General features: G+C 44.3%; 2 protein-coding genes across 5 annotated transcripts; one reads left to right on the top strand and one right to left on the bottom strand.

Moving 5' to 3' along the window:
• Positions 1 to 31,486: 31,486 nt before the first annotated feature.
• ADORA3 (adenosine A3 receptor) lies at positions 31,487 to 48,340 on the top strand. 2 transcript variants are annotated; one of them, XM_070487031.1, is made up of 6 exons: positions 32,395 to 32,927; positions 41,696 to 41,802; positions 43,293 to 43,643; positions 45,144 to 45,210; positions 45,955 to 46,055; positions 48,013 to 48,340. In XM_070487031.1, exons 1-6 carry the CDS (start codon positions 32,536 to 32,538, stop codon positions 48,252 to 48,254), a joined length of 1,260 nt encoding a protein of 419 aa, XP_070343132.1. In that variant the 5' UTR covers positions 32,395 to 32,535; the 3' UTR covers positions 48,255 to 48,340. The 2 variants fall into 2 exon arrangements, with proteins under 2 accessions (XP_014692730.1, XP_070343132.1); XM_014837244.3 differs by lacking the exons at positions 41,696 to 41,802; positions 43,293 to 43,643; positions 45,144 to 45,210; positions 45,955 to 46,055; positions 48,013 to 48,340 and adding an exon at positions 34,597 to 35,714 and having other exon boundaries at positions 31,487 to 32,927.
• A 3,650-nt stretch (positions 48,341 to 51,990) lies between these two features.
• On the bottom strand, positions 51,991 to 57,147 carry C16H1orf162 (chromosome 16 C1orf162 homolog). 3 transcript variants are annotated; one of them, XM_014837247.3, is made up of 6 exons: positions 57,012 to 57,147; positions 54,538 to 54,573; positions 53,690 to 53,753; positions 53,118 to 53,215; positions 52,779 to 52,828; positions 51,991 to 52,523 (listed from the first exon to the last, which is right to left on the bottom strand). In XM_014837247.3, the coding sequence occupies exons 2-6, from the start codon at positions 54,560 to 54,562 to the stop codon at positions 52,359 to 52,361; spliced, it is 402 nt and encodes a 133-aa protein (XP_014692733.1). In that variant the 5' UTR covers positions 54,563 to 54,573; positions 57,012 to 57,147; the 3' UTR covers positions 51,991 to 52,358. The 3 variants fall into 3 exon arrangements, with proteins under 3 accessions (XP_014692733.1, XP_014692732.1, XP_044605410.1); XM_014837246.3 differs by lacking the exon at positions 57,012 to 57,147 and adding an exon at positions 56,701 to 57,005; XM_044749475.2 differs by lacking the exon at positions 57,012 to 57,147 and adding an exon at positions 54,737 to 54,901.
• Positions 57,148 to 71,358: the final 14,211 nt, after the last annotated feature.

The following is a 71,358-nucleotide window of genomic DNA, read 5'->3' as shown; positions in this document are numbered from 1 at the left end:
CTGAGCAGTCTTGTACTAGAAGCGAGTGCCCAGGGAGATCTACGAAGGAGTCATTACTCTGATGCTGGGGAAGAGGAATGTCTTAGAGTAGATAACACTTGATCCCAGGCCTTGAAAGATGAGTGAAATTCCACGAGTTAAAGAGAAGAAGAGTTAGGTGAGAATAGTGGGGAAATACGTTTGGGTAGATGAGGTGGTTGCAGGAAAACTTGAAAACCAGGGGGAAGAATTTAGATCTGAATTGGTGGATAATAGGAAGGAATCAACCCTAAGCTAAGGAGCAGAAGGATGGCATGACTACTAAATTGTTCAAGGAAAATCCATCAGACATGACACGCTGGAGACAGAGAGGTCAGCCTGCAGGCAGCCAGAGAGTTCTTGCAAATACCAGTCAACTGGAAGATGGTAAAGCCTGGGATTGGGGTGATAATGGAAGGAATGGAGAGGAAAGGAAGGTACCCAGCAGAAAGGGATAGTGCTTGGCAGATGGAAGGAGATGAATAAATGTCTGTTGAGAAAGTGATGGAATGTTTAAGTGGATTATTAACAGCACTTTATGTATTGAAAAGGAGTGAACATAAAACATGGCTATGACTCTAAGGATTTGAACCAAAGTGACAAAAAGAATGGTTTATATTTCATTGACAAGGATGAAGAATATGAGAGAGGAGTGAATTAAAGGAAAAGCAATTAACGAGTCACTATAAATTCCCACGGGGTAGAGTTTTGCTTCCTTCTCCTGAGTACAGGACTTGGTATATGGCAATATACTAATAAGTGTTAATAGGAAGTAATAGTGCAAGTAAACAGGAGAAACAAGGGCATAGCTTTCAGCCTCCCTGGGATTCTAAGATGGCTTGGCCTGGGGATACTTCTCAAAGTGCCGCTTGGGCTGTTAGCCTCTTGGGCCTCAGTTTCCTCATCTGGAAAATGGGGGAGTTGATTGGTGGCTAGCGAACATCCTTCCAGTGTTAATAATCAGTGACTCTGTTATTTTCGCTAATATTGGTCTTCTTTCTCCTTAAAAAACAACTTAAAAAATGAACCCCAACTCTTCAGGTCTATCCTTTCCCTCTGAAGGGAGCAAAGGAAACTAACGCATGAGGTACAGAGAGAATCTAAAGGAGTCATGAGCTGAAGGGCTATTTCTCACTGTTTGAAGGATCCCATTGCCAAAAATGGAAATGGTGTTTGGAGTGTTGTTTTTGCCATGTCCCCTGGACTTAAATGGAACTAAATTCTCTTGCGAAGATGGAGAGGGGAGGTGAGGAGAGGAGGGGGTGCCTCGCCTGGGAGCTGGCTGCTAATCTATGCACTGGAGGTCCAAGTTCAAATGTGCTCGCAGGAAAGCTTCAGTTCAATTTTTTCTCCATACACAATGAAGCTGTTGTGAGTCCAGAAGCTGGGGGAAGGCAGCTGGATTTCTAGAGCTCAATGGCCAGCATCTTTTTTTATTCCTTTTTGATTCTCCTCTTTCAGAGACACAGTTCACAGGACACACTGGTCTGGAGAATAAAATACTAGTTAGTCATCGTTGTAAAGTCTAGAAAACAAGAAGCACATCCCGAACAGGAGTTACCAGGCCTCATTAGCAAGCAGCCTCAGTGAATCACTCAGCAATATGTAAATAATGACTTTCAGTAAAAGAAGGGGCGTTAAACACTTTCCCCTCAACTTAACATTGGCCCTGCCTATGATGACCATTTTAGGTGAGTAAGTTTCCGGATTGCTGGGTCCTTTTGCTGTGTTAGTTTAATTTTGTAAACTACCCCGTAAAGGAATGTGTTGAATAAATGCCCATCTGATATCAAAGGTCCAGAGGGATTTCTGTGCCTACTGCTTACAGGATCTAATCAGATGGTCCCTGAAATGGCTCTGATCCTCTCTTTGGGAAAAATTTCCTAAAGTGATAAATTATTTTTCCTGCTAAATCTCTGTGTGATAGTTTTTTTGTGACTTTTCTTTAAACAGATGAAGTTTAAGGAGTTGCTACAGAAGGATGCTTGGCTTTAGAGGTGGGGTGGGTGGGTGCTTTTAGATAGAGTAATGACAAGGGCTGACATTTATTCCGGGCTTACTCTGTGCCAGCACTGATAGAGGTACTTTGTGAGTTAAATTCATTTAATCCTCCAAGTGACTCCATAAAACATATATTATTATCTGCATCACCTTAAAGATGAGGAAACTGAGGTTTAAAGAGAGCTTAAACCATGAGGCTCATAGGTGGTTGAGCCAGGCTCCCAAATGTGGTGCTTACAGTTGACACTATGCTAATCTCCCGTGAGCAGGGCGTCCCCCTGACTTTCATGCCTCTTGGTTTCCTGACAGCTACGTTGTGTTTTAGCTCTGGATCCAGTTCTTGACTATTCATTGTCTTTGTCCTCTGGTTCCCAGACATGAAATGAGCAGAAGGTAACGGGAAGGTAAACAGGAGTGGAGAGTAAAGGAAGAAGTCATGCACTGAGTCCATGCACACACATACACGCACACGCATATACACACCCATGCACACATGCACGCATACAAACCAGCCCACTTATTTATTTTATACTCACATCACTCATGTGCTCTCAGAGGCTCCTTTCCTGCCAGGTTATACATAGTCCTTCCCTGAGGGATCAGCCCTTTCCACTCCAGGTCATGGGAAGGGGCAGGAAGGAGATGACTTCCTTTCCAAGGGCTTGCCGGAAAACCGTGTTTGGAGAGGGACACTTAAAGGAATTGATCAATAAGAATAGCAAATGTAGGGGCTGCCCGGTGGCGCAGCGGTTAAGTGCGCACGTTCTGCTTCGGCGGCTCAGGGTTCGCCGGTTTGGATCCCGGGTGCAGACACGGCACCGCTTGGCAAGCCATGCTGTGGTAGGTGTCCCACATATAAAGTAAAGGAAGATGGGCACAGATGTTAGCTCAGGGCCAGTCTTCCTCAGCAAAAAGAGGAGGATTGGCAGCAGATGTTAACTCAGGGCTAATCTTCCTCAAAAAAAAAAAAAAAAGAATAGCAACTGTAAAGGCCAAAACTGTGACTGAGACAGTGCAATCACCAGCTCTCAGAACACAGAAGGACATCAGTCCTGACCTTCAGGAGCTCGGCATGGACAAGAGCAAACACCAGCTCTGATGTATCATCCCCCATACGTGCCCACAACCCAGGACCCCAGGATTGTCATCTTGGGACATATTCTGTGATATACTGTCATGTACTCTATAGCTTCTTGTATCCTGGAATTAAAAACAACTCGAGCTCTTAACAACCAACCTACCATCGAATGCTGTTTTGTTATAATGAGTGAATTAATATTGAAAGATACCCATGGTATGTTTAGTAGGCGTAATAAGCTTGCAGAACAGTATGCATGGTTTAATCCCATTTGCGTAACAAAGATAAAAATACATGCAAAATAACAACAATAAAAATGCACAATAATAATATCCGTGTAGTGCTTATTATACACCAGGCATTATCCTAAGTACTTTACATTTATTAGCTTACTAATCCTCAGAACAATCCTATGAAATAGACACTAATATTACCTCAATTTTATATGAAGAAACCAAAGTATGGAGAAGTTAAGTAACTTGTTCAGGGTCACCCGACTAAGTGGCAAAGTCAGAATTCCAACCCAGGCATCCTGGCTCCAGAGTGTCTATTATCAAGCAGTTTGCTGTACTATAAATGCCATGTCAGCACAGAACAATTCCACACAAACACACAGCAAACTGTTAACAATGATTAGCTGAGGGGTGTGGAAATGGCAGGTGGGGCGAAGGACAGGAGAGGAAATTTTACTTTTATAATACATACTTTTGTATTTTCTGGCATTATTGTTAAAGTATCTTATTATTTGTTTACAGTTTTAAAAATCCTTTAAGGGCTGCAGAGAACCCTTGACTCTGTGGTGACCTAGTCAAGGGAAGAGACTACACAGCTTCTGTTTCTAGGAGGCGAGAATGAGAACTGGGTTGGGTTTATAAGTAGGAAGGAAAGAGTAGGATATGGTTTAAAGAGAAGAGGGAGCTATGAGGTGCTTGTAGTGGTCAAAATCACAGAGACAGAAAGTGTGACAGCCCTTGCCAGGGCCTGAGGAGAGGGTGGAATGGGGAGTTGTTTAACGGGTGCAGAATTTCAGTTTTACAAGATGAAAAGAGTCATGGAGATGCACGCTGGTGATGGTTGCACAACAACGTGAAAGTATTTAATCCCCCTGGATGGTGGGCTTAAAAATGGTTGACGGTAAATTTTATGCCAAGTGTATTTTCCTACGATAAAGGAAATTGAAGAGAAAAAAAGAGAGAAGAGGGAGGAAGAGGACTGAGGAGTCCATAGAGGTAACAAAGAAGAGAAAGGAGTTGAAATCAATGCAGCACAGTGGGGCGAGGAGCTCGGATATCTAACGCCGGCAGCTCTAATGACCCACGCTTAAATATAAAGTCTCGGTGGAGGGAAACCTAGGTTCTCCATGCGCAGAGATGAAGTATTTTGCATACTTTATAAGGTAACCAGTAATTGTCCTTTTAGGTAAGAGGGTCCCGGGGAGAATTCCAATTATAACACACTTGTCTCCTTCCTGAGACCAAATATTCTGGTTTGGAGGAAAGTTTGCTATTTTAAAGCAGGAATTGGCTCTGCAAAATGCAAATGCAGATTCATCCTCCTCTCTACAGAGCGCTGTAGATAAACAGGTCCTCGCCCAAAACCACACTAGCCTGCAGGGGCAGGGATCAGATTTCAGCTGCTGGGACAGCCTGCTGGCTTGGTGACAGGCCTCTGTGAGGTGGCCATTCCAGCAGATTGCAATAGCTCCTTGGCCAGGTCTGCTATCAGCTCACCCACCCTTACCCTTGAACTGGAGCCAAGGTCTCTGGAGGAGGGAGTGCGCCATTGCCTTTCATACCTTTCATTGCCTTCCTGGGACACGCAGGTGCTCAGCCCTGAGTGGCTTCCAGGGTCTCATGTTGGGGCACTGTCATAATAGGCTGAGTCTTTGAAAAAGGTAACTTCTAAAGGACTGTCAGTCAAGGCCAAGAACAGCCATCCTCACTTAGGATATTTCCAACAAAATTGATTTTTTGGAGTATAAATGAGATTTTCTTAGTCTTTCCTAGGCTTGGCTGGACTTCATTTTAGAGCACAGCATGTTTTCATTTTGGCCAGTCTGAAGAAGTGCCACCTTCCTGTCTCCTTCTTGTGGTCACTGTTTTATCCCCAGATAGCTACCATAAAAGTAATTAGAGCTAGATTTACTGAGTGAATATTATGTGCCAGGAGTCATACTTGAACACTTCTCACGACAAAATGTGCAATTGGGAATATCATCACCATTTTATAAGTGAATGACACTGATAATCAGAGAAGTTAAAGAGTTTTATCCAGGGCCACTCATTTGTGGTGGAGGTGGGATTTGAACCCAGGTATGTTCTACTTCAAAGCTGGTAAATTTATACATTAAATTAGTACATTACACATTATGCTAGATTGCCCTTTCAAATGCAAATAGGAACTATTTTCTAATCAAGTAGCTTCCTCATCAATAGGCAGCCAGGGCTGCAGCATAAACACAGAGCTGTTCCCTGCCCAACCGAGGGTCTCAGATCCTCTTCTACCTTACCAGGTGTGAATGGCATGTGCATATGGAATCTTTGGAAGCTCCATTTACTCAGCTATTAAATACTATGAGGTCCTAAGGGTTCGTGTAACCCCAAAGTGCCTCATTTGTGCGGAGGATGTAACTCTAGCACTAAGAAGGATTTGCTCTGCTTGTGTTCAGAGGCCTGTAGAACAAGCCAATCCACCCCTCTCCCATTCCAAGGCCAACAGCTGGCCCTCTGAGCTGGTTCCTGCCCACAGGGGAGGCAGGACACTACTGTCCAGTGCTTTCGGCTAGGTCTCAAGGAAGAATCATTGGTCACCAGTCAGGGCTGATGGGTATCTGAGTTTGTTTGTTTGCACTTTGTTAGGGCTGGTCTCAATTTCCCATTGTCTCTAGTACACGGTCTTAATCATTATTTATGCTACTGTAATTCAAGTTCTCAATCTCTCTATAAGTTACTGAGTCCCTTAAAAAAGACAAGTTAGGAGGGTTCTATTAAAGAAATGATTTTCTGAAGTTGGTTTACCCTTGCATGGCTATACTCTGCAGTGGATGGAATTTTTATTACTCATACAAATGTATCTTTAAAGAGTGTTTTTTTATACTTTTTTTCCCCACAACCCGCATAAAAAAATAGATTTTAGACTTTTAATTCCAGCCAAGATGGAATAAGAGAAACCAGATTTGCTTTCCTGGCTGAAACAAGTAATAACCTGGACAAAATATATGAAACAATAATGTTTGGACATGGACTATCAGGTAGTGCAGACCATGAGCCCTGGGAGGGAAAGCAAATGAAGTTAGCCCCCCAGTATCCCAGCTGACTTCTGGGAGAGGGTCTGGATTGCAAAGCAGGGAGGAGAAAGCCAGGCAGTGCCGGTGATTGAAGAGATGGAGGTGGGAGTCTGGGGAGGCCAAGGTGCCTAGGATCTGCAGAGGGGAGTACCGAGCAGGAGAGAGCTGCACAGGGAGAAAGTGCTGGAGGTCTGCAGAGGGTCTCCCTCTGGTCCTCAGCTGAGTGCTGGTCAGCATACGCATGTGAGGAAATGACCTGAAGCTGGAGAGAACCACCCAAAAGGAGCAGAGGACAGAATACTTCATGTTCCTCCCAGCCAGAGTGGAAAATCTCATAATTAATGGGGTTAGGGGTCAAGTTCTCATAAAGATACTGCCTCGGTTGAAGGACAAAATTAGTCCTAGACTAAAGGCAGCTCTGGTTTCACTGAACAGAATTTAAAAGCAAGCCTGGAAAGGATAAAACTGTTTCCTAGTAACTTAACTGTGCTCCAGAACAAAGCTCAAGGATGTGTACAGGAATACAGAAGGCCTGGCATACAGTCAAGAAATTACCTGGCAAGAAGCAGGAATACAATCGATGATAAGACATAAAATCAAAAGAAACAGACCCAGAAATGACACATTTGATAGAATTAGTAAACAAAGTTTAAAATAGTAGTTATAGTCAACATATTTAAGAAGGCAAAGATTGAGCACATTAAGTAGAGATGTGGAAAATATAAAAAAGGCCCCAAATAGAATTCTAGAGATGAAAATGACGATATCTGAGATGAAAAATGCGCTGAATGAGACTAACATATTAGACACTACAGTATAAAACAGTAGTAAACTTGAAGGCATAGCGTTAAAAAATGATGCCAAATGAAACATAAAGAGAGAAAAGAATTTAAAAAAAATGATGAGAGCATCAGTAAGCTTTGGCAAAAACCCAAGCAGCCTAATATACATGTTAATAGACTCCCTGAAGGAAGGAAGAAAGAGGGATGGACAGTGAAAATGATTGAAGAAATAATGGTTAAAAATTTCCAAATGTGATGAATACTGTAAAAGCCACATATCCAAGAAGATTAATGAACTCCAAGCAAAAAAACCATGAATAATTACACCAAGAAACAATCAAATTGCCCAAAACCAGACATAAAGATAAAATATTAAAAGCTACCAGAGGAGGGTAAAAAAAGACAGATTACATACCGAGGAACAAAGAATGACAAAAGACTTTGTCAGGAACAATGTGAGACAAGACCATGGAGCAACATCTTTAAAGTACTGAAAGAAGAAGAATGTGTCAAAACCCAGCAAAAATGTTTTTCAAAAATAACTTTTTCAGATATTTCAAAAAGAGCTTTACCAGGCATTCAAAAACGGAAGGAATTCATCACCAGCAGACCTAGACAACAAGAAATACTAAAGGAATTTCTATAGGCGGAAAGAGAATGATACCAGATGGAAATCTGGATTTATACCAAAGAATAAAGAGCACAGGAAATGTTAAATACGTAGATACATATAAAAGACTTTTTTATTATTAAGCTATTTAAAATAATTGACTGTGGAAAGCAAAAATAATAATAATGTATTAAAAGGTTTATAACATACATAGAAGTAAGGTGTATGGCAGTAGTACAAAGGCCAGGAAGTGGAAAATGGATGTTTAAAGGTTCTTACACTATGTGTGAAATGGTATAATATTATTTGAAGGTAGATTGTATACCACAAACCTTTTGTTATAAAATAATAGAGTTATAGCAAATGAGCCAACACATGAGATAAAATGGAATCATTAAAAATATGACTAAGGAACAGGGCAAGGATGCCTCTCACTATTCCTTTTCAACCCTGTGCTGGAAGTCCTAGTTAATGCAATAAGACAAAAGGAAGTCAAACTTCCTTCCCATTCTGAAGGAAGAAATAAAACCATCAATTTTTGAAGATGACATGATTGTCTATGTAGAAAATTCCAAAGAATCAACAAAAAGCTCAGGGAATTAATACACGATTATAGCAAAGTTGCAGGATACAAGGTCAATATACAACAGTCAATTGCTTTCCAAAATACTGACAATAAACAATTGGAATTTGAAATTAAAAACACCACCATTGACGTTAGCACCCCACCAAAATATTAAATACTTAGGTATAACTCTACAAAATATGTATGAGATTTACGTGAGGAAAACTACAAAACTCTGATGAAAGAAATCAAAGAACTAAATAAACGGAGAGAGATTTCATGTTCATGGGTAGGAAGACTTGCTATTGTCAAGGTATCTGTTCTTCTGATCTAGAGCTGTAAATTCAACATAATGGCAATCAAAATCCTAGCAAGTTATTTTGTGGATATCAACAAACTAATTTTAAGGTTTATATGGAGAGGGAAAAAACCCAGAATATACAATAATGAAGGAGAGGAACACTACCCAACTCACCATGAAGCTACAGCAATCAAGATAGTGTGATATTGGCAAAAGAAGAGACAAATAGATCAATGGAACAGAATAGAGAGCCCAGAAATAGACCCACATAAATACAGTCAACTGATAGTTGACAAAGGAGCAAAGGCAATACAACGGAGAATGATGCTGGAGTAACTGAACATCTACATGCAAAAAGTAAAGCTAGACACAAACCGTATATCCTTCACAAAAACGCATCATAGACCTAAACATAAAATGCAAAATTGCAAAATTCTTAGAAGATCGCATAAGAGGAAATCTAGATGCTCTTGGGTATGGCAATGGCTTTATAGATACAACGCCAAAGACACAATCCATGAAAGAAGTAATTTATAAGCCGGACCTCAGTAAATTGAGATATTTTTGCTCTGCAAAAGACACTGTCAAGAGAATGAGCAGACAAGCCACAGAACTGAAGGAAATATATGCAAAAGACATATCTGATAAAGGAATATTATTCAAAATACAGTAATGCCCCTTATCCGTGGGGGATATGTTCCAAGACCCCCAGAAGACGCCTCAAATCTTGGATAGTACTGAATCCAGTATATATACTAGGTTTTTGCATATACATGTATATTTGAGGTGCGACAGCAAAACCAGCACAAATGTCTTTTTCCTCTTCACAATTTCATGGATAGAAGATTTGTTCTTACAGTAGTCTTAGCAGCCTCAGTATACAATCTTTTTTCTTTTCTTAGTAAGTTGAGAACTTTTACCTTTTCACTTAAAGGAAGTACTTTATGGCTTCTCTTTGGCATATCTGAATTGCCAGCATCACTAGTCTTGCACTTTGAGGCCATTATTAAGTAAAATAAGCGTTACTTGAACACAAGAATGGTGATACCACAACGGTTGATCTGATAACTGAGACAGCTTCTAAGAGAATAATGCGTGGGTAGCGCATACAGCATGAAAATTCTGGACAAAGCTATGAGTCACATGCCAGGCCGAATGGAGCGGGCCTGTGTGAAGCTTCATCACGCTGCTCAGAACCACGCGAAGTTTAAAACATGAATTGTTTATTTGAGGAATTTTTCACTTAACATTTTCAGACAACAGTGAACTAAAACCATGGAAAGGGAAACCTCAGATAAAGGAGGGCTACTTTACACAAAGAACTCATAAAACTTAACAATAAGAAAGTGGAAAACAAGATTAAAAAATGGGCAAAAGACCTGCACAGACATCTCACCAAAAAAATGCAGGTTTTCAAATAAGCATATGAAAAGATGTTATATCTCATATGTCATTAGGGAAATGCAAATTAAAACGAGATACCAGTACACAGCTAGTAGAATGTCCAAAATTCAAAACACTGACAACATCAGATGTTGGCCAGGATGTAATGCAACAGGAACTCTCACTGTTGCTGGTGGGAATGCAAAATGGTATACCTACTTTGGAAGACAGTTTGGCAGTTTCTTAGAAAACTAAACATAGTCTTACCATATGATCTAGCTTTTGTGCTCCTTAGTATTTACCCAAATGAGTTGAAAAACTTATATCTACACAAAAATCTGCACATGGATTTTTATAACAGCTTATTCGTAATTGCCAAAACTTGGAAGCAACCAAGATGACTTTCAGTAAATGAGTGGATAAATAATCTACCATACATCCAGACAGTGGAATATTATTCAGCACTAAAAGGAAATGAGCTATCAAGCCATGAAAAGATATGGAGGAACATAAAATGCATATTGCTAAGTGAAAGAAGCCAATCAGAAAAGGCTACATACTGTATGATTTCAAATACATGACATTCTGGAAAAAGCAAAACTATGGAGACAGCAAAAAGATCAGTCATTGCCAGGGGTTAAGGGGGAAGGAGGGATTAATAAGTGGAGCACAGAGGATTTTTAGGGCTGTCAAACTATTTGTATGATACTATAATGGTGTACACATGTCATTATACGTTTGTCAAAACCCACTGAATGCACAACACCAAGAGTGAATCCTCATGTAAAGTATGGACTTTGGGTGATAGTGACGTATCAATGTATGTTCTTCAATTGTCACAAACATACCACTCGGATGTGGGTTGTTGACAGCTGTGGATGCTGTGTATATGTGGGAGGGGGTACATGGGAACCCTCTGTACTTCCTGCTCAATGTTGCTGACAACTTAAAACTGCTCTAAAAAAAGGTCAATTTTTTAAAAATTCTAAAAAAATACTCAATCTAAAAGAAGGCATAAAAAGAGGAAAAAGGGAACCAAGGACAGAACAAATAGAAAACAAAAAGCAAGATGGTAGATTTAAATCCAACTATATCAATAACTACATTAAATGTTAATTAACAGGCAAAGATTGTAAAATTATATAAAAAAACAAGGATCAACTGTATGTTGTCTCCCAAGACAATATAAAGACAAAAATATAAAGACGCAAATAGGATAAAAGTAACAGGATGAAAAATAATACACCACAGTAACACTAATCAAAAGGAAACTGAGGAGGCTCTATTTATACCAAACAAAGTAGATTTCAGAGCAAAGAATATTATTAGGGATAAAGAGGATTGTTTCATAGTGATAAAGAGGTGAATTCATCAAGAGGTCACAGGAATCCTAAACATTAATGCATCTAATAATAGAGCTTCAAAATACATGGCACAAAAACCGATGGAACTGCAAGAGGAAACAGACAAATCCATAATTATAGTTGGAATTTTAACACCCCTCACTCAATAATTACTAGAACAAGTAGACAGAAAGTCAGCAAGTTTATAGAAAAACTGAATAACAACCATCAATTAACTGGGTCTAATTGGCATTTATGGAACTGTCCATGCAACAACAGTGGAATGCATATTTTTTTCAACTGCACATAGAACATTTACGAAGAAAACGTAAAACAAGCCTCAATAACTCAAAAGGATTTAAACCATACAAACTGTTCTCTGACTACGTGGAATTAAGTTAGAAATAAATAGTAGAAAGATATGAGGAAAATCTCCAAGTCTTTAGGAACTACCACACTTCTAAATAATCCATAAGTCATGGGAGAAATCAAAAGGTAAATCAGAAAGTATTTTGGAATAAATAAGAATAAAAATATAACATCCAAACTTGTGGACACAGATGAAGCAGTGCTTCGAGAGAAATTTATAGCACTAAACACCTCTATTAGAAAAGAAGAAAGGTCTCAAATCAACAACCTCGGCTTCCACCTTAGGAATCTAGAAAAAGAAGAGTAAGTTAAACCCAAAGCAAGCAGAAGAAAGAAAATAATAAAAATAACAGCAAAAAATCAATGAAATAAAAAACAGAAAATTAATAGAGAAAATCAATGCAACAAAAGCTGGTTCTTTGAAAATATCAACAAAATTGACAAACCTTAGTTTGACCGATTAAGAAAAAATGAGAAGAGAAAACTACTGAAGGTGGGGATATTGCTATAGCTCCCATACACATTAAAGGAATAATAAGTGAATATTATTTATAACTTTGCTGATAAATTCAACAATTTAGATGAAATAGGAAAAAATTTTTTGAAGGACATGAATTATCAAAGCTAAATAAATTGAATTTCTGGTTAAAAAATTTTCCCATAAAGAAAACTCTAGGACCAGATGACTTCACAAGTAAATTTTGTCAAACATTTAAAGATGAAATATCGTCAATTCCACCCAAACTCTTCCAGCAAATTGAAGAAATACTTCCCAACTCAGTTTGTGAAATCAGTAGCTGCTTTGATACTGAACTAAGACAGACGCTACAGGAAAAGAAAACTGTAGACCAACAACCTTCATGAAATAAATGTGAAAGAAAATCCTTAAAAATTTTTTAAATTGAATCTAATAATACACAAAAAAGATAACACATAAAATATATGTCCAAGTGGGATGCATTCCAGAAATGAGAAGTTAGTTTACCAGTGAAAACCCAATCCATAATTCATATATTAACAGACCAACAAAATGAAAACTATATCATTGCATCAATAGATGCATAAAAATCATTTGACAAATCCAATATCCCTGATATAAATTCTTAGTAAACTAGGAGTAGAAAGGCACTTGCTCAACTTAATATAAGGCATTTACAAAAAACCTACAACAAACATCATACTGAGAGACTGGAAGCTTTCCCTTAAGATCAGAAATAAGGCAAGGATGGCCACTCTCACTATTTCTACTCAACATCCTACTGGAGGTTCTAGCCAGTGGACTAAGGCAAGAAAAAGAAATAAAAGAAGTTCTGATTGGTAAAGAAGAAGTAAAATTATCTTTATTTGCAGTTGACATGATTGTCTATGTATGAAGTCTTATGTAAGTTCAATATATAAAAATTAATTGTATTTGTTTATTCTGGTAATGAAGACAATCAGAAATTGGAATTTAAAAACAATACCATTTGCAATAGCAAGAGTAACAAACAACACTTAGGGATAGATTTAACAAAAGATATGTAAAATCTGAACATTGAAAACTACAAAACATTGCTGAAAGAAATTAAAGAAGGCCTAATAAAATAGAGAGATGTATTATGTTCATAGAGTGTAAGATTCTGTGTTGAGATGGCAATTCTCTCCCAAACCGACCTATCAATTTAACACAATCCCAATAAAATTCCCAGAAGCCCTTTTTGAAGAAATTGAAAGGCTGATTTTTAAATGTCTATGAAAATCCAAAAGACCTAGAATAGCCAAAGCAATTTTGAAAAAGAAGAACAAAGTTGGAGTACTAACACTACTGGATTTCAAGACTGACCATAAAACCACAGCAATCGAGATAGTGCTGTATTGGTGTAAAGATAGACAAATAGACTGATAGATCAGAATGCAGAGTCTGGAAATAGACCCACACACACATGATCAATTGACTTTCAAGAAAGATGCCAAGGCAACTGAATGGGGAAAGAGACATTTTTCAACAAATGGTGCTGGGACAATTGGGTAGTCACATGCAATAAAATAAACCTCAACCCTTACCTCACACCATGTACAGAAATTAATTTGAAACATGATCCAGCTATTCCACTTCTGGGAATTTATCCAAAGAATACAAAATCACTAATTCCAAAGCTTATATGCACTCTTTTGTTCTTTGCAGCATTGTTTACAATAGCCAAGATATGGAAACAACCTAAGTGCCCACTGACGGATGAATGGATAAAGAAGATGTGGAATACAATGGAATACAACGCAGCCTTAAAAAAGATGAAATCTTGCCATTTGTGACAACATGGATGGAACTGTAAGGGTATTATGCTAAATGAAATAAGTCAGATGGAGAAAGAAAAATACTATAAGACTTCCCTCATGTGTAGAATATAAAAGAAACAAATGAACAAACGAAACCAAACCAAACAAAAAGAAACACGTGGATACAGAGAACAGATTGATGGTTATCAGAGGGGAAGGAAAGTGGGGTGGGCAAAATGGGTAAAAAGGGTCAATTTTAGGGTGACAGATGGAAATTAGATTTTGGTGGTGAGCATGCTACAGTGCACACAGAAGTTAAATTATAATCTTGTACACATAAATTTATGTAAGGTTATAAACCAATGTTATCGCAATAAAAAAATAAAATAACTTGAAATGGACCATAGACTTGAATACAAAGCTAAAACTGTAAAATTTCTAGGAGAAAATAAGAGAAAGTCCTAGCAGCCTTGAGCTTGGCAAAGATTTCTTAAATACGACCCAAAAAGAACAAAATACACAAGCAAAAACAAGTAAACTAGATATACAAGCAAAAATAAATAAATGATCAAAATTAAATCTTTTTTTCCTTCAAAAGCCTCTCTTAAGAAAATGAATAAGTTAGTCACAGACTTGGAGAAAATGTTTGCAGAACATGTCTTTTTTTTTTTAAGTGCAGAGTCAATGTATATTGAAAAAAAAAATTTTTATTTTTGAGGAAGATTAGCCATGAGCTAACATCTGCTGCCAATCCTCCTCTTTTTGGTGAGGAAGACTGGCCCTGAGCTAACATCCATGCCCATCTTCCTCTACTTTATGTGTGGGACGCCTGCCACAGCATGGCTTGCCAAGTGGTGCCATGTCTACCCCGGGATCCGAACCAGCGAACCCTGGGCCGCTGAGAAGCGGAACGTGCGAACTTAACCGCTGCGCCACTGGGCTGGCCCCTGCAGAACATATATTTGACAAAAGACCTGTGACTAAAATATATAAAGAACTCTAACAACTCCATAAGAAGATGAGTAATACAGTTAAAAAATGGGCAAAAGATTTAACAGTAACTTCACCAAAGAAGATACACAAATGTCAAATAAGCATGTGAAAAGATGCTCAATTTCATTGATTATTAAGGATATGCAAATTAAAACAATGAGATACCACTACATAACCACTAGAATGGCTAAAATTAAAGCAACCGACCTTTCCAAGCATTGGCAGGGATCCATGTCGAGGAACTGGAACTCCCATTCATTACTGGTGAGAAGGTAAAATGGTACGATCATTTTACAGTATGGTCTGGAAGTTTCTGAAGAAACCGTATGGCTCAGTCATTCTATAACCAGGTATTCACCCAAGAAAACAAATGTCCACGTAAAGACTTGTACATGAATGTTTAAGGTAGTTTTATTTGTAATAGCCCCAAACTGGAAACAATCCAGATGTTCATCAACTGGGGAATGCACAAACAAATTGTGATAGATCCATACAATGGAATCCCACTCAGCAATAACAATGAGTGAACTATGATGCTCACCACAAGATGGATGAATCTCAAAATAATTATGCTGATTGAAAGAAGCCAGACAAAAAAGAATGCATACTTACTGTATGACCTCATTTATATAATTTTCTAGAAAGTACAAACTAATCTACAGGGACAGAGAGCAGATCAGTTGTTGGTGGGTGGGAATAAGGAGGGGGAGGAAGGAGAGATGACGAAGGAGCACGAGAAAACTTTGGGAAGCAATGGATATGTTATCTGGATTGTGGTGATGGTTTCACAGGGATATACCTATGTCAAAAGTTATCAAGTTGTGCACTTCAAGTATGTGGGTTTGTTGCATGTTAATTATACTTTCATAAGAGTGTAAAACGAAAGGAATTCATTTTAGATTGCTACCCACCATACGCTCAAACATAGCTGAAACAAAATTACGCAATGTCGTGTAGTCTGATATATCCGTTTCATTCTATTCTATCCCATTTAATTGAAAATATACTCTGATCATGATCTACTAATTGACTTCACAGCTCACTAATGGGTTGATGCCTGTAGTTTGAAAAACACGGCTTTAAGACACGTTTGAGAAATGAATGGCCAGAGTCCAAAACCGTCTCTTAGTTACATAGATGAGACCCTCTGGGCCTGTTTCTATGTCTTTACCACTAACTTTCATCTCCCCTTCTGTTAACGTGGTTGAGAAATTATAGAGCCTTAAAGTAGGTGTCCTACTCTTTCCTAATCTTTCGAATTCTTGCACTGGAGACTGAGATTTACTCTCACCCTTTTGCCACCATCTTCCTGCTGACGTGTTTGGGAGATAGTTGATATTATGATCTCAAAAAATTCTTCTGTGGTGACTCTAGTCAGGAGGAACACTATGGGGGGCTTTTGGGGGACAGCGAGATGGCAGCTACTAACCACGCACTTACTACCATTGCCAAAGCTTTTGGACTTTACTCACGTGGGTAGCAGGTGCTATTAGTTATCATCTCCCTCATACAGGAGAGCAAGCAGGCTCTGGCAGTAAACCTACTCTGCATGATGACATTCAGTTTTACTTTAGTAAAAGTAAACGAATTTACTTTTAGTGGTTGTTTTTGCCTGAGCATGAAGAAGGCCATACAGAAAGTGGTTCCTGTTTCTTAACGTATGGTACATTCACAGTGGTAAGTGACTGTGTGCACAACAGCGTCTAGAAAGAAGAGAAAAAGCTGGTGGAGGGAAGCAGAGAGTAGAAATGATGAAAGAAGTCTAGGCCTCGGGCAGTTTCAATTCTGCCATGAATTAGTGTTCCTGTGTGCAACTTTATACTTAGGTGCCTGGCAGTCTGTCTTCAATTACACATTTTTCTGTGTCATGGGAAGTGGTGTAATTTGCAAATTCAGTCCATTTCAGGTCCATAAAGATTTTAACAAATTAATTTTAAACAAGAAGGAGATGAAACTCAGGCAGAAGTTTGAGTTGTGATTCTGGTCTCAGCATTTTTCTAGACAGTGGCTGAAGACAAGCAGCTGGAAGAGCTGCCATTTTTTCTCAAGACCTCAGCCTTCCTGTGGTTCCAGAAGAACTGGTGGAATGGATGCCCAAACCAAGGCCCACAGCACACCCAGGGGACATTGGATTATAAAGGAGAGCTTAAATTCCTAGGCTTGGCAGAGTGGCCTAGGTCTCAGCTAATTTAGCTCCAAAAGTCTAAAAAATAGATTCTGCTCAGATAAGTAGCAGCCAGAGTTTGTAAGTTCAGAATTTGAACAGTCTTGCGGGCTGTGAGTGAGAGTATGTATATCAATGCTATTGCTTCTGGGCAAATGGATTTCAGTATGGAGTTCACTCCTTCTTTAATTAGAACTAGGAGAGAGCATGCTATAGTGACAAATACTTGGTCTTGGTGTCAGGCAAACCTTGGTTCAGATTCTGTCTCTGCTACCTGCCATCCTTGTGACCTTAGGAAAATTGCTTAATCTCTCTGAACTTCAGACTTCTTGTCTAGAGCAACAGTTCTCAACCAGAGTGATTTTGCCCCCCAGGGAGCATTTGGTAATGTCTGGAGACATTTCTGATGGTCACAACTTAGGGGTGTGGGGGCGCTACTGGCATTTAGTGGGTAGAGGCCACAGATGCTGCTAAACATGCTACGATGTGCAGACAGCCCCTGGTCCAAAATAGCAATAGAACTGAGGTTGAGAAATCCTGGTTTACAGATAACATAAACAAAGTGTCTGGCATAAAATGGGTAGGTGCTGAATCGATGGTAGCTATCACTACCAAATGATCAATTCAGTGTGGCCAGTTGAAGACCAGACTCTGGGGAAGCAAGGATCGTGCAAGTCTGGCTTTGGTTCAGGAAAAGTCCCCAGCAGCGTCCTTGCAGTCCGCTGGATGGTTAGTGCGGGTGCCACAGACAGGCTCACTGCAGTGGCTCTGCCTGCCCGGGGCCCGATCCCGGCTCTGCCATTTACTACGTGTGTATTCTTGGGCAAGCCGCTTAACCTCAGTCTACTTATCTACACAGTGGGGACAATAATGATACCTGCCTCAGAGATGTGTTAGGATGGGCAAAGGACAGGTCTGAACAGCATAGTAACCACTCAACTAAGATTTGCTGTTATTACAAGGGGGGTAGTGCCAAGAGGACACTGATTTTAGTAAGAAGCTCTGAACTTCTTGATATGAGATATGAAGGGGAACACAAACCGGACAGAAATGGATAATTCACATGGCACCAGAAAGTCCATCAGCAACTCTAAGTTGCTGGGCACGGTGCCAGGTATTTATAACCATCATCTCATCAAAGCCCTTTGACCACTCTCTGAAGTGGCTTTTATTGACCTATTTCGGTCTTATTCCACAAGCAGGGAAACAGGCTCCCAACAATTAAAGTAACTTGCCCAAACTCACACGGCCCTAAGGGGTAGAACTAGGGTTTGAATCCAGGTGTGACCCCATCCTGTTTTTGTGCCTGACATTCAGAAGTGCTCAGCTCAGGGCAAATTCCCAGATATGAAACATTCAATGAGTTGGAGGTTTTTACATCTAAGGAAAAGAAAACAAATTTAAAGCCAAGCCTCTATCTCTAGTACTGGCTGGGACATGATGGCCTGGGGCACGTGGGCATGAAAGGGGAGCAGGACACTGGTGACAGGAGCAGTCCTTGCTTTGTTCCAGTGACAACTGCTGAGGCCAGGAAAGCCACCTTGCATTGCCATGGCAGCATAACGCCACTCATGGGGAGCATTTCTTGGTAATGGCTGAGGCCTGTCAGCCTAAGGAGGGAGTGTGGCCTGTGAGGTCACTCAGTGTTGGCACTTTCAGCCCCAACGAGATCTTTTCTAGAGCATTCCTGAGCGGCCCCTTCTCTCACTAAAGGTTTCGTGAGGCTAATGTTGCGTGTGTGTGTGTGTGTGTGTGTGTGTGTGTGTAGTGGGATGAGACCACAACACGCTGGGACTGAGGAGTCATCAGAACCGGGAAAAGGTGCCTGGTAGAAGCTGTGGCCTTCCTCTAAACAAACAGCTCTGTTCACATAAGGGGGGATGTGGTACCCCAAAACAGCCAAGAGGCCTGAATCTATCCCAAGATGAGCGGTGCGAAGGGGTCACACACAGTGATGCTCACGCCTGGGGCTGTGAAATGGGTGTTGTTTCACAGATCTCTGGCTTTCCTGGGGTCCCCTTCGCCCCATCTGGTGTGGGAAGGCAGCACACACGGCTTGCACCCAGAAAAGCATCTGGGCAGACCTCCCCGCTGCCTGCCTCCAGGCACAGGCGCTGGGTTTTGAGGCCTTCTCAGGAACTTGGGGCCCAGTCACCCAGCAGAAGCTCAGGAGGAGCAAAGCACAGGCCACAAGTCCTCTGTGCCACCCTATGCCCTCTGTGTTCCCTGGGAGGCTGTGTTCTTCCCGGGCAGAAATGCTCTCCCAAGTTCACTAAACTGGTTGTTTAAATATAGGAGAGGAAACAGATGCTGGCTGGCGGAAGTCTGAGAAGACGGGGTGTTGGCGGCAGCTCGCAGAGGCTGATAAGGATGTGGGGTGTGCTCCCAGTAGGGCCTCTGCCAATTTGCTTGCGGGCCTTTCTAACATTGCCCTGAGCCACCACCATCAGAACTTGGCTCCTCCACAATCTCTTCCTCATGACTGACATGGAAAAGAGGTTATTTTTAAGCTGATCTCTGTTGACTTCCTCTTGGCCCTCACCCTTGCTCTCCTCTCTCAGAGGCCCTGAGAGCAGCTTCCTGCTTAGGCCAATTCAGCTGAGTGATACATGCAGGGTCCTGGGAGGTGAGAGCTGGCTGGGCACGGACAGGGACATGGACGAGGTGGGTGCCCGGGGCAGTGTGCTGCAGGCAGAGTCCAAACCTGACTGATCTCATGACAGTATCGTCAGGGGACTCCAGCTTCAGGCTCAGGTTCTGGGGGCAGGGGGAGAGACACGTAGATCAGTCACCCACAGGAATCACGTGGAACCTGCAGTTCCAGGTCTCTCTGGGGCCATGTAAATGGGTACGGATGCTGCGCATGGGCATCACTGAGCTGATCCTGACCAGGGGCTGCCCCTGTCTGGGCCAGGCTGTGCTGACAGGACCAGCTCATCTCTGTGGTCTGCGGGGAACACCCCTCTGGCGTCCCTTGGCTCACAGAGTTCCAGAGGAGTATGTCCGGCCGGGTGTACCGCCAGCATCCTCAAATTGTGTCAAGGGTGAATCATACCGACAGTCCCACCCACTCCAACCCCGAGTTGGAGCAGGGGAGCTGAGCTGGCAGCCTTGTGACTTCTGGGGGATGCCCGGGAGATAAATTCCTGTGCAAAGGCCTCGAGAGCTCTGCCTCTGCTGCCTGTAGCTTCCTCCAGTTCTGAGAGCCACAGCCTCAAGTGCAGCCGCGGAGCCTGACAGCTGCCTGTGACCAATGGAGCCCATGCCTCTGGCACAAGGGGCAGTTAGTTCCTCGCAGGGACCTCCTTCCCTGTCATCTGCTGGGAGGAGACTGACAGCATCCCCAGCTCCTGTGAGGGAGCGCTAGCCCCTGTCCCCTCCCCTCTCTTAGATTGACCCTGCAGCCAGGGCCTGAAAACCCCGCTCAGCTGGTGATTCTTTTCTCAAATAAGCAGGGCTGAGGACCGGCATGTGACAGTTTAGGAAACTGGTGCTTCCCCTCCAAGGCACACGGTAGCGGTGGCTCCGTGCTTACCAGGTGGGAGTCCTGGTTCTGCAGCCCTTTGTGAAACCAGGCCATCCCACAGGCCAGCACCAGTCCATGCAACTCTCAGAAAGGCCTTTTTCCAGGTTAGCATCTGGGGCAAGAACGAGGCCTTGACTCTAGAGAGCTCCTCTTAGAGGAAGAGTGGCCCCTGGGGCCGTCTTTCTGTTGAATTCAGGATTCTAGACTCTCAACCTCTGTCACTTACCTGTAGCTACTGGCAAAACCCACCTCTCAAGGTCACAGTGAGGTTAAACGAGCTGCTCTGGGCCAGGTGGCACGGTGGTTGGGTGAGTGGCTGCTGAGGTGGGGCTGGCTCTACCATCTACAAGCAGCGCAACCGTGGGCAAGTTATCAACCTTTCCAAATGTCACCTTCCTTACCCGCAAAAAGCAGATGTGATGAAAATGATCAGCTCTACGATAGGGCCGCACAAGGGATCAAGGGAGAGCCTGCGACAGAGCAGTGAGCGTTGTGTGGGGCCCAGAGGAAGCCCGCAGGAGGGCAGTTGCTATTACTGTGTTCCCGTCCGGGAAAGTCCTGAGCGTTCCTGACACACCCAGGCTATTGATACTTACTTTTTCCCTTCCTTTGTCATCAACCTGACATGAAGGGAGGCGGTGTGACATAGCGTCTGCATGTGTGCGTGTGTGTGCCCACGCAAACACACACTCATAGCGGGTGGGTGCTGGTACTAGTTTCAACTTTGCTTCTAACTTACCACATCTATTCCCCCTTTGGGCCTTTGTTGTCATCTGTGAAGTGGAGAGTTGGACCTATTGTTTTCTAAGATCCATTTCAGCTTTAACATAAGAGTTCCACATTTCAAACAATATTTGTCAAAGGATAAGCATAAGCTCCCCTCATCTGGTGAAGACACAGCAGCGTTAATCTTCAGCAAGTCAAGGCTGGAGGAGTTGTGAGGCCTGTAGCAGTCTTGGGGCCTCGCACCAGCCCCGGCTGCCTATTTGCCTGTTTGTGGTTCCTCTGGAGCTTGTGCCCCTTGCCCTCCTCTCCGAGGTTCTCGCATCTTCCTCTCACGGCCCCTCCCACTGCCTCCCCTCCAACCCCACCCCAACGAGGGCCCCTGGCCTCCCCGTAGACATTTCCAGTTGGTAGATGGCATGGAGTTCACATTGGTCACTTGTTCCGTTTGCTCAGAAACAACAGCCAGCATTATTGGCAGGAAATGGAGAGGGTGCCAGCTCCGGGATAATACAAAAAACCCTAGTCATGGGCATTGGGCGGGGGTGGGGTGGGGGAGGGAAGGAGCGCGGCTGGGCCGTCTTGCTGTGACCTAGAGTTCTGTCGCTCCAGCTGAAGTCAGGTCTAGCTGTCCTCTGGGAAAGGCCAGAGGAGGCCGGTTGACTCATCTTAGAGGGACAAGGACAGAGTGGGATGCTATCTTGGAAGCTGGGAGTGATGGGAGCCTAGCTCCACAGCCCAGCCCTGAGGCTGGACCCTGGACCTGGAACAAATTCTATTTCTTTGTTCCTTTGAAATCAGGAAATCATCCAGGGTTACTGAAAGTTTAGATGATGTTTGGTGTTTAAGGTCAAGAGCAACTACAAATAAATGGTATGCAAATTAAATTACGGGCCTCGTGTGCCCTTGTGTTTGCCACGCAGCTGTTTTGGCAGAGTCGGCGGTAACATTCAGCAACCCTCAAGCCCTGCACGAGGGACCTGCATAGTGGTGAATAGTGCCGAGTGATCTGCCAGGCCCTCGAAAGTGAATGACACATGAGAAATGGAAACTATGATTATTGCTTGGGGTAATCTGGCTCTTGAGGCCAGTACTGGGAGAGCTTCACCTGCTCTCTGGCAAGATGGGGGCCCAAGTGGCTCTGAGGGGACAGTGACCTGGCAAGCTGCAAGGCTGGAACTGAGGCTGCCTTTCCCCAGGCTCACCAAGGAGTCATGGGTGGGACTGTTGGGGATCCCGCCCAGCTGGCCGGCCTGTGCTTCCCCGGGGGGCGGGTGCCATCCCCAGTGCCGACAGACCACTCTGTATGGGGTAAGCAAGGCGCTTCGTTGCAAGTGTAGAGAAGGGAGAGGAAGACGTTACTGCCTCCCTAGCATCTCCTTTGGACACTTCCCATTTCTGAAGCCAGGAGCGCCGATGGGGGTTGGGGGGAGATTTGGAACAGGAATAGCACCCCTCCAGGCAGAGAATGAGAGAGTCAGTGCTGAAGAAATGTAGGGTCTGGGCAGCGCGTCTTTGTGAATTCCCAACAAGCCTGTATCTCATAGGCATGGAATGACTTTCCTTTAAGTCAGTATTATCAAGCACCTCATACGTGGAGTGCTGGGCCGGGCACTGGAGTGGCTGTATGGGTGAAACATGGACCCTCACCAGGGGGCTTACCTACACTGGTGCCGGGGGTTGAGTGAGCACCATGGACCAGGTTCTGTGCCAGCTGCCGCACCTGTGTCACTTCACTCTGTCCTCTGTCATGTATCTTTGTCATTTATCAAAGGAGAAATGAAGACACAGAGAGTAAACAATCTGTCCAACATCGTCCTTTTAGAAACAGAGTTTAAAAGAAGAAAGATGGGTGTATTTGAAGCACACGGCTGGACCTGATAGTGATTTCTCCCCTGGAGCATGTCGGAAAGAGCAGAGTGGGACAGGCCTGGCACCTGGACCAAGAGGTGCCGGTGTGCATGCTGTGAAGCATCTCACCATAGCTGAAGGTCCTTTAGGCACGTCTGGGGTGCTCTAGGTGCAGAAAGGCATGGCTGACGCGGGGCACTGTGACTTATTGGCACCCACCACTACACCCATTAGCATGGATTGCGGGCAGACTCATCAAGGTCAAGTGCAGCAATGGAAGAAGGAGGGATCAACCATGGGCTTGGTTGGAGGGGCCCAGGCTGTTTGGCTGGGGATTCAGAGAGATGAGACCAGAGACACAAATGAGCCAGTGAAGTGGAACAGGGACAGAGCCCCTAGGGAGAGACTGAGAAAATCAGCCCTGAAGAGACAAGGGAGCGGGAAGCACATCCTTGCAGATTCCCAACCACCTGGATTCCTAACCATTTCTGCTAGCCAAGAAGCCCAACTGCTTGCTCTGGGTTTCTCCTTGGACTTGACACTCCGGGCATTGGTTTCCTCTGGTTCCCCACTCCACCCCAAATCCTTGTCTCTTGGAAACCCCACACCGAACACAGTGATCTGGGCCAAGTCACTCGACTTCGTGAGCCCCGTCATGTCATGTGTCAGACTAAACCGGCCAGCTCAGGCCAGAGGTGGTTCTAGGTCCTGCACACAGAGCAGGGACAGGACAAGTAAGGAAATGAATAAACGAGTTCTGCTTGTGAAAGAGGTAACATAGGAAACGAACAGAGTGAGACGATGGAGAGTGCATCTGTGTGCGTGGGTGTGTGTGTAACATGGCACCATTTAGATGTATCACAGAGATGAGAGAATGGAATGGGCTATTGTACATAAAAATGCTGGAACTGCAAGCTGAATGTAAATATCAGACTGTCTCTCTAAGGGTCCCTTTGGCTAGACTCAGACTGGTTGCATGCTGTTTTCTATCTGTACTGGTTTGAGATTATAGATGCAAAAAGCTATTCTTGTTGAGAAAGAAGTCTTCCTGAATCCCTCCGCATTGCTCTTTGGATGTAGAGAACTATGGTCAGCATACTTGCCAGATGAGAAAAAGACAGACCTGAGAACAATACATTATACATTCAATGACAGTTTATTACACGTCTCCTGCGTGCCAGGTACTATTTTAGCCTTTGGTACTGCGGAGAGAAGGGAGAGTAGCGGGGAGATATAAAGATAAATAAGGCATAATTTCTTATGGAGGTTACTAGCAAGTGGGAGAAGCAATTGTGTAAATAAATAACTACAAAACAGTGTAGCAAGTACTCAAAGAGAGGAACGTGTAAGCTGACGGAGTACAGAGCGGGAAGCTATTAACTCAGCCCAGAAGCACTTCAATCCTTTGTGGAAGTAGGGGGGGTGAACATAAATAAAGATAAACCCCGCCTGAGGGAATCATAATATTATGCCCTATACAGCACCACTCCTAAGGGAGCATTTACTAGATATTGCTGGATATTGATGCCTCAAGCATTGTATTGAAAGCTTTCCTCAAAGGGCTTGCTGAACCCCAGAGGACATTTTCAGTCTCGTGATTCTTCTTTTTCTTTTCCCCAAACTGATAATCTACAATATGATTGTGCACCATTTGTGGAGGAAAAAATCTTTACCCCGAAGACATGGGAGGACTGACAAGAATCTTTGTATAACAGCCTGGAATAATCAACGTGTGGACATGCCTACAAAATAAACGCTAATGCTCCTTCTAACATTCGTTTTATAGATTTATTATTTATACCTTGCCTACTTCCAAAATGGAGGGGAAGCTGCTCATAGTAAAAGGAGAGAGCAGGATAGACTCACTAACAACTAGGAGCCAAGGGATGACATGGGCGTATAGGGGCCATGAAAATCTGAGGAAAGCGGGATTACTGAGCCAGAACACCAGCTCCCGGCCTCTCGGCTTCCCACGCAAAACTGAATTATACAAAGCTCTCCCACTGAGCACTTTAACAAAGCAGGCTAGTTTATTAAGAAAAGCAACCTCTTTTGAGCACTGAATTCCTCAGAGAAATTTATGTGAACAAACTTTCTACAAGGCACATAGTATCAGATGACATCTTCAGTCATGAAGAAATGCCGAGACATACTTCATGTGACAGCATTCTATATTTACCTTTATAAAAAGCACAGAGAAAGGGGCTGGCCGGTGGTGTAGTGGTTAAGTTCCCATGCTCCACTTTTGTGCCCAGGGTTCATGGGTTTGATCCTGGGCGCAGACCTACACATAGCTCATCAAGCCATGCTTTGGTGGCGTCCCACATACAGAATAGAGGAAGATTGGCAGAGATGTTAGCTTAGGGCAAATCTTCTTCACACACACACACAAAAGGCACAGAGAATAAGGTTATCTGGGAAGGCATTTCAGCAGAGAACTAAAGTAAATATGGTTTTACAATGTCATTGTCAGGTTGTGGATTAGCTACAGGAGTAGCATGGAGAGACTGTAGTGGGAGAGATGGCTGGCCACTCGCCACGGGCCCAGAATAACGATCTTAGCTGAGCTTCAACAGGAGCTAGAGAGCAGACAGTTGACATGATGACACACTGCCCTCAGTTAGACGGCTGATGTAGGAAACAAGAATTTCTGCCCAAAATGACAATTTGGGAGCTGGAACTGTTTTCACGTGGTTCATCGGGAAGGGCCAGGGCTTTGAAGCCAAGATAGACTTGGGTTTGGGTCCCAACTCTGCCACTTACTGGTTGTATTGCCCAGAGCAAGTCACAAGTTGTCACCAAGCCTTAGTTTCCTCATCTGTGAAATGGATCTGGTAATACTCACTTGCAGGGTTGCTGTAGCATTGTAAACGATGCATGTAAAAGCCTTGGCAGAGTGCCTGGCACGTGTTAGTGGGCATTCTGTCAATGACAATTCTTAGGATAATAAAGATGAAAGGTCTTGTGGACTGGGAGGCGAAGACACATGTCATCAAAACAGAGGAGGTCACTTACCTCCTGCCAAGGCAGGAGCGTTTGCTCCCCATTCATTAAGGAGTGTCATCACGTTTGTTAGGTCGAAGATAAGAAGAGGGCTAGGACCCGGCCCTGCTGTAAACATTTAGGATCACAGTTGCTCTATTCAGACTTCGTTCCTACTCCTTCTGGTGTTTAGATAAAGGGCGTGGGGGTCAACATCTGGATCTACAGAAGGCCCACCTGAAATCAGGGCCTGAGACCTGACCTCTGTGTGGACTGGGGAGACGTCCAGTGTGGGTGATTAGAAGCCTGGGGCTGTGACGCAGAGCAGGCTGGGTTGTGAAGGCGTTCTGAGAAATCACGGGTTCCGAAAGACAGAAAGTTCGCGAGCAAAGGCCAGGAAAATTGACCAGTGGCCCCTGTGCCCATAGAAGGAAGAGGAGAGGGCAGAGATTGGCAGGGGCTGAGGGAGGGAACAATGATGTAGGTAGACAGGGAGCTAACCGTCCCAGTGGGACCTCCCACCGGCAAGCCCTCCCGGCTCTCTGTCTTCCACGGAGCGAGGAGGCCAGAGATGGGTTCCGTCCTAACTGCCTCTTTCCAGTTGTGCATCCTGGAGCGGATATCTCCACCTCTCTGCCTCAGTTTCTTCTTTTGTGAGATGAGACGAGTACCTGCCTTGTGGAGTTGTATTAATTTAGCGAGGTGGAGTGTGCAAGGAGCTTTGCACACTAGGAAGGAAAACACAAGTATTGTTTTTGTTGGAACACTCGCAGGTTTGAAAGAAGAGGATTGAATTTGGTACCGCCCAGGGATATTCTATGGGACTGGACTGAATTTAGGCAGTTGGCAATCTATCCTTGTCTCCCTTGGCCTTAACTCTCGCTTCTTTCCTTTTCCCCACCATCTGAGGTTGCTGGTTAAGTGCTTGAAGGGGCTCCTCTGGGTTCTCCTCGTTTTCTTTCTCAGCCTGCGTCCTGAGTGACAGTGGAAATGTGCTGCCACCTGGTGGTCAATGCTGAGCATAGCGCCCCTGCCAGGACACAGGAACAAGCCTTGCAGACGCTTGAGGCTGATGCTGGGAACCCACGACTTCCTCGCCTTTTAAGTGTATAGATCCTGGAACAAATTGAGTTAGCTGAACCCTTATCTGGAGTCTCCACCAGGGCCCGGGGGCCTTGTGACACACTCGACGTGGGTGGGGGTCTGGTGGGTGGGGCAAGGGTGCCTGGAGGAGTTCCCCTTCTCTGGGCAGGATTTCCTGTTGCTCAGAGTGCAGGAACCTTGACCTTTCCCTCCCATCGCCACTGGGTCTGAGTCTCCTGAACTCAGACTACAGGCCTCGGGAGCCCTGGCTCCTTGACCACAGCTCGGGTGGCTCAAGTCACTGGGCCCTAGCAAGACACCCTCTGGGGACAGCGGCTCCAGATCAGCCCCTGGAGGAAGGCGTCTGAAGGGCCCAGCCTCCTCCCTCTGGGCTGACTGGGAGGCGGAGAGGGAGGAGTGCTGGGTGAGGGGGAGTGACGGCAGGACCCCTTCCTGGAGTGCCTCTGAGCTCTCATCCTTTCTAAGCCTCTGCTGTTGGCTAGCAAGCACAAAGCTTTGTAAAAATATACGGCTTTAGGGAAGTGGCGAGGGGGCCAAGAGGAAGTGAGCAAACTGATTTTGTGCAACTCTGCCGCCAGCAGTCAGTCAGTGAGAGCCAGCCCCGGGCAGAAGCCGCCACCTTCTGCCCACCAGACATCCTGTCTCAGCGCCTCCTGCACCGGTTCTGGGGCTCCAGAGTCCTTTCCTGGGCCCCCATTCAGACGCATCTTGCTACTGCAGTCTGGTTGTGGGGGTTTCCCAGGCTTTTCTGAGAAGCTGCAAAGGATCAGATGAACCGTCTCTGGCTAACCACGCAGGATGTGAACCAGACCCCAAAGGCAAGATTGTAGCCTTGTGGTTGTGCTGTGTCCAGTTGTGCCAGCCCAAGGAGGCTCCAGGCCGGGGTTTGGGACAGGTGAGGCCTTTCCCAAGGCCTCCAGTTGCTTCCCCTGCCATTCAGGCCCACGGTTCCTCCCAGATCGTGGCTTCCTCCAGGAAGTTCAACTTCTTTTAGTAGAATTGAGGCAGACATGGTCCTTCTTTTAGATGGGAAAATCTCTTGAGTCATATTTCACTTATAATTTATTTTATTTAAAAATAATTTTTTTGGCACGTTGATCCAGTGAAAGGTTTCTTTCTGGCCAGAGCGCCTCCTGGGGCTCTGGCCCCACCGGTGGCCTTGTACAAGCATCTCTCGGATTCCTCCATCTCTTCCTGACTCAGAGCTGGTGCTAGACCTACACTGCCCTTGAGCTCTGTGCCTGCAGTCTTGGTGGCCGCTTTCTTTTCCAGACGGGAGGTTAGAACCTCCCATTGGTAGTATGGCGACATGAAGTCCAGGGGCTCCTTGTACTTGTGAAAGCTTCATGTGGTGGCTCACTTGCTCATTCATTTACCAAGGGCTGTGGTTCAGAACCTGGGCTCTGAAGCCAGGGGCCTGGGTTTGAAGGCCAGCTCTGCCATTTCCTAGCTGTGCAACCCTGGGCAGGCTACTTAACCCTTCTGAGCCTCAGTTTGCTCAGCAGTAATGACAGTATCCAATTCATCAGAGAGCATTGAATGAGAGCATGTGAGTAAAATGCTTAACATGCTAACTGGTATAATGGAAAGTGCTTAACAGGTCCTAGTTGATATATTGGTGTTGTACACTCGGTGCTGGCTGTATGCCTCTGGTTCACTCAGGCGCTTTCCCATCCGTTCATTTATCAGTTTACCAAGCACCTCCTCTCTGCCAGGCATTGTGATGAGGGCAGGAAACGCAGAGATGAGAAGTGAAGGTGCGTGCCCTCCATGAGCTTACAAGATAATGGGGGAGGGCTGTATAAACACAGCATGTTGGGGTCCCAGAGCGGGTGGTATCTGGGAAGTTTTCTTCAATGTCCTGTGTGAGAAGAGTCTTGAAGGAAAAGTGCCTGTGTTCCAGGTGGACGCGGGGGAGAAACACCTTCCTGGCTGGAAGGGAGTATGTGCACAGGGGTGTGGGAGTGGAAGAGCAGGCCCCTGGGCCACCTGTGCTCAGCATGGGGGTGCTTATGGTTTCTGGGGGAACCAGGCGACAGGAAGCTGTGGAGGCTGGGAGACTCCGGCGCCATTTCAAAAATGGGGACAGCTTGGAGGCTGTAGGGGGACTCGCATCTGGGGATGGGTTAGGAGGCAGTCTCTACGTGAGAAATGATGAGGAAAGTTACTTAATCAACAGTGGCTGTGGGCTGTGGATAAACGAGGTGACCATCTGCCCTGGCCTCTCTGTCCTCTGTCCCCAACTGCCCTTTGGTGTTCAATCTAGAGTGAAAAGGATAGTCAGGGCCCGTCCCAGGCCAAATTGTTAAGTGACTGTGAGAGCCTTACCCTCACCCCTCAGATCGCCCCCCTGAGCAGCGATGGGCTCTGTCTACTCAGAACACATAAAGAAAAGGCTTCCCATGTTCATGGAGAGGAAATTCCCCAAGTATGTGCAGAGAATTCTGGAAACAGAATCCCCAGGTAGGAAGAAGGAGGTAGGTCGGCGGCCCCAAGTGTGTCCCCTGCCTCTCCGTTTGCCTGTGGGTTATCCTCTCGCGGGCTACCTGTCCCCACCACGCTGCTCTTGTGACCCGTGCTTGGACAAAACTCCTCTCTTTGGTTCTTCTAACCCAACCGAGATAGGCTGGTCCCAAAAGGACTCACCTGGGTCCTAAAGGAGAAGAAAGGGGCAAGAATCCAAAACCACACACATCAGGTTTCCATCTCTAGCTGTCAAATCCATCCCTGTCACCTCAGTCCACTTCCCGTGGGCCGGGTCCATCGCTCAGGCACTCTTCCTGGCCCCCACCGCCTCTCCCCTCCCCCGGCTCCTGGCCCGTAACCACACAAGGGCCTCTCTCTCTTTTTTCCGAAATGTGGGAGCTGTCCATTGTGCGACCAGCTCTCAAACGTAGAGCAAAGGTCTGTGCTCCCCTCTGCCACAGGGGGGCCCTCCCTCTGGCCTTGGCCTCCCCTTGTTGGGCTGTGAGGCAGACCAGGGTTGCCAAGCCCTCCAGGAACCCTGCTCCTTGGCTGTACAATCGCCACAACCGGGCAACACGACTCGTCCCTGTACCAGAGGGTCTTTCTCTCACATAAGCTTCTTTGGTGCTACTAGGTGGCTGAGGGTCGAGCGGAGGGTACATTTTGTACAGCGAGTCACCAAGATTCAATGATTGCTTTAGGGTGAGAATGACTTGGGTCGGTAGCGCGCAGCCTTCTAGAAATCGCTCCCTGTGGCTTCCTTCTCCAAAGCAGAGATAAAAAAGCAGTGGCAGTAGAAACATTCATGACAGGCCACATTGGAGGCTTGGGAAGCTTCTCGAGTTCCCACAGTGCAGGGATGCGGGCACTGGGACATTGCAAAGTACCAGAGACACGGAAATGCAGTTGGAGAGGGCTGCCCCTTCATGTCTGGGGAGTTCTTTCGGAGAAATGGCAAGTCTAGCGAGGGTGAGCAAGGCTTCAGATAAGCTTGGACCGACCTGGGAGGAGGCGGGGGAATCAACGGGTGACGTAGAAGCAGAAAACTGAAGAAGACCCTGGCAGGCCCCGTGCTGAGGCATCTTGCCCGCGCCCCTGTGAAAAGCATTTGCTAGTAAACACCAGAACAACACTGTTGTTATCGTTGCATTTTATTTTTGGCTGTACATAGACTGGTGCTTAGGGTAAATGCTATAAACTCTTCAATCCGCTGTGTGGGCTTAGGTCCAACTGTCCCTTTTGCTGTCTCTCTAAATAATCACTTTGGGGGGGCACCGAGACACTTAAACTAGGTGGACCCCAAATAACAATTGCATTCAACTGTCTGGTTCCCAGGAGTTAAGACTAGGGGAGCAACTTCAGGGAAAGAATCTGATTCCCAGGCAGACACCCGTTCCTGCAGCGTGGGAGTGGGGTGCGGGGCACGAGGGTAGGAGGTTATGCCGTGTGATCATGTGCGCAGCATGGTGCCCTTTCCCTCCTTTCTGCATGGCTGGTCATCCTGTCATCCTGTTGTTCCTCAAATAGATTTGACCCAGGCTGGTTGCTAGTGTGAGGGCTGGTGGATGTGTGGGTAGAGAAGGGGAGATGGAGGCTCAGCAGCTGTGATGCTTATGGGAGGAGTTGAAGTTTTGCTCTTCTGAGCAGGGAATCTTAGCTTGTCCCTTTGGCACAAGATCTTTGATACCAAGGCCGGGTTCCAGCTGTGCCCAGCAGAGTCGACTCACACGGTCAAATCTCAGTGCTTGCTGTTCTGCGCTGTCTTTGCCCATTCAGGCTGATATAACCAAATGCCAAAGACTTATAAGCAACAGAAATTTATTTCTTACAGTTCTGGAGGCTGGGAAGTCCAAGATCAAGGCATCAGCAGAATCCATGTTTGATAAGGACCCACTTCTTGGTTCATAGATGGTGGAAGGGGCAAGGGAGCTCTGTGGGGTCCCGTAAGAACACTAATCCCATTCATGAAAGCTCTACTCTCATGACCTAATGACCTGCCAAAGGCCCCACTTCCAAACACCATCACCTTGAGGACCAGATCTCAATGTATGAATTCTGGGAGGACACAAACATTCAGTCTATAGCATGCACTAAGAAAGAATAAATTCTGGCTGAGGTTAGAGGCTGCCGCTAAAGTCTATTACTTGTTCCTCTGCATTCCCTGCTTGCCTCTTTATGACAAGATCTCTCTGCTAAGCTAGCAGAAAGCCAGAATACTGCATAGTCAGGGCTCCCAGCTCCTCTCCCACCCAGTGCTACACTCTCATCTGGCCCATGTGTCTCCATGCCGCTCACACCCCCTCCTCTGTTCTTTCCTTCTTCTTGCTGAGTGTTCCTGGCTCTGTGCTTCCTCTAAGCCCATCTCACTTCCGGAAACACCCTTGAAGAGGCCTGCTTATCTCGATGGAGCTTGAGTAGCCCTCTGGGGGCAGGGGAAGGCAGAGGCCTTGAGCGTGTCTGTCTGGGGAACTAAGAGCAGCAGCACTTTCAGATTCAGTCCACATAGAGCTGTCCGCCAGGCTTCCAGGAACCCAGGGATGCGTGGCCTACAAAGGGGCTGGAAGTGATTGCCCTCTGATGGGCTCTTTCTAAGGAGAGGGAGTCCTGCAAGAGAGCGCCCCACCAGAGAAGAGAAGGAATGGTCAAGTTGTGAGTTTTAGATGGTTGCTGCTGTACTTGGACCTCGGGCAAGATGTCTGGCAAGAGCTAGGCTCACCAGCCCACACAGATCCTGATGGCATGCTTGTCCCCTGGGAAGCTCCTCTGGGAAAGCAAGATGCCTGTCAATGGCACTGCCCTGTCGTGGGCCACCGCTACCTACATCACTGTGGAGATTCTCATTGGGCTCTGCGCCATAGTGGGCAATGTAATGGTCATCTGGGTGGTCAAGCTGAACCCCAGCCTGCAGACCACCACCTTCTATTTCATCATCTCCCTAGCCCTGGCAGACATTGCTGTTGGCGTGCTGGTCATGCCTTTGGCCATTGTCATTAGCCTGAGCATCACAATCCACTTTTATAGCTGCCTTCTCATGACCTGCCTGCTGCTTGTCTTCACCCATGCTTCCATCATGTCTTTGCTGGCCATTGCTGTGGACCGATACCTGCGGGTCAAGCTCACAATCAGGTAACCTGCTTCAAGAGGGGTGGTGGAGCAGTGATGGGGTGCCTGGGAAATGGGGCTACAAAGTGCAGATCCCAGACCCTTTGAGTGAAAACAAATCCAAATTGGCTTCTGCACTTGAAAGAGGACACTCAATTTCTTCTCACCATTTGGCATGTGTGAGGTTTAACAATGATGAGCTGAGACTCAGAAACTAGAAACAGAAGAATTCTCCCTTTGCTCTCCACCGACTCTGGGAGTATATGCTCCATCCCCCAAGGGAGCTAAAGAAGATGAAAGCTTGATGCATTTTTAATTAGTAAAAAATGCTCTTGACTTTTAGAAATGATAGAAATGTACTAGACAAGATAAGGAACAGAGAGCTAAGGATAAGAGGAGATAAATTGATAGTTCTGTTCTTTGCCAATGTAAGTTATTTTAAAAGTTATTTTAACTTTGCTTCCTCTTCTATGTTGAGAAGGGGGTCAAAAAATTTCTCCATTGCAGAAAGTAGTAACAACCTTTCATGTGACCATGTGAACTGAACATCCTGCCAAATGAAGAAATCTGATTCCCCAGCTGTCCTGAACTCCATCTCCTCCCATCTGGTGTTTCTCCTCCATCCTCTTGGGAGAGAGCATGGCAAGGGAGCTAGAAACAAGCTCTCGATACAAACAAGCCTGGGTTCAAAACCCCGATCTTGAGATCTGATCTTGGGCAGGTTATTTAACTTTCTCTGCTTCACATCTCGCAGTGGTGAAGATGCTCTGAACTCAGATCTCTTTTCCGTTTAGCTCCATCACTTCTAGCTTGCACGAGATACTTACTTGTCTGTTTCATTTTTTTCACCTATAAAGTGGAGATAATAATCTCATCTTCCTCATATGATTAAATGGGTTAATACATGTAAAGCTCTTAGAAAAAAATGCCTGGCACACAGTCGATGCTCAATAGACGTAGCTATAACTATTATTATTTTCAGCATTGCCATTAATGAAATGGAGATTATCATAAAAATATCTCCAGTTCGTTGTGGGATTTCATTGAGATAAAGTCCACTGAGTACATAGTTGGTACTTAACAAATTCAGTTTCCTTTTTGCAGACAATAGGGTGTTGTCAGGAAGGATGGTTTAAGGAGAAATGGTAACTCTCGTTCGATGAGTCTTTAAAGTTCTCAGAAGCCCTTCACCACCATCGCAACTCCATAGACTCATTTAACTCAAACACCAAGTATGGATGCCAGTGCAAACAGAGACGCAGGGGCGGGCACATGTTGAGGGGAAGAGCAGAGGGGCATAGTCTATTTACGGGCATCAGCATCATAGCCAAAATAAACAATGCGCTTCACAGGAGACAAACATGCTTTGAGGGGTTTATTTCTCACCTAGTAGGCGGTCCCAGGAGACTTAGATAGCTCTTACCTCCTAGGAAATGAAGAATTCTTGGGCTGGAAATGGAGCTGTGAGTGGGGCGTGCAAGCGCCTGACTCTAGGCAACATATTCCTGATCCACTCTACATGGTACTTCTTTAGAAAAGTCCCCAGAGAAGTTGGCTGGATTTTTCTCCAATCATTGTCTGCTCATCTTCATATCCAGCAGAGTTCAGCCTAAATCACCATAGAATACCAATGCTCTCCAGTCCCCTTAGCAATTCCTGCTGTGAACTCACTGACTCTCTTCCATTCAAACAGATACAAGAGGGTCACCACTCAAAGAAGAATATGGTTGGCCCTGGGCCTTTGCTGGCTGGTATCATTCCTGGTGGGATTGACCCCCATGTTTGGCTGGAACAAGAAACTGACCTCAGGGTCCAAAAATGACAGCCTTGCATGCCAATTCCGTTCTGTTGTGAGCATGGACTACATGGTCTACTTCAGCTTCTTCACCTGGATCTTCATCCCCCTGGCTGTCATGAGTGCCATCTATCTGGACATCTTCTTTGTCATCCGGAACAAACTCAGTCAGAACTCTTCTGGCTCCAAAGAGACAGGTGCATTTTATGGACGGGAGTTCAAGACAGCCAAGTCTCTGTTTCTGGTTCTCTTCTTGTTTGCTTTGTCCTGGCTGCCTTTGTCGATCATCAACTGTATCACATACTTTAATGGTGAGGTACCACAAACTGTACTGTACTTGGGCATCCTGTTGTCTCATGCTAACTCCATGATGAACCCTATCGTCTATGCATGTAAAATAAAGAAGTTCAAGGAAACCTATCTCTTGATCCTCAAAACCTGTATGATCTGCCAATCTTCTGATTCCTTGGACTCAAGCATGGAGCAGACTCTGAATAGTTAACCATGAAAGATGACTCTCCATCCCATTGACCTTCAGATTTAGCATCAAAAAACACTTGAGGTCTATCCACCTGGGCCAACGGATGTCATATCGTTGATTCCTTCCACCGAGGTGGGCAACATTTGGCTGGCTGCCTCCACTTCTACTTCCTCTACAACCCTCTTCCTCTAATTCTATTTGTTTTCTTGTCCTTCTCTAATTCAATTTTCTGGATGCCTGACTTGAGGACAATGTCCTATTGTTACTACTGCCTGTGTTCCTCCTTCTCAAATAGGAAGAGAAATCATAGAGTCTGAGGGATGCCTCACTGACTTACTGACAGAAGGCTCCAATCAAGCTGGATATGTCCATGATGGAGATTCAGTTCCACTCCCTCGTGGAGCTAAGCAAAGATGCCTGCTCAGCAGATGCCTGGGAGATGGTGGGAACAGAAGGAGTGAACTGAGTTTAAGGGGAACTTAAACTCCTGAATTCACCCTTAAAAGCATTTGAATAAATAAAAGATGACAGCTAACTGTTGTGTGTCTCTTTGCTGAGGGTGAGGGTCACTTGGGGCTTGAAGACCCAGCTGACTGCTCTTGACACTCAGCCTGCTTGCTACCTGGAACCATGCGGCATGTTCACCTGTGTGAATTCTGGGGCCTTCATCCGTTGCCCCAGATCACCCTGCTCCTTTTTCTGATCAAAGCATTCTTCAACTTTATGAACCGTTAATCAATTGTTAGAGAAAGAATGATTCTCTCTCTAGAGCTGAGTCCTAATCATTTCCTCTGGTGTCTCATTTTACTGGGAGTAGTGAGGGGTCAAAAGAGACACTGGATAGCTGTTATTCGTTGAGCACTTCCTATGAACTAAGCACTTTTCATCCAACATCTCTTTTGGTCATGACAATCTTTGAGGTAGGTACCACCATTATTATCATCTCTATTTTGCAGAAGGAAAAAATGAGGCACAGAGAGGTTAAGTGACTGGTCCACAATCACACGATTAACAAGAAGTAGAGCCAGGATTTAAACTCAGCCCTGACTTATGGGAGAACCCAAGCTTCTCACCACCTGTTCTCAGACATGAAGAGGGACTTGTAACTTCTCCAAAGTCCAAACTCTCAAGTTCACCTAATGTATAATTAGCAGATACATGGGTACAAACTACGGCTTGTATACTTGAGGACTGCCTGGGTTTTTTGCCTTAGCTACTATCGTTGATCTCATTAATCGGGACACCAGACAGAGGTGGAGTTCCAGTCCCATCATTCGAGCACTGAGTGTGGCTCTGGGGATTCAGCGTGGCATCTCTGCTGTAGTCTACCCAAATTTGCAGCTCTGGACTCTCACTCCTAAGATAATAAATACATGAACTTGACGAGAACAGCAAGATACAGATTTCAGTGAAACCATGTCAAAGAGGATAGATGTACTGAAAATGTTTTTTATTAATTCTTAGCCAGTCCTGAAAGTTTATCCTAACCCCAATCTTAGGCTGGAGCCCGATAACCATATTTATCTTGCTAACATTTTATTTCAGCAAAGGTCCTTATTTCTCTTCCTGAAACCCCAAGAAGAATCAACACTATCAGGGCAGTTAAAAGACTTGCGTATACTTTCCTAGTAATGCCAAACTGAGTTGGTCACCCCACCCACCCACTTCCCAGCACCGCTCACAACGGCGTCTTAGAGGCAGAGGCCGGGAGCACAGCCCAGTGTTCCTGTGGGTACTGGATGTGGGCAGTTACCTTAGTCCTGACAATCTCTCCTTCAACACTTTAGGAGACCTTTTTTCTTTAAAAATACAAGCTCCCTCCCCCCCAACCTTTTTTTTCTTAGTGGTATCCCCTTGTTTGATTTAAAGCTTTTCCCCCTGAATTACTTTTGTGTTTAGTTAAAATGCCCAGAGGGACGAGGCCCTGGGTTTACTCTGGGCTCTGGTCCCCTTGACACCCTGTTCCACCCAGGAACCATCTGCCCGGTTGCAGACTTGAGGGAAGTGCTGGTTAGTTGTCAGTTCCACATAATCGTCACACAATGCTTCTTAGTTTACAATCTCTAACCTACTTGCTATAGCAACACTTGCACCTTCTCTTTTTGGAAACGATTTAAAGTGACCACTTCCCTCAAAACAGAACAGCAGTCTTTGCTGGTCATTCGGTGTCATCAGAGGAGCTGTGGCTCCTGAGCTTCGGAAAGACTTTATTTTCTTTCTCCTTTTCTCTCTTCTCCTCCTCCCTCCCCTTCTCTTTCTTTTTCTTTCTGATGGCCACTGCTTCGCAAACCCATTGAGGGTTTGTAGGGAGTCCCCTGAGCTAAGGGGTCCCACCAGCCCAGAAGAAGCTCTTACAGTGAAACGCCTTTTGGTGTGGACTCGAAAAAATGAACCAAGAGTTGTTGGCAAGGAGCTTGGGTGGAAGTGGTGGTTTCAGGTTTAGAGATTATGTCACAGGAGTCTCACTGAGTTCATCTCCCACTAGCTCCCTTCGGCTAAACAGTGAAGGGTGGCTGTTGGGTGTTTATTCTAAAGGAATCAGGTAAAAAGACCACCCAGACAAAACCAAGGTTTGCTTCCTCCTCCTCCATATGAATTCACTGGAACCAAGGTAGATGTTGATTAGCTGGCCTTATTTATCCATTTTTTTAAGTCAAGTCAATGGTGGAAATAAGCAATGACTGAATGAGAAGGGCGAAGGCTATTTATTCAGAGCTTGCTAGAGCAAGGGAGTCAGCCACTGTCACTTGCGTCCTGGCAGAGGCTCAAAGGCAGGCAGAGGATGGGAAAGCTTACTAGTGGGAAAAAGAAAAGGCTTCAGGTGTGGCCTGGTTGGATGCTGCTGCCCTGGAGAAGCTGGAGGCACGCTAACTAGAAGAGGGCATCCTGCGTGATTGCTAGAGGCGCATGTTTGCCTTTCTCTGGTTGGTCCCAAGTTGGAAGCAGGAGAAAAATTAAGAAAGCTGTCAGTCGTTAACCAAGTCCTGGCCATTTTAAGCCAGTTGTTACAGAGATTATTGCTTGGAGCTCTCGACTGTTGCTAGAGATAATGGTTTGACTTCCCAAAAGTCTGATTTCTAGCAGGCTGGCTTTCTGGGCTGGTTGTGGGCCAGAGTTCTATTTTTATATACTGTCCGGCCGTTGTCTGTTTGTGTATTCAGTTTCTTACAGCCAGATGCATATTTTCTAGAGAAACTCTGCCTTAAGATACCATACTGGGTATGACGGGAATAAGAAGTCACATCTTGCCCCAGCCACTCGGATGACGTGGTGTCTGTAAAGTCTCTTTGTAAACTCTAATGTGCTCTACAATTTTGCGGTATTCTTCCTATTGAGGAAGAAGAATATTGTGACGGAAAGAACTTTTATTTCAGATTTAGCATCAGACCACAATGGCTGTACTAGCTGTGAGAACTTGGGCACATTTCTTCTATTTTTTAAGTTATACTTTTTGGTGAGGAAGACTGGCCATGAACTAACATCTGTTTCCAATCTTTGTCTTCTTTTTCTCCCCAGAGCCCCAGTACATAGCTGTATATCCTAGTTGTAGGTCCTTCTAGTTCTTGTATGGGGACACCGCCACAGCACGGCTTGGTCAGCAATGTGTAGGTCTGCACCTGGGATCCGAACCCGTGAACCCCAGGCTGCCAAAGCGTGTGAACTTAACCACTATGCCGCAAGGCCCGCCCCTTGGTTTGTATTTCTAACAAATATTCTTTAAATTATCAATTCGTTTAATCTTATTACCCATTTATCTTCTCATTTACACATCTAAAGAGTGAGAATTAATTCCACCTTTAAGAGGTAGGAACAGAACTAACAACACCATGTAATACAGACAGTCCCTGATAGATGATGGTTCAACTTACGACTTTTTGACATTACGATGGTGCAAAAGTGATATGTATTCAGTAGAAACTGCATTTCAAATTTTGAATTTTGGTGTTTTTCCCAGGCTAGTGATACGCAATGTAATACTCTCTGGTGATGCTGGGCAGTGGCAGCAGCCACAGCTCCTAGTTGGCCACGCGATCACAAGGGTAAAGAACTGATACACTTACGACATATTCTGTACCCATCCAACCATTCTGTTTTTCACTTTCAGTACAGTATTCAATAAATTACATGAGATATTCAACACTTTATTATAAAACAGACTTTGTGTTAGATGATTTTGCCCAACTGTAGATTAACGTGTGTATTCCGAGCACGTTTTAGGTAGGCTCGGCTAAGCCGTGATGTGCAGTAGGTTAGGTGTATTAAATGCATTTTCACCTTATGATGGGTTTATTGGGACACATCATTTACTCCCCATCAAACCTCTATGAGGTCAACAAATAAACTTGGCAACTGCAACATAAACGGAGGAAGATCTGTACTCAGAATGCTGATAGATACATCTGTTTATTCTTTGTAACTCTGGGCCTTTCGTTTACTTTAGAATGCTACTTTTTCATGTCTTGGGTATTTTCCTAATATCTGTGCACAATCCATTTCTCTTTCCGTTGATACTTTCTTCGATTTCATGATGTTTCATGGTGCCATCTCTGAGCAATTCTTAGCGTTTGTTTTGCATGCAGCTTTCTCAGAGATAAGGGACTGCTTTAAAAATATACAACCATAGTATCTATATGAATTATGAATTTCTGTGTAATAAATTACCCTAAAACTCAGAGTTTTAAAACAATAATCCTTTATTATGTCGTGGTTTCTACGGGTCAGGGGTTCAGGAGCATCTTGGTTGAGTGGTTTGTGCTCGGGGTCTCTCAGGAGGTTGCTGGATCTGCAATCATCTGAAGGTTTGATTGTAGCTTGAGGATCCACTCCCATGGTGGGTCACACATCTCTGGAAAGTTGATGCTGGCAAGTTGGTTCCTTTCCACATGGACCTCTCACAATATGGTGGCTTGAGAGTCCTCACAATATGGTGGCTAACTTCCCGAAGAAGGAGCAGTGCAAGAGACTAAGGTGGAAGTTGCATACCTTTTATGACCTAGCCTTGGAAGTCATACGTCTGCCATATTTAACTGATCACACGGGCCAGCCCTGATTCAGTTTAGGGGAGACTACACCATGGCATGAGTACCAGGAGCCATCTTAGAAGCTGGCTATGACAATGTCATTATCACATCTGAAAAAAATTTAACAATAATTTCTTAATATCATCAACAATCTACTCACCATCTTAATTTCCTCAATTGTTTGCCTCAATCAGGATCCAAATAAGTTCCATATATTTCAGTTTGTCATTATGTTTCTTAAGCTCCCTTTTTTCTTCTTCTTCTCCTTTTTTTTTGCTGAGGAAGATTCACCCTGAGCTAACATCTGTGCCAGTCTTCCTCTGTTTTATATGTGGGTCACCACCACAGCATGGCTGATGAGTGGTGTAGGTCCGTGCCCAGGATCTGAATCTGTGAACCTGGGCCGCCAAAGTGGAACATGCTGAACGTAACCACTATGCTATGGGGCCAACCCCTCTTAAGCTCCTTTTAATCTATAGATTCCTCCTTCCTTCCTATTCTTTTCACCTTGAAGTTTATTTGTTGAACTCATAGAGGTTTGATGAGGTGGAAATGAGGCAATGTAGGTAAAACACATACCGTGATGCAGGTCTACAGCTGGCCCATATTCTGACCTCATGTGAGTTAGAGAAAGGCTCCCATTCCTCAAGACAGGACATGATTGAGCAACCTGGACAACCATCCAGGTCTGGCCCTTGATGGGAAGTGCTAGTCTGGGGTGTGATAAGTAGCATTCAGCTTAAATTCACCTGAGGGGTGGTTCCATAATTCAAACTTTAAAAATCAGTGGTCAGGTCATATGAGTCCCATTAGAATCAGGGGACAGCTCTTCTTAATTTGTCCCAGCTCTGCCCGGGAGAGCATCCAAGAAGTCCGGAGGCTGCCGCCCTGGCTGCTGACACCCAAACACCCACACTTTCACCGCTCACATGCTCCAGATGGGCAGGCACATCTGCTCCCTACAGCTTCATGGTCCACCCACTAACCTCACTCCCCGGGTAAGGCTTCAGGGTCCACTCAGGAGTCTGGGAGGTCAAGAATCTCCTTACTAGTCTTCCTCTAGCTAAATAGGAATTGGGCCTCCAAGAGTGGTGGGTGGACAAGAGGAGGGGCCTCTGGTGATACCTGGACCATTGGCAGGACAGAGCCCACTCGCACCCACAAATGTGTGCCAGTGATGGTGTGTGTGCACATGCTCTTCTGAGTGTGTACAGGCTCTGTTGTCTCAGGTGGATTTACCCAGGAGGGGCATCTCCATTGGTGTTTTGGGCTCTGCCATGAAGCCCAGAATTTTCTCAGTTACCCCATATTATTGTATAAGAAAGTTTATGTCCATGAATGGCATCCCTCTGATGAGGTACCCTTGTGCAGTGCACAACCTGGATACCCATACATAGCAGTGCTTCTTGGATTAACTGGTTGTTCCCTTTTCCCTGGTCTCTCCAAATAGGAAAAAACCATCTTAAGTTCAAAGATATCTATTTCCCTTAAACAGATCTAGGATTCCTGAGATCCCTGGGTACATCGTGTCATTCCAGTTAAAGGTTCACTTCCTTCTGGTCATGAGGCTCTTCATTCTGCTCTCCTTGATGGTCTTTTCAGGTAAGATATGGGGAAGGAACATCTCCAGCCTTCCCAGAGACCTTGCATTTTCATCTCTTCTCCTACTTGGAAGTCCTGCTGATTAGCTTGAACCACCTAAGGAGTGGGATGGGAAAATAAAAGAAAGTGAGAATACTTCTTGTCCAAATTAGTCCTTGTTATTTGCTCTGCTAAGAAGGTTGTGGGGCATCTGAAACCCTCAGCTAAGGTGGGGGCTCTATATTCTCTCTTTCAGTTTAAGTTCTCCTTCCCTTCCCCCTTCTCTCCTTGAAAATATTTGTGCAGATACATGGGGACAGGACTTTCTGCTTTCTGCCCATGTGTGACCCCAAAGATGAGCCTCAGAGCCCTGGGCTGGCCCTGGCTCTGCTGCCCTCCAGCCTTGTGACCCTTGAGAGTTACTGGCCTTCTCTCCGGGTCAGCGTGCAAGCCTGTAAACTGAGCACCACACGATCTTCCTTGTGAGGTTGATATGAGGATAAAATATCAAATCTTATCAAATGGCATCGAGGACGGGAACCCACTGTGAGCTGCATTCGAGGCAGCATGTGAGGGACCCCAGCACACATCGGGAAGACTGAGAGAGGGGTGTGCTCTGCTGCCCCCATCTCTTCTCCTTGGTCAGACATGTCCCCAGCTGCTGTCAAGCTGGACACAGTGTACACAACTTCCTCATTGCACAATATCCTAGATGACAGAGGTTCCCACGCTGGTTTTGTCCGGAGGAAATAGAAAGTTCACAGCCCCTAAGGACAGAGCCTGACTCCCTCTGTGTTCAGCGCTAGAATCCTCCAAAGCTTCCCACTTTCTTTTTGGGGGTGCCGAGGTGGAATGGGGGACAAGGGGCAGAGGATCTGCCAACAGGAAGCCTCAGGCTCTTCATCCTGCGCCGAGCGCCGTTGAGAGGCCTCCTAAATTCTTGCAGAAGGGCGTCCACGTTTCACCCACTCTCAGGCCGGGGGGAAAGACTTCCCGGGGTGTGAGTTTGCTAGGCCTGCTCTCACAAACACTCAGACTGGGAGGTGTGAACAACAGAAATGTATTTTCTTCCAGTTCCAGAGGCTGGAAGTTCAAGACCAAGACATCGGCAGGGTTGGTTTCTCCTGAGGCCTGTCTCTTGGTTTGCTGAGGGCCGCCTTCCCACGGCGTCCTCACACATTGTCCCTCTGTCTGTTGTCTGTGTCCTAGTCTCCTTTTTTAAGGACACCAGTCGTATTGGATTAGGGCCCATTCTAATGAGCCCATTTTAACTTAATTACCTCTTGGAAAGCCCTGTCTCCAAATGCAGTCACATTCTGAGGGACTGGGGTTAGCACTTCAACATACGAATCTCAGGGGGACACTAGTCAGCCCATAACAGCTGCCAACCCCAAACAGGCAAAAGTCAGCCTCCAATCCTTTAATTAATTCTTCTCCAGGACGGCAGGAACTGCAGTGTGTTTACAAGAGTGATGTTGTGTGTGTGTGTGTGTGTGCGTGTGTTTCTATAGATGCCATGGTCATGGATGAAAAGGTCAAGGAAAGCTTTGTGCTGGACACGGCTTCTGCTGTCTGCAGCTATGATGCCTACTATAAGGACCACCCCAAGTACTGGTGCCGAGGCTATTTCCGGGACTACTGCAGCATCATCGTCTTCACACCCAACAGTACTGACCGCGTGGCCCTGAGGGACACAGGAAGCCAGCTCATTGTCACTGTGTCCTGCCTGACCGAGGAGGATGCAGGCTGGTACTGGTGTGGCATCCAGAGGGTCTTTGCCAGGGATGACATGGATTTTACCGAGTTGGTGGTGACTGACAACAGAAGATCAGCCCTGGCCAATGACTTTTGGTCCAGGAAAGGTAAGGAGCCTGGCAGGGCCCTAGTCGGGGTAACCCATAGTAGTGGGTGTTCTCTGGCGTGGCAAATACTCACTGAAGGCAGTGAGCACCAGCTCAGGCTCCCCATAGGCTCTTTGGGGTAACCTGGTCTCTCCTTCCCTCAAAATAGGGTGGTTGCTCATAGTGCTGGGGGTTAACTTGAATCTGGGCAAGATGAGGTGTCTGGGTCCTGGGGTGCTCTTGGAACCTCCCTTTCCTCTCGGCGATCTGGTTCCTGGAACTTGGGAGGGGCTCGTGGGGGCTAACAGGCATGAGAGCTCTGCGCTGCTGGTCAGGAAAGGCTTTGAGGCTGTTACTAAACCTCTGTGCTCTGTGGCCAGGCTTGCAGGTCTAGAATCTTGAAGATTAGTTTCTTGAGAGGTGACCGAGCCTGAAAAAAGTGACTCAGGTGCCTGGATGAGCACCCTCAAAAACTGCCCACTTCAGTTTCCTAATTGACAGGGATACATATCACGGCCAAACTGGTCAGCATTGTCTTTGAAGGAGCACAGTTTACACCAGGAGGCCTCTGAGCGGGTATAGGTGGAACTGGAGCCCGTAGAGAGAAGTCCGTCTAAGCCAGTCAGCTCCTCCTTGGGGCCAGGGCTAAGAGATAGGATCACCAGATGCTCACCAAAATTCTTCTGTCAAATGTTGGAAACCTCTCCTTACACCAGAAAGCCTCTGACTCTCAGGCAGAGGTGATGGAAAGCGCAAGACTTTTTTCTCCTGTGGCTTTTCCTCGTTTCCATTTCTAAAAGGGATGTCTTTTTCTATCACAATCTGAGCACCTTGCCAGTAGGAAAACAAATCAGAGGACTCAAGGGCAGCTGTGGGAAGCTGTCTCCTAGTGCTAGAAAGAGAGTCTTGCTCACACTTGACCAACTGACCGGTAATTTGTCCAGCAAGCATCTCACGGAATGGGTGACATCCTTTGCACTACAGATCCTCTTCCCCCTGGGTCTTGCTGGAGGAGGCAATGTGGGCGGCTGTGGTGGAACTCCTTCCCATTGGGTTTTGGGGGCTGTCAGAAGCATGTCAGAACCATGTGGCAATTAGGTCACCTATTGATCAGTTCCTTAAAGATGGGACTGGCCCTCTGGTGCCACTGGTAGCCCCTTCCACAGCCTTCAGCCTGGGATTCTCTAACCCTGGGCCTCCTCCTCCAGTCCACCCAGAGCTTTTGTGCAAATCTGGAAAGCTGCCCCTTCCTCCAGGTGCACGGAGCCCAGTGGCAGGGGGCACAACTTGGCAAGTAGTGTCGCTGGATTTCAGCCCCTACTTGTTCTCTCAGCCTTCTGCCCTGTGAAGGGCACATGTCTCCAGCTATACTTTGTGCCTCTGCTTGGCCCAGCAGTCACCCAGAGCATTCATTCTCTGGAGATCGAGGGAATGACAGGCAGAGATGCAGAGATGCAGAAGGCAAAGGGTGGGCCTGGGAGTGGGCCTTACTTGACTCTCAACAAATCCTTTCTGATGCAGACCCATCTGGCAACAGGAACAGAAGCTGCAGGGCTTCCAAAGTTGTCCACAAGGCAGATCACTCCATGTGAGTCATAACTTTAGAAGACACATTGGCTTTGGCAGGGGTGGGGTGTAGGGTAGGGGGGTGGTGTCAACAACAACACAGGATGACAGTTGATTTGCACCTACTAATTCTAAACTGCATATCATTTCTCCACCTGAACTGTATCTTCAATGTGACTATTCGATTTATTTCAAAAGAATATAGTTTAGGACTCTTCGTTGCAAGCAGCAAAATGCCCTCTCGCTGTCTTAATTAAAAAGGTGAATTCATCACAAGGAGAGAGCAGTGTCTCATAAATGCAAGGGAGGCATGTGCCCACCCTCAGAAATGGTCAGGAGCCAATGGATGATTATCTTCATCTCTGATCTGTGGCTCTTGTGTGTGTTCACTTCCCCTCTCTCTGTGCTGCCCTCTTGTTTCATTTTTGATCGTGAGAAAAGATGTCCATTTCTAGCTCCTGAGTTTCTTTCTCCCCTGGTTGAGAGACCAGCCAGTCTGAGACTAGATCCTCCTGTTCTCAGTTCCATGTTAGTTTCTGAGGAAGCGGCTCAGCCTAGCTTCGTCAGATGCCCAGCCCAGGTCCAATCAAATGACGTCTGGGGGATGGGGGCGCTCCAAAGGAATACGGTTGCCAGGAGCTACTGGAAGTAGGTGGGGGGTGGGGGGAGGGCAGAGGGGACAGATCCCAGAAAAGGGGATCCTGAGCAGAAAAACAAAAAGTGGTTTCTTCCAAGGGACATGAAATCTGTCTGTGATTCCCTCCAGGACGTCCATTCTCATCATCTGCATGTTGATCTCGGGTTTGGGGATTATCTCTATAATCAGTCATTTGTCAAAAAGGAGGAGAAGTCAAAGGAATAGAAGGGGTAAGTAGCAGTTTGGGGGGAAATGAAAGAGGTCAAGGAGCAGCTTTCAAATGAGTGAATGTGACCCTCCTCTTATTGCCTGGATCCCCGAGGCCAACGCAGCCAGCTCATGGGCTGGAGGTGATTCTGCTTCACAATGGCAAAGGCACCATGAGGGGTGACCAACAGCACTGAGCCTTCGTAAGCGGAGGTGTGTGTAGACCAGGGAGGAGGGAGGCCCTGAGACAACCACTCTGTAGCTTCCACGTCGGGAGGGCCACCTGCCTCCCCAGCACACACACTTTGGGAGGCAGCCTTCCTCCTTGACTGAAACTGTTTGCTCACCTGGAGGGACTAGAAGCCAAGGCTCCTGTCAAAGGAGCTTCCGGGGCCTCTGGGTAAGCAGGCATAGAAAGGTCTCCTTGAGAAGGGTCAGGAGTGGAAGAGGACAGGCTCAAGGGCTTCAGCCCCAGTCTCGAGCCACAGGAGGAGCGGCCTTTAAGCTCTGTGCCTCCTTCTGCCCTCAGGAGATTACAGGTAAAGGCCTAGCAAGAAGCCAGAATACCAGCCAAGCTGCTTCTGTGATCCCCATGCCTCTGGTAAGTTCCCTCCTTGGCTCTTCTGTCCTGAGCCCTGTGCCCCACAGCTACCTACCTTTAGGGCCCCTCATTCATAAACAGAGAACAGGAACTTCGTTTAGACGGGGCTATGTGGATCTATCCATCTTTCCTTTGGGGCAGCATCAGAGAAATAAAAATCCTCAAGGCCACTGTGTGGTGATTCTGCTGACCTCTCAAGTAGGCACAAGGTAGAAGGAGCATTAGATATAAGTGCCACTGTTTGGCCAGTAGGTATTTTGGCTTTTTCTTTTTATGCTTAGAAGCCACAGAAATACCTTGGGCAATGTAGAGACTGCAGGCATAATTACAAAGCAGACTTCAACCTCCTCTGGGTGTGAAAATGCGGAAAAACATTTCAGAGAATGAGAGAGAACAAAAAAATGAACCTGGAAACAGCTGTTAATGAAACAGAAGGGTCTATATAGCCAGAGGAGTCTCAAATTCCAAGCCAAGGCTGCGAGGCCTCCTGCTTCCCCCGGCCCCGTGGCCACAGCAGGGGTGCTAAGAAGTCAAAGTAGTGGCCCCCACAGCATTCGCATTCCTGGCCTTTTGTCCTCCAAGAACTTTGGACTGGGGAGATGGGGGATGCAGACAAAGCAACATCTTTCCCAGCTTTGCCCAAGACCACTCCCTTTGGGACACCACTGTAGTCTAGGTTTGTGCAAAAACCATTGTCACTTCTTTAAGGCTTGAGTTTGGGCAACTTTTACTTCCCTGGGCCTGTTTACTTCTCTATAAATTGAAGACCCCCATTCTCATACTCCCTAGGACTTTTTCTTCATTCATTCATTCATTCATTCATTGGTTCATTCATTCAATAAACAAGGACCATGCTAGATGCTGGGGATACAAACATGAGCAAAAGAAATAGCATCCGTCTTCATGTAATGTAGAGTGGCAGGGAGACAAACTATTGCGTGCACACACACACACTCACACAAATGTTAAATTGTCACTACAATAAGTCCCCTAAAGGAGAGACACATGGTGCTGTGAAAGTTGAGGCGATGGAATGCAACCCTGTTCCTTTTTAGCAAGCAGTTGTACGACCTGTGTTAGCCATAGCCTCACACTCAGGCAGTTGAAACATGGGAGCCTGCATCAAGGTCCCTTCTGGCTTTGACATTCTTGGGTTCTGAAGGTGTCCAGTCGTATTCACATCCCCCAATGGTGAGAGGTGAATGCAAGCCCCATACCCCAAGCTTTCCTACTGACTGACCAACGAGCCCTGAAAACAAATTTAGTGTTTAGGTCCCATGAAGGCCCCAGGAGAAAGCTTGCAACTTTTGCTGCAGAGACACTCAGCAGAGGTAGGCAGTAGATCTCAACTCAGTTTTCCCTTTCCATTTCCAACAAAGTAGACCACTCTTTGAAGCCCCTCTCACGTGTCCTGCCTCCAAAGGAAATGGCTCGTACTGAACAGATGACTGAAGATTTCTTTCATTTGGTTCATAAAGTGATGCTACAACAGAATCACCATGACAACCGACCCACATCTAGAGGACTGATTCTGACCTCTCAGTGTTGTGAAGGACCCTCTCAACTTGGCAGCAATCATTTGCCACTTGGTAAAGGGTGGGAGCTGGAGGAGCTGTTCTAGGCCTTGCCTGAGCAAGGCTGCCATCAGACAACATCTCAAAATCTTAGTTCTCATGCCTTTGGCTAGCCGGAAGTGAACAAGATGAGCAGAATCTTGGTCATGGGGCCAGGAGATCACTTGTATTTTATTTGTTAACCAATAAATTCCTGACTATTATTGAATGCACTCCGAGGTATGACTAACTTCTCCCAGTATATCACTGAAAAAGTATTTCTGGAAAAGTTTCTTTTAAAGTATGATATTTTAATTTATTTCTGAATTGATATTACATGCTATGCTACCCAAAGAAAGGGAGATAGGCTCACTCAGTGGTTCTCAGATTCTTTGGGTGAAAAGACTGCCCTGTATGGGAAACTGCCACCAGACTGAATAGATGCCGCTCCTGATCAATGAGAAATTGAGGTGTGATAAGTTAAGTGAAATTGTCATTCAAATCAGGAAACACAAACCAAGGCTGAGAGTCAGCAGCTTGTGCGCAAGGTTATACTGTCATTAATGCCAGAATTACCAAAACTCTTAGCTCCCACCTGTATGTCTGTACCCTCTCTCCCCCTCTTTGTGTCTCTCCTGCTATTCCAGGGAGTTCCCAGGGCCTCCCCATCACTGCCTCTGCTGCTCTCATAAAAACCCTGCTCTTCTGGTTTCTTCTAATAGGGTGCGGGCCAGTCTCAGTGCTCAGGATACTCAGGTGGCCCTCTGGTCTGAGTACGGCTGGGACAGGGAGATTGGTTCTTGACACGATTCTGCACGTGCGTGCCCCGCACATTTAGGTTCAGGCTCTCACAAAGTCTTCCAAGAACACAGTTCCTTTAGCTTCCACTCCAACCCCTCTCTCCATAGGTGGAGAGCTCCAAGCTGCTCAACAGCCTGATGGGAAGGGGTGGGGTGTGGACACCATCCTGTTCCTGCCATCCTCCGTGTTTCCATCCAGCTGAACCCCTCCCTCCCAGAGTCCCAGATCAAACATCAAAAGTGCTCTTTCCCCTCAGCTGCAAACAGCTCCAATCCCTCCCCTGTGGTCATGTACTGAACTTACATGAAGGAGCCACTAGCCCAACGGTTCTGCAAATAGCAATCCAATCTGGGCTCAGTTAGGACGTCCTACCACGCAAGGCAAGATGGCAGACATCGATCTGCCACAACAGAGGAAGACACCTATAGATGGCTTGGAAGATTTAACACTTATCTGCCTGGAAAACTATTTCCTCCGAGAAGCCTCCCGGTTTGCTCTGATTCCATGATCCAGGATTCAAGAGCCTTTTTTCTTCCCTTACCTAACAAAACCCTTTTGAATCTATGGTCAATTATTTAATTATTCATTTCACCCTCATACTTGTTGCACAGCCGTTTACATGATAGGGACACAAAAACCAGGACTTTGTAAACATAGGGCTGTGCCATTTAATATGGGAAGCTTCAAGAAAACAGAGGGAAGAGCAATGAATCTGATATTTTGCTTACAAGGGGATGGCCATGGGACAAAGCTCACTCCTCCTCTTGCAGCTGTTTATAAGGCGCTGGCTCTGACCTGGAAAGCTGATGTGGCTTCTAGCTACAGGGTTGGTAGAACTGTGTGACGTCAGCGCAGAGTTTGCCAACAGCTGAAAGCGGGAGCAGCCTCAGGCAGGTGCTGCCCTGGGGCAGCCGGTGCGCGTGCGCGAGGAGGGTTGCTGGGGCTGTGCCGCCCTCGTGCGGCCGGCCGCTTTGCTGTGCTGCGGCCGCTTCACCAGCCTGTTTCCCTAAACCGGCTTTCTCCTAGACCTGTTGGCTCCCACAGAGGGCTCACTCCTTTATCAAACCTCTCTCCCACTGCTTCCACGGTCTTCTCCTCAAAACCCAGCTGTCAGGAGCAGCTGCTCTATCTCAGAAGGAATGTGCTCTCTCCAGCAGGTCGCCTGACTTTACCTCTCGAGTTTCTCAGCCACCATATGTGCTCTGGGGCAGCTTGGCATGGAGGCAGATGCGAGGAATGTGAAATCAGAGTACTTGATTTAAGTTTTGTTCTGCCACTTACCGTGTGGGAGACATCGGGTCAATTATTTCACCTCTTTGGACTTTAATTTCCTTACCTTGATTTTTAAAAATATTATTTAATATATTTTTAAAACAGATGTATGGAGGATGCTTCCCTCCCATGCCTGCTTCCTTCCCTGTGGACTGAGTTCCCTCAGGGTAACACTCCTCAGTGACGCCCCATCGGAGGTGGAGTGACCTGTCTGGTGTTTGCGTCTGGAGGAGGAATCGGGGGTACCTACTCTGCCCTTCCTCTTTGTTTTCTTAATTTTTTGGGTGCAGCTTTCAAAGACCACACGATCTCTTCTGCAACTCCTGGGCAGCCGAGCCACTGGTTTGGTTGTGGGGAGTAGGGACTGGTCTTGGTGCAGCTCTGTCAATACGGAGCTCGGCGCTCTGAGGCCGACTTCTCTGCAGCCACCGTATCGACTCTCCATTCTCCAGCGTTGACCGCGTCTGTAATAAAGACTGTACTCTGTTCTCTGTCTGCTGAGTCCATGTTCTTATTTCTCAGGTGGTTCAGAATTCAGGTGGGGAATGGGATCACTAGGTATCAGGCAGGCTGAAGATCCGGAACAAGGTAAATGAAGAACTTCAAAAGTTAGGATTAGCCTTCCCGTATTACTTTTATTTGCTAATTTTTATGAATTTTCCTGGATTTGCTTTTCTGTTTACTGTTTTCATAGGAAATTTAGAGTAATCTTGCTGAATAAAAAATAATCTTATTGGTATTTTTACTGGGATCATCTAGGGAATTATTCGTTGGGATTTGAGGAGCGATTAATGTTTAGGTTGGTTTTTATTCCCATATAATGTAGTTATGCATTTTTTTGTATGTGTGAGGAAGATTGGCCCTGAGCTAACATCTGTTGCCAATCTTCCTTTTTTGGCTTGAGGAAGATTGTCACTGAGCTAACATCTGTGCCAGTCTTCCTCTATTTTATGTGGGATGCCGACAGAGCATGGCTCAACAAGCGGTGCTAGGTCCATGCCTGGGATCTGAACCTGTGAATCCCGGGCTGCTGAAGCAGAAAGCGTGAACTTAACCACTACGCCATTGGGCCGGCCCCTGTTATGCATATCTTTTATGCTGTAGTAAGGAGATGGACATTCACATTTGAATAGTGCTTTACACAACAGGGACCTTGTATTTGTGTAGAACTCTGGCATGTACAGAGTGCTTATGTATATACTATCTTATTTATTCTCATACTAAGAGGTAATTGTTGTTAGTTCTGTTTTCAAGACGAAGGAATTGAAGCTTTAAAAGTTTAACAAACTTTTTTTTTTAAAGATTGGCACCCTGAGCTAACATCTGTTGCCAATCCTTTCTTTTTCTTCTGCTTTTTCTCCCCAAAGCACCCCCAGCACATAGTTGTATATTCTAGTTGTAGGTCCTTCTGGCTGTGCTGTGGGATGCCGCCTCAGCATGGCTTGCTGAGCGGTGCCATGTCCGGGCCCAGTATCTGAACTGGTGAAACCCTGGGCCACCAAAGTGGAGTGCATGAACTTAACCACTTGGCCACAGGGCCAGCCCCGAAGTTTAACAAACTTGCCCAAATGAATGCAGCTAGTTAGAGGCAGAGGTCGAGACCTGAGCCACAGTCATCCTGAACTTGAGAGTACCATCACCTCTGTGAGTCTTTTATGAGAATTGGACTTTTGGCCTTGACCTCTGGAGGTGACAGGGACAGATAATTAAATGATGAAGAAGGAGCCAACGTTGTAGAGGATTTGCTTTTATTTGTAATTCTTGCTAGATTGTTCATTTGGTTGACTCCTCTCAAGCTGAACAATGACACTGAATGAACACTCTTTGTGCACTGAGCTCTGTACCACACACTTTGGAAGGGGACAAGGGGGGCAGTCTCAGCCCTCATGGGGCTAGGAGGCTGTCATTACACGTGGGAGGGCCAGCAATCTTTTCCCAGGGCAGGAAAAAGACTGACCCTCTGTCTTCAAAACTGCTGGCTAACATTGCAAGATCACACCCAAACAACTCCATCTGCAGTTTCACCCAGGTTGTGGCCCAAAATTTGTAAAAAGGGAAAGTGATGTATGAAGATGGAGCTGAGATGAGAGGAACTGGATTCAAGCCTCACTGGAACGGCAGGAGGAGTTTGTTGCTTTAATTTGAGCATAGACAACGGGGTCTGAGTCTGAAAAATGATTTGTAGTCAAGTGATCTCTCTTTCCTTCCGAGCTTTTAAAATTCATGCTGGCATACGTGAGTGCCTCCTCTGGGACAGATGAAAGCTACAGAGAAAGAAGGAGGAGGAATGAGTGAGTTCAGTTTGGGAGAATGTGTGTCTTTAGAAACAAGTGCTTCTTTAGAAGCAACTTGAAAGATTAGGGTCAGAGAATACCCAAAGAGATCAGAAGAACCCTTCAAAAAACTGCGTGCCCAGTGTCCATAGAGCAATGCCACTATTCTAGTCAATACACCATAGCACAGACTGAAATTCCAATGACAGCAGCTCCAGCGTCCTGGAAAGAGTGTGGTCATCTTACCTTGGCTGCAGGGTCTGAGCGAGGATCCAGAGCCTGGGGACTGGAGTGACCTGCCACAGGTGTCAGGAAGAAGAGGGGCGAGTCTCACCAACGGGGCCTGGAGGAATCAGAACCCTCTCCCTAGAATGTTGGGTAAAGGGATGGGGTGGGGAGAAGGTGCTGAGGTGGGAAAGGTGGAGGGTGGGGAGGGCAGGGAGAGAAGTGAAGGGATTCGAGTCCTCCGTCTGCGGAGAGGGTGGGCTACGCAGGTTTAGCCCCGCCCTCCCGTTATTCACTCAAGGCTAACTCTATTCTCTCAGCAGGGAAAGAAGAGCTGTCCATCTCTTGGAGACCACTTACATTTTCTGTAGCTCTTTATGATGAGGAAGACAAGGGCCATCAGCAGCAGTGTCAGTAGAACCCCAGCAAAAAAGGCTAAGACCAAATGAAGTTCTTTGCTGTTTTGGCAAAGAAAGGGAGCAGATGACCTGCTGGGCTTTTTGAAGGCTTCTCCTAAAGATCAAAGGTACCCTCTCCCGCCTGCCCTGCGGGTAAACCACGGAAACAGCGCTCACACTGGTTGGTCACTTTCTCTTTCACCCACTGGTTTTCAACAGTTGTACTTCCAGGTTCCAGTTCCATTTGGGGCCTCAGTGAAAGCAGTGGGCTCTGTTCCCCCTCAGAAAATGTTCATAGCCCCCCTTCCCGCTCCCAGTTTATCCATAAGCTTGGAGGATTCGTGAGTCTCTTGAGGCATGGGGGAACCCAGGTTAAGAAGTACATTCTGAAGATAAAAAATTGATTTAGTTCTCCCACTGTTTCTGGTCCCTTCTCCACACACCTTCCTCCCCAAGCCCGTAAGGCAAAGCTGTCATCACAAAATCAAGTGCCATGTGGTCCCAGATGAAACATGTTGGGGAATGCTCACTTACTTGGAGTGGGCAGAGGAGCACTGCACGGAGGTCGTGGTTGGGGCAGCCGTGGTGTGGGGTTTGTCTATGAGAGAACAGGAAGGGGATTGGTGTGTCTGCCATGTTTCATAAGTGTCCCCAGGTGCCCACCTATCCAAGCCACCAGTGGAGAGTACTGACGGGGCTACAGCTCTGCAAAGGGAGAGAACATTGTTTCTTAGATCCTGGGTCCTTTACCAGGAAAATTAGAACTGGAACTTAAGAAACAATCGGCTCCACAAATGAAAGAAGAGCCTGGTGTTTCTGTAGCCCCACGTGTCCCCAAAACATCTCAAAATGTTTTGCCCAAAAACAGCTCAAGTCTCTCCCTCAAAGATTTTAATGGGACTCCTAGGGAGATATGCTCCTCAGATTTAAGCAGGGAGTCTCAAGGCCAGGGAGCAGAGCACCACAAGAGAAACCCAGAATGAGCATTTGCTAGAATCCTTGGGATCTGCCGTGGAGACTGCTGCCTTTTGTTTGTTTGTTTGCTTGTTACAGGGCAAGTATCAGCGGCATTCAGCCAAAGGCAGCCGCAGGGAGTGTCCCAATTCCCACGCCACAGCTGGGGGATGTGAACTAGACTCCCACGGACTACCCCGCTGGTCTAATACTGAGCACAGACACACGCTTCACTCAAATTTGGAGGGTCAGGCAGCTCTCTCTGGTTCCCTTTTTCACTCTTTTTGGTGGTAGATTCTGCTCATGGTAAAATCTGATTCTTCCAACTTCGGAAATGTTGTCCCCTTACAGCCCTTTAGTAGTTTCCTGTTATTCCAGTTCATTTTAACTTGGCAGTGTGGCAGGTAATGGCTGTGTCCTGAACTTACCAGGTTTAGAGTAACTTCCTCCCATGCTGTCTTCTCCTGAGAATAAAAAAAAATGTACCTCTTACAAAGCTTGGAAAGGAGAGGCAGTGGAGGGGCCAATTGTGATCTTAATATAGAAGAGTAACAATGAGAGAGAGGCAAATCGTGGGTGGGTATTCTAGTGAGGCCAGTGGTCACAGACTTTACATGGTGTGGTTACCACAGCTCAGCAGCCAGTCCTCAGCTTTGCAGGTCCAGATATTTGATTTCATCAGGGCAGCAGGAATTGACTGATTGCTCCAGCGCTAACTACCACCCATCAACTCACAGGACACTGATGTACAAACTGGACTGACAGAAGGAGCATGTTGGTGTAACGAGTAGTATTCTATCATCAGAACATATAAGAAAGCCAGTTAAAACCATAATTTTGCTTGGTGAGCACTGAGGTAAGTTTGGGAGAAGATAAATGGATGATTTTAATATCGAGTGCCGTCTAGGTCTGATGCTCCTGCCTCGCTCTTCCCTGACAGTGTTGAGCACACTTTGACAAACTTGCCCTTGGAGGTCCTCCCTATAGGCTCCATCAGACACTTCTATTCTGTCCACATATTGTCCTTTCAAGTATGCCAGTATCCTTGTCTAGCTATGGTTCTATTTGTTATGCTAAGCTTTCTATATTTTCCCTCTTTTATTTCTTTATTTGTACCAAAAAGCATATAAAGCGTTTACAAGCAAAAAGTAAAATCATCCAAATTCCCACTACCCACTGTTAATATTTTAGTGTATTTCCTTTTACTTGTACTTCCATGAATTTTTAATTTTTTCAGTTTTAAATTTTTTCCTGGTTTTATTGAGATACAATTGACATACAGCATTGTATTAGTTTAAGGTATATAAATTAATGATTTGATATATGTATATGCTGCAAAATGATTACCATGATAAGTTCAATTAACATCCATCACCTCACAGAGTTACAAGTTTTTTTTTTCTTATGATGAGAACTTTTAAGCTCTAATCTCTTAGCAACTTTCAAACACACAATATGGTATTATTAACTATAGTCACTATGCTGTACATTACACCCCCAGGACTTATTTATCTTACAACTGAAAATTTGTACCTTTTGACCTCCTTTATCCATTTCCCCCACCCTCACCCCCTGCCTCTGGTAACCATTAATCTGTTTTACGTTATCTATGACTTCGGTTTTTAAAGATTCCATGTATAAATGAGATCAGGCACTATTTGTCTGCCATGCATTTTTTAAAAGCTAGTTGAGATATTTCTTCATATCTTCTATTTTTTTCACTAAGTTTTTTTTATCACAAGCATTCTTCCATGCCACTGAAAGCTTTCCATATGCATTTTTAGTGGTAATAGGTCTTTCTGTAGTACAGCTTGCTTAATCAGTTCCTTGCTTGTTGATAAAAATTGTTTCCACTTTTATTTAAATAAAATAAAAATAAATAAATAAAACAATTTTAGGAGGCCACAATTCTACTTCATATTTAGGTAAACCCATGATAATAATTTTCAGCTCTGCTATATATATTGTATTTGAAGGTAATTTATTTAGGCAACAAACGCCATTAATTATTTACATATTTAATTGTTCAGCTCTCAAAAGTGAATCAATTTCCAAGTCCCTGGACATGGGCTAGGGTTGGGAGGAGGACACCTCATTGCCACGTACAAGATACAACAGCAACATTATCAAGTGCCTTACAGTCACCAAAACTTTCTCAGATTGTGCTGTGCAGAATAATAAAGGTGGCAGCAGGGGAATCTGGTGAGAATTCTGAGCCATGAGAATAGGAAGCCGTCCGTCCACTGCAGAATCAGTAATAGTAACGATTTTTCTAGTGCTTCTTGCTCCTTTTCTAATTTAATAGTCAACAGTACTCTTTGTAGAGTATCATAAAATATGCATATAGTTTTTTTAAAATATTGAAATATGAAATTTAATATTGACATTTTAAAGTATCAAAATATGAAACTTACACTAGACCTCACCCCTGGGGAAGTGGAAGAGGAGAGGATTGTAGGTTTCTGTAAAATCCCAACCTTCACATCAGTGGCTCTGAATTTACAACTATCCCAAAGAAATGTTACCATCGCCCCCTCAGAAGAAAGGCGGGCCATCCCACCCGAAAGAAAAAGCATCCCAGAAATACTTACCTAGGGCTCCCAGCCAAGAAAAGCAGGAAACACACTTCCCTTTGAAAGCAACACTCCGAATATTTGGCAGAAGCATAAATTAACATAGAAACAGTGCCATCTATATTTTTTTCACATTTTGTCCAGCCCTGGAGAATCGTCCTGTTTGCTATAAAATCCACTAACCAAATGCAGCCATTCAGACACACCCTCCCCCCACCAAATAAAGTTCAAAAGAAAAAGATGATAGAAACCACTAAAAATTAAGATGGTGTTTTCTTTTGGTGAATGATACCTCATCTAGATTAAAAGCATGGGGTAAATACATTTACCTTTTAAGAAGAAATCCAGTCATAAGACGCAATTGTCTTTTCAATTTGCTTCCGTTACGACTCCTATTTCTCAGAAATGACGAAGCGATTACCACCATCAAGCTATGTGTTGCAATGATTTTGTCTAAACGTGAGGGCATACTTCCTCTTTGAGGCTAACATTATGTATTTTCTAATCCCATAATCAGAAAGCTGCTTTTGTATCTTTTGACACATTTATAGAATATATGTATATCCCAGAATACAGCAGAATAAGACAAGTTTATTTCTAATTAAGTATTTAGTGTCTATTTAACCACCATGCTAGATATTATGGGAGTCACAGCAGTATGACGTTATCATTGTCGTCAAGCATCCTACAGTCTCATTTATTCTAACCAGGGAGACAAGGTTGATCAAGAAAAACAAAGAGCAAACTGTTAAGAGTTAGCTGCCAGCTGCGTAGACTTGAGTGTGTTAAGAGAATGGAGATCCTGTCCAGGGAAGGCAAATTATTTATTTATAAACTTTTATTCATAAAATAATATTAATAAACATACTTATTAAACACTATGGACCGTACAGTAGGCCAGGTGCTGTGGATATTTCAGACAGCAAGGCAGAAAAGGTCCTCTTGGAGCCTATCATCTAATTGAGAAACAAAGTGATAAACAAGAAAACAACAGATTAATCACGGATTGTGTTATGAGCCACGAAGGAAAGAAGCAGAGTGCCATGCCAGAGAGTAAATGATGGGAGAACGTCTTTAAATAAAAAGGATGACTGCGGAGGGCCTGTCCACAGATCAGCCGTATACACTGAGAACCAGAGGACAGGAAAGAGCTGGCCAGGCAAATAGCAAGGGAGGACAGCTTCAGGCAGAGGGCAGAGCAACTCACAGGCCCAGAAGAAGGGAAGAGCTGGCAGAGCTGGTGAAATCAGATAAGGCTGCTGCGTGCGGGGAGACCTGGAGCTGGGGACCTAGAGCATGGATGGGGGTTGGAGGGAGGGAGAAAGGGACTACACGAGAAGTGCTCTTGGCCCAGGATGGCTGCTGGGATTCAAGTGATGTATTTCTTGGATATCAGTATGGTTCAAGACTGGGACATTTGTAGGGAATCGGAAGTAGAAAATAGTTACACAGATTTGAGCCAGATCGTGGAGGTCTTTAAATCCAAACAACATATACATTTTAAATATTAATAAGGAACCATAAAGGTTTTTGAATTGGGATATAATATGATAAACATGGCCTTTCAGGAAGGTTATATCACATCATATAAGATAAACTGTGGGTAGGAAACAGAAAGGAAATAGGCCAGGGAGGTATGGCAGTAGTTTAGGTATTGAATAAGGGTAAGAACAGCAGGAATGAGAAGGAACCCAAAGGTATAATAAGATTGGAAGTTATAAGACTTGGACCTGGATACAGGGAATGAAATGCAACATGAGTCAATGATTACTTCCAGGTTTTGAATCTTGGTTGCTGAGAGAATTCATTTTTCATTCACTCCGAAATCATTTATTGAATATGTACTATGTGCCAAGTACTAATCTAAGTTTTGAGAACACAATGGTGACCAAAAAATGGCCTTTTCCTGCCTTCATGGAACCTTCAGACTAGTAAAGGAGGCTGTTATCACACAGAAAAATGGTAAATCACAGCAATTTCATGTGCTTTGAAGGAGCAGGACCCCCACTGTGTGTGCCTGTGATACAGGGAACCAGGAAGGCTTCCTGGAGGAAGACAAGCCAAATCCAAAGTGTGAGTTGGAGTTCCACCAGGCCAAGATGGGGGGAATTATCAGAGGGAACAGAACATGAAAATTGAAAAGCCCTGTGCCAGGAGTGACATCAGCATCGTGGCAGAGTGAGTTGTTCCCTTAGTCTCTCCCCTCTAAGTTACAACTAAATGGACACTCATTAACCAGTGGAGGATTCCCTGCACAGCACAGTAGGACTTCTGAGAGATCCACGCAGCTATACATCTGAAGGTGGGTGGACTGGATCCCCGGGAGGCAGTGGAACTAGGTGAGCGCACTCCTCCCTCTCCCTGGTGGGGCAGGTCACTGATCCTCATACAGTGGCTAGAGCGACTGCAAGAGGAGGCAGGAACAGCCCAGCCTGTGTGAACGCTTTCACAATTGCAGTCCGGCCCTCACAATTGCCAACCACGCCGTGGTGGCTTCACCTGAAGAAATGCTCCCCACCAAGTGGTGGCTTAGTCCCTGCATGGGCACCCCTCACTCCTAGCACAGTGCAGGCAAGAAGGTGCCCTGTCTGCTCAGAAGGCACCTCTGCCTGCAGAGCACAGGAGCCTGTGCGACCCACTGAGTGGTGGCTCAGCCCCAGTGTGGGTGCCCCTCAGCCTTAGTGCAGTGCAGACAAGAAGGCACTCCACTCACTAAGAAGGCACCCCTGCTTGTGGAGCACAGCAGCCTGCAGGATCCCTTGAGTGGCAGCTCAGCCCCTGCATATGAGCCTCTCCTGCCTAGTGTGCAGCAGCTCAGTCAGTTCCCCATCAAGCATAGAGGCCCTGACTACGGTGCCTGTCTCACCCACCCAGTGCAGAGGACTGGCCCACGTGAAAGCACTTGCAGAGCAGCTGTGGCCCACCCACACAAACACACAACAGTCCTATACACACAACTTCCAGTAGATGGGGTGGGATCAGAAAACACAGCTTCTGCTCCCCCCAGGTGTGGCAGGTAGAATCTGCAACCCAATACTACCACAAATGGGCCAGCAAAGGGTCAACTCATCAAACACAATGAAGAACTACATTAACATTTCAGAGCAGAAGGAAAATGACAAGTCTCCAGAAATCAATCCTGAAGTCACAGAAATTTACAATCTAAATGACAGAGAATTTAAAATAGTTGTCATAAAGAAACTTGATGAGTTACAAGAAAACTCAGACAGTTCAATGAGCTCAGGAAAGAAAATAATAAGCAGAAGTAATACTTCACAAAAGAGATTGAAACTCTAAAAATAAAACCAAAGAGAAATTCTGGATATGAAGAACACAATTAATGAAATAAAAAAATAATCTAGAGAGGCTGGCCTGGTGCCATAGTGATTAAATTCACATGCTCCACTTCAGCAGCCCAGAGTTTGCTGGTTTGGATCCTGGGAGGGAGCCTCTGCACTGCTTATGGAGCCATGCTGCAGGAGGTGTCCCACATATAAAGCAGAGGAAGATGGGCACTGATATTAGCTCAGGGCCAATTTTTCTCAGCAAAAAGAGGAAGCTTGGTGGTGGATGTTAGCTCAGGGCTAATCTTCCTCAAAATAAAAAAAATTAAAAATAGAGGTGATGTTATGGAGGACAGAATTAGTGATCAGAGAACAGAAATATAGAAATGCTTCAGGTAGTGGAGGAGAGAGAAATAAGATTTTTAAAAAATGAAGAAATTCTTTGACAAATATCTGACTCAATTAGGAAAAGCAATATAAGGATTATAGGTATTCCAGAGGGAAAAGAGAAAGAGAAAGGAGCAGACAGCTTGTACAAAGAAATGATAGCTGAGAACTTCCCAATCCTGGGGAAAGAACTGGACTTACAAGTACATGAAGCCAATAGAACCCCCAATTACATCAATGCAAAAAGACCTTCTCCAAGGCATATAATACTAAAACTGGCAAAAGTAAGTGACAAAGAAAAAATATTAAGGGCAGCAAGGCAGAAGAAAATAACCTACAAAGGAATCCATATCAGGCTTTCAGTGGATTTCTCAGCAGAAACTTTATGGGCTAGGAGTGAATGGAATGATATATTCAAAATACTGACAGACAAGAACTTTCAGCAAAGAATATTCTATCCAGTGAAACTATACTTCAGTTACAGTGGAGAAATAAAAGCATGCCCAGATAAACAAAAGCTGAGGGAGTTCATCGCCACTAGACCTCCCATACAAGAACTGATGAAGGAAGCCCTCCTGCCTGAAACAAAAAGGCAAAGGTTTAAAAAGCCTTGAATAAGGGGATAAAGAGACAGATAAAATCAGAAAATTGCAGCTTTCTATCAGAACAGGTTAGCAAACACTTAATTATAACATAAAAGATAAAGGGAAGGAAAGCATCAAAAATAACTATAAACACTTATAGTCACAACACAAAAAGAATAATTTGTGACAACAATAACTCAGACGGGGAAGAGGAAAGGGATGGAACCTGTTAGGTTAATGGAGATAAGAGGCTATCAGAAAATAGACTATCTCATCTATGAGATCTTTTATACAAACCTCATGGTAACCACTAAACAAAGAACCAGAATAGAGCCACAGGTCATAAATAAAGGGAAAACTGAGAAAATCATCAAAGAAAACAACCAAACTGAAATGGCAATCAGAAATACAAGTGAAGAAAAACAATGGAAATATAGATCAACTGGAAAACAAGAGACAAAATGGCAGTATTAAGCCCTCATATATCAATAATCACTCTAAATGGAAATGGATTGAATTCTACAATCAAAATATACAGAGAGGCTAGCTGGATTGAAAACAAGACCTAAAAACACGTGGCCTCTAGGAAACACATCTCAGCTCTAGAGACAAAAACAGGCTCAGAGCGCAGGGATGGAAGACAATACTCCCAGCAAATGGCAAGCAAAAGAAAGCAGGTGTTGCCATATTTAGATGAAGCAGACTTCAAGATAAAAAAAGACAATGAGAGACAAAGAGGGGCAGTATACAATGATAAAAGGGACATTCCACCAAGAGGAAAATAACACCTAGGAACATATATGCACCTAACACAGGGACACCAAAGTACATAAAGCAATTATTAACACACCTAAAGGGAGAGATTAACAGCAACACAATAATAGTAGGGGACCTCAACATTCCACTCACATGAACGGGTAGATCATCCGGACAAAAAGTCAACAAGGAAACAGTGGAATTAAACGAAAAACTAGAGCAGATGGACTTAATAGATATATAGAGAACAGTCCATCCCAAAACAGCAGCATACACATTCTTCTCAAATGCACATGGATCATTCTCAAAAACAGATCATACGTTGGGAAACAAGGCAATCCTCAATACATCTTAAAAGAATTGAAATCATCTCAACCATCTTTTCCAACCACAATGCTATGAAACTAGAAATCAACTACAAGAAAAAAAACTGGGAAAGTCAGGAATATGTGGAGACCAAACAACATACTACTGAACAACAATTGGATGAAAAAAGAAATCAAAAGGGAAATTAAAAATACCTGGAGACAAACAAAAATGAAAATACAACATACCAACTGTTATGGGACGCAGCAAAAATGGTCATAAGAGGGAAATTCATAGCAGTACAGGTCCACTACAACAAACAAGAAAAATCTCAAATAAGTAATCTTAAACTGCACCTAACAGAACTAGAAAAAGAAGAACAAACAAAGCCCAAAGTCAGCAGAAGGAGGGAAATAATAAAAATCAGAGCAGAAATAAATGAAATAGAGACTAAAAAAACGGTAGAAAGGATTAATGTAACTAAGAGTTGGTTATTTGAGAAGATAAACAAAATTGACAAACCCTTAGCCAGACTCACCAAGAAAAAAAGAAAGAAGACTCAAACAAATAAAATTAGAAATTAAAGAGAAGAAATTACAACAGATACCACAGAGATACAAAGGATTATAAGAGAATACTATGAAAAACTATATGCCTACATATTGGATAGCCTAGAAGAAATGGATAAATTCTTAGACTCATACAACCTCTCAAAACGGAATCAAGAAGAAATAGAGAATCTAAATAGACCAATCACAAGCAAAGAGACTGAAATAGTGATCAAAAACCTGCCAAAAAACAAAAGTCCAGGGCCAGGTGGCTTCTCTGCAGAATTCTACCTAACATTCAAAGAAGATTTAAAACCTATTGTTCTCAAACTATTCCAAAATTGAAGAAGCCGGAACACTTCCTAACTCATTCTATGAGGCCAACATTACCCTGATACCAAAACTAGACAAGGACAACACAGAGAAGGAAAATTATAGGCCAATATTGCTGATGAAAATAGATGCAAAAATCCTCAACAAAATATTGGCAAACTGAATACAGCAATACATTAAAGGGATCACACACCATGATCAAGTGGATTTATTCAGAGATGCAGGGATGGTTCAACATCTGAAAATCAATCAATGTGATACACCACATTAACAAAATGAGGAATAAGAATCACATGACCATCTCAATAGATGCAGAGAAAGCATCTGACAAGATCCCACATCCATTTATGTAAAAACTCTCAATAAAATGGATATAGAAGGAAAGCACCTCAACATAATAAAGGCCATATATGACAAACCCAGAACCAACATCATACACAGTGGTGAAAAACAGAAAGCCATTCCTCTGAGAACAGGAACAAGACAAACGTGCTCACTCTCGCCACTTCTATTCAACATAGTACTGGAGGTTTGGGCCAGAGCAATTAGGCAAGAAAAAGAAATAAAAGGAATCCAAACTGGAAAGGAAGAATTGCCACTCTTGGCAAATGACATGATTCTATATCTAGAAAACCCTAAAGACTCCATCAGAAAACTATTAGAAATAATCAAGAACTACAGCAAAGTTGCAGGGTACAAAATCAATTTACAAAAATCAATTGCTTTTCTATACAATAAGAATGAACTAGCAGAAAGTGAAATCAAGAATTCAATTCCATTTATAATTGCAACATAAAGAATAAAATATGTAGGAATAAACTTAACCAAAGAAGTGAAAGGCCTATTCACTGAAAACTATAAGAGATTTTTGAAAGTTACTGAAGAATATGTAAAAAAAATGGAAAGATATTCCATGCTTATGGGTTGGAAGAATAAACATAGTTAAAATGCCCGTACTACCTAAAGCAATCTACAGATTCAATGCAATCCCAATCCCAATGATATTCTTCACAGAAATAGAACAAAGAATCTTAAAATTTATATGGAAAAACAAAAGACCCCAAATAGCCAAAGCAATCCTGAGAAACAACAACAAAGCTGGAGGCATCACAATCCCTGACTTCAAAACATACTACAAAGCTATAATAATTAAAACAGCATGGTACTGGCACAAAAACAGACACATAGATGAACGGCATTGAATTGAAAGCCCAGAAATAAAACCACACATCTATGGATAGTTAATCTTCAACAAAGGAGCCAAGAACATACAATGGAGAAAGGAAATTCTCTTCAATAAATGGTGTTGGGAAAACTGGACAGCTACATGCAAAAGAATGAAAGTAGACCACTATCTTGCACCATACACAAAAATAAACTCAAAATGGATTAAAGACTTGAATGTAAGACCTAAAACCATAAAATTCCTAGAAGAAAATACAGGCAGTACATCATTTGACATTGGTCTTAGCAGCATCTTTTCAAATACAATGTCCACTCAGGCAAGGGAAACAAAACAAAAAGTTAACAAATGGGACTATATCAGACTAAAAACCTTCTGCAAAGCAAAGTAAACCATGAACAAAATGAAAAAACAACCCACCAACTGGGATAAAATATTTGCAAATCATTTATCTGACAAGGGGTTGATCTCCAAAATATATAAAGAACTCATACAACTCAACAACAAAAAAACAAACAACCTGATCAAAAAATGGGCAGAGGATATGAACAGACATTTTTCCAAAAAGATATACAGATGGCTAATAGGCACATGAAAAGATGTTCAATGTCACTAATCATCAGGGAAATGCAAATCAAAACTACACTAAGATATCACCTTACACCCATTAGAATGGACATAATCACCAAGACAAAAAACAAGAAATGTTGGAGAGGATGTGGAGAAAAGGGACCCATCATACACTGCTGCTGGGAATACAAACTAGTGTAGTCACTATGGAAACCAGCATGGAGATTTGTCAAACAATTAAAAATAGAAATGCCATACGACACTGCTATCCCACTACTAGGTACTTATCCAAAGAACTTGAAATCAACAATTCAAAGAGACTTATGCACCCCTGTGTTCATTGCAGCATTATTCACAATAGCCAAGACAGGGAAGCAACCCAAGCGCCCAATGACTGATGATTGGATAAACAACATATGGTATATATATATACAATGGAATACTACTCAACCATAAAAAAGACAAAATCATCCCATTTGCAACAACATGGATGGACCTTGAGGGTATTATGTTAAGCAAAATAAGCCAGACAGAGAAAGACAAACACTGTATGATTTCACTCATATGTGGAAGATTAACATATGGACAAAGAGAACAGATTAGTGGTTACCAGAGAGGAAGGGGACTTGGGGGGGGGGGGTGGGCATAAGGGGTAAAGGGACTCATTCATATGGTGACTGACAAATAACCAAGTACAACTGAAATTTCACAATGTTATAAACTATTATGACCTCAATAAAAAAACTGGTCAATTGACTTAATTTCTATTATTTGTTTTCAGTTCTAGAATTTATGTTTTTCAAATTTCCTGTTTCTTTTAAAAGATCTTCTGGTTCCCTGTCAAGCTTGACTTTTATCTCCTTTAATACAATAAGTATAATTAGTTTTTGGTCTATTTATGTTCTTTCATCTAGTTCTTATTCATAGTTTCTCATCTCCGAATTATCTGATTATCTTCTATTGTGTTGTGTAATTGGGTTTGAAAAATCATTTGAAGAACAAATGGAAGACTAGGATTGAGTTATCTTCCTCCAAACAAGGTTTCTTTCACTGCTTTTGCCAGGCACCTGGGGGCACCAGCAATCTGGGATCACCTTGATCCAAGTTCAGAGCCTGAGATTTTAGTGGGTCATCTGTTCACAGCAGGGCACTGTCCACGTAACGGCTGGTTTTCTTTGTCTTCACCTTTCTTCCTAAAATGTAGCTGACTGTGCGGTGGTGGTAGGCAGTGGTGATGGTTTACTAGTGTCTCCACCCTCGATGGTCCTGGACTCCATCTTCTGTTCCTCCAGCTCTTAGTCTCTTAGCCATCTCTTTTAGATTGGCAAATGCTCCCAGGGCAAACGTGGTCCTGAGTGCTAAACTCACCTCTCTGAATTTCCACTGTCTCTCAGTTCTTGCTCTGATGAGTTCTTGTTATCTCTTGGTGCTTTAATATTCTTAAGAGATGCTTGTATTTCACCCAGATGTTATAAATTTCTCAAATCAGAGAGTTGGTCCAAATTACTTAGTTTACCATTACTGGAAGCAAATGTTACAAGATTCTGCGCCAAAATTTCATTTTAACTCCAACAACATAGTTACAGAATCTGAATTTTAATTTTATTTCTCACTCCAATAATAAACAGAAGACTTAATTTTACACTAGGTACATTTTATAATACTAATAAAGAATAGAGAGCTATTAGAATAAGTCTTACAAAAGAGGTATTGGGCCTTAACAGAGAACATTAAAAAATTTTAATGAAAGATACTTAAGACCTAATAAGCGGAAAACATAATACCTAATTTAATTACCTCCTCTGGTGCCATTTACCTTATTCCTCTATCACTGACATTTCCTGGAAACTGGAATTTACATCTTAAGTCTTGATAGATTCAAGTTAAATATTTTGGCTAGATTACATCATAGGTGATATTGTCTACTTTATATATCATCACAGAAGGAAACACACCTGGTTATAGATGCTAAGAATAACCACTGAACTAGTGTGATTGACCACTTGATTGGAATGATCTTCAGATTCTTATTAGTTGTCATTGATAAGACATTATTTTTATGATCATTATAAAATTTATAACAAAAGTAAATAATCTAAAATTTCCCTTTTTTCATTGACAAATGTAACCCATTTCTTTTGCTAATACAAAAATACTTCAAACCCAATTTGGCTTTTTCATATCATGTATTTAAAAAATGATTGCAATACTCTACTCTGTAGATTGCACAACCAATCACCACGCAGCCAGTTTGTAAGTACTAAATCGCACTCATGATATAGATACAAATTTTTGATATTTAGAAGGTAGGTATTTGGGGCTGTAGCCTGGAGTTTTGCTTCTAGGAACTCTGCTCAACTCATCTCCTCCTTTTCACTTCTGACTGGCTTCACTTTGGTTGTGACACCATGCTCCTTGGTCACAAGTAAACAAACTCCTCCGGCACATCCACAGGCCCCTTGTCCACCAGGAGCAGCATGGGCTTTACATCTGGTGGCTACAGTAATGTCCAGGTGGCAGACCATTGTCTTGGCTACTCACAGCATGTTGCAGTGTTACTGTGAAGGCACAATGTCACTCATCTGGCTCCATTTCTGGGGACTGTGGAGCAGGCTGTCAGTCTCTGCTCGTATTAGGTGGCCTTATGAGGAGCCCCAGATGAAGCTATTCTCAGCCTGAAGTGACTGGCCTGAGGGCTGACAGCCTCATGTCCAGCCTGGCTGCCCCATGGATTGGGGGGAGTAATATCTCCTGGCGAACATGCCATTCACAGCAGCCTGTTGGGGAAGCTCTAAGCTTGTGCACAGGATGTGAGATGGAAAAGTTTAGATGTTTGAGGACAGCAAGAAAAGAGGGGCCAAGGCAGAATGAACAAGGAGAGTGGTAGATGATGTCAAAGAGATTGCTGAGGACAGGATTATATAGTACCTTGTAAACTATGATAAGGATTAGAGTCTATTCTAATTGTGATGGGGCGTTAGAAAGTTTTATTCAGGCGAGTAATATAAAGTAATATGATTTGACTTAGATTTTATAAAGCTCACTTTGGCTGCACAGAATTATTAAAAGGGGTGCAAGAATGACAACAGATAATTATAGTAGTCCAAGTGAAACATGGCAACTTGGATAAGGCAGTGGTGGAAGTAGACAGCTTTGTGATAAGTCTTGAGAGTGGAAGCAACAGGACTGGCCGTTGGATTATACAGAAAAGTGAAAGGGACGCAGGTTGACTCCTACGTTGTGGGTTGAGCAATTTGGGTGAATGGTGGTGCCATGACCTGAGATGGAGAAGACTAAGGGAAGAGCAAGCTGGAGGTGGAGATGAAGAGATCTGTTTTGCACTTAAGTTTGAGATGTCTTTAAGATATCGAAGTAGGCGTGTAGACATACAAGTTAGCATCCCTCCTCCCACAGATGGCCTTTGCTTCTAACCGTTCTCTGGATCTTATCATCTCCTGCCTTCTCAGGAATCTTATACTATCAATGATCCTCTTACTCTGTCATATCAACTTCTCCCTTTCCAGTTTTCTTTTCCAAAGCGTTTAAACATGTTCAAGACACTGCCATTCAAAACGAAGACAAAAACAAACAAAAGTCCCCCAAACTCTTCCCCTTTACTTCACATGTCCACCTTGATCTCATCTTTATGTTTCTCCTTCTCTTTATAGCCACACTTCTGAACAAAATGCTCCCACTAAGAGCAGCAATGACCTTTCCGTTGTTGAGTCAAATGGCCGTGTCTTGGCTCTTACCTGACCTCTTAGCAAGAGTTTCCAACTCAGACTTTCCTCCTTTGCTGAGGCACCACACTCCTTGTCTTCCTCCCACCTCTCTGATCCTTCTTCATCAGTCTCCTTTGCTTGCTTGATCTCCACCTAATCTGAGACAACCAGCTCTTCTCACTCAATACTACTTCCTAGGCTATTTCATCCATCCCCCAGACCTAACTTATGATCTATATGCTGATGCCTTAATTTATGTTTCTAACCCTAACTTTTACCAGAGCTTAAGCTCATTTCCTACATGTCACCACACGGCCATCTAATTCACTCATATTCAATAATATTCAATGTTCAATATTGAATTCATATTCAATAATATTCATATTCAATACTCATATTCAATACTAAAACTGAATGTAGTACCTTCTCCCTTGAAACTTGCTTCTTCTCATCTATTCTCTACTTCAATTAACAGTACCACCACAAGCCAGAAACCTAGGAGACAATTTACATGCTTCTCTTGATCTCACACTCTGCTCTCCTCCTATCTAGTAAGCAAGCCTTGTCAATTCAAACTCTAAAATCGATGTCAAGTCAACTTCTCTATCAAGCCACCATCAGTTCCCACTTAAGACTACTCTGATAGCTTCCTAACTGCTCTTGCCACCCAATCTGTCTTCTATTGTCTTCCAGAGGTCAGAGTTGTAAGAAGAAAACACAACAAAACATAAAAACGAATAGGCGACAGAGACACTATGTGGCCTGCAAAGTCTACACCATTACTATTTGGCCCTTTAGAGAAAAAGTTTGCTGACCACTGTTTTAATACATTATCTGTATTTTCCTGTGCTTAGAACCTTTTTACTGGCTTCCCATTCTTTTAAGGAACATAAAGTTCTTTTAACAGGCCAGAAAGGCCATAAACTTGCATATCTGGACAATCTACTCCTCCATCATTATCTCTTGCTACTCTCCTCTTCACTTTCTATGTTCCAGTTGTTTTTTAAGGTGCCATCCTCTTTCTCATCTCAGGGTCTTTGCATAAGCTATTCCGTTTTATCATCTCCCCATCCTTCGGATATCAATTGAAATGCAATTTGTTTCAGAAGGACTTTCATGATCTCCTATGCTTAGATTCAGCTCACTTATTATATGTGCCCTTATCACCCCACAGTTTTAACATTAGGAGCACATACTGTTCAATGTCTAGACTGCTAGACTGTAAGCTCTGTAGACAGATACTGTGCCTTACAAACCCTAGTTTTGAGCTGTCCTGACACACAGTGAGCTTTTTATAAATGATCGCTGAATGAGCTTCCTGTTCCCCCATTGAAAAACTTCATTCTTTCAAGGTCTGTCCTTAACTTTCTAGTTTTAATGGAATAAGTTTCCCTTCTGTTGAAGGCTAATTCTTCCACTTACCATCTGAATATCATGATCCCACCTAAGAACCTTATTACATCTATCATCCCTCTCTCTTATCTTTTCATCCTCTTCTTCATTCTACTGGTATTTTCTTCACAGGTATTTTCTCAAGCATCTTTCACCTTAAAGCAAAGTTCCCGAGCCAACCTTTGGCTCCCTCTGGTTACCATGCTATATCTACTGGGGTGAATAGTGTTCTGGAAATTATTCTACCTGGGTGTATTTCCTTGCTGCCTTTCAATCCTTTAACACCATTGTAATCTATCTTCTGTCTCTGCCATTCAACCAAAACTACTCTAAGAAGGGCCACCAAAGACCTCCAAGCTATTAACGCTCATGGGCACGTTCAGTCCTCTTATCTCCCTGAAAAAAACTGGCTCTTTGTACTTGAAATTCTCCATTCTTGATTTTATAAATCTACACTCTCCTGGTTTTCCTTTAATGACTGGCCATTCCCTCTTTTGCAGAATCCTCTTTCTCTGTCATTCCTCAAACACTGATGTTCTTTCATGGCTCTATACTTAGCCTTGTTCTCGTTCCTGAGACACAGGAAATACCTGTATTCCAAATCACAGTGGCGAGTACCTCCCTTCTTCACTCAAGCAAGAAATCTGTGACTCAACTTGATTCTTCCCTTCTTCCATCTTCTCCCCTCTCGAGTCCTATTAATGTTTCCTTTAGTTTTTCTCATCAATTCCTTCCTTTTTATCCTCACTGCCATGGCCTTTAGTTAAGGTCTTCAATGTCTTTTAGGTAGAATAACCCAACAGCCTGACTAGCTTTGCCTCTCTCCAAACCATCTTCTATTGTTGCTAGTGGTTTTCCTGAAGCAAAAATCTAGTCATCTGCTTCTCCTTAAAATTCAGTGGCTTGTCTGTCCCCAGAACAAAGTCCAACATCTAAGCCCAGTATTTAGGGACCCTAATATAACTCCTTACTATTCATATTTCACTCTTCATTCTTGAGTTTTAAATGTGTTACACTCCCCTAAAATGGATTCTCTACAATCACAAACACTGCTCCATCTTCCTGGACTCTAATCCCCCAGACACTCTTTTTGCTGACTTCCTCTTTCAAATGTCAGTTCAGACATCGGTTCTTTTCTGACCTGTCACCTTTCTGCTCTTTCCTTGTTTCACTTGATGCTTTCATTGATTTCTTGGGACTGGAGTTTTTGCTTTAAGTATTACTCATTCAGGTTAACATTTATTAATAGGATGGTTATTGTGGTGATTCATGTGTCAACTTGGTTAAACTGAACTACATCTTCCAGAATTCTCTTGCCTGGATATTCTGGTTAGAATAAGCCATAAAAGATTCTTGAGTCCTTTTAGAGGCCAGATGTGAAGCAGCAACTATTTTGCACCTCATATATGTTGTTGCTGATCTGTTAATTCACCAGCTGTAGTTGGGCCTGCAACTTCTGGACCTTTCCCTGGATAGTCCCTCAGCTTCTCTAACCTTTGGACCAGATGTGTGTGATGAAGGGCCTGGGGTTATGTAGGACGATCATACCATTAGGGTCAGAATAATAAAAACTGACAAGGGTTTCAGTCTGTGCTTGTGATAACCACTCAT

Source organism: Equus asinus, chromosome 16 (assembly GCF_041296235.1).
Source record: "Equus asinus isolate D_3611 breed Donkey chromosome 16, EquAss-T2T_v2, whole genome shotgun sequence".
In the NCBI taxonomy this organism is placed as follows: Eukaryota; Metazoa; Chordata; class Mammalia; order Perissodactyla; family Equidae; genus Equus; species Equus asinus.
This window is presented reverse-complemented; position numbering and strand designations above follow the sequence as displayed.

Bases quoted from the DNA above. Each gene is read 5' to 3' on its own strand.
- ADORA3 (XM_070487031.1), top strand. From the start codon at position 32,536: ATGGCATGCTTGTCCCCTGGGAAGCTCCTCTGGGAAAGCAAGATGCCT. The intron at 45,211-45,954 runs GTGAGTCATAAC...GATTCCCTCCAG, and splicing joins CACAAGGCAGATCACTCCAT to GACGTCCATTCTCATCATCT. The intron at 46,056-48,012 runs GTAAGTAGCAGT...TTTCCAACAAAG, and splicing joins AAGTCAAAGGAATAGAAGGG to TAGACCACTCTTTGAAGCCC.
- C16H1orf162 (XM_014837246.3), bottom strand. From the start codon at position 56,776: ATGCTTCTGCCAAATATTCGGAGTGTTGCTTTCAAAGGGAAGTGTGTT. The intron at 54,574-56,700 runs GTAAGTATTTCT...TTTTATTCTCAG, and splicing joins TTCTTGGCTGGGAGCCCTAG to GAGAAGACAGCATGGGAGGA. The intron at 52,524-52,778 runs GTAAGATGACCA...CTTTCTCTGTAG, and splicing joins GCTCAGACCCTGCAGCCAAG to CTTTCATCTGTCCCAGAGGA.